Source organism: Sceloporus undulatus, chromosome 4 (assembly GCF_019175285.1).
Source record: "Sceloporus undulatus isolate JIND9_A2432 ecotype Alabama chromosome 4, SceUnd_v1.1, whole genome shotgun sequence".
NCBI classification, from domain to species: Eukaryota; Metazoa; Chordata; class Lepidosauria; order Squamata; family Phrynosomatidae; genus Sceloporus; species Sceloporus undulatus.
In genome coordinates this window covers 63,934,587-64,006,675 of record NC_056525.1, presented here as the reverse complement: position 1 = coordinate 64,006,675, position 72,089 = coordinate 63,934,587, and the positions used below count along the sequence as shown (strand labels likewise).

Here is a 72,089-nt window from a genome sequence, read left to right as displayed (position 1 = left end):
GAAATCATTGCCCATAGGGAATCATTGGGGAATCCTGCCTATAGGGAAGCCTTGGGGAATCCTTGCCTAAGGGAATCATTGGGGAATTCCTTGGGGAATCACTTGCCCATAGGGAATCATTGGGGAATTTTTGCCTAGGGAAGCAGGGGGAATCCTTGGCCCCATAGGGAACATTTGGGGAAATTTTTTGCCTATAGGGAATCATTGGGAATCCTTTGCCTATAGGGAATCAACTTGGGGAATTTGTGCCTATAGGGAAATCATTGGGGAAATCTCTGGCCCATAGGGGAATCCTTGGGAATCCGTTGCCCATGAGGGAATCCTTGGGGAATCCTTGGCATATAGAGGGAATCCATTAGGGGAATCCTTGCCTATAGGAAATGGGACCTGCATGGGAATCTGGACTTGCCCATAGGGAATCCGTGGGAATCCTTGCCTATAGTGAATCATTGGGGAATCCTTGCCCATAGGGAATCATTGGGGAATCCTTGCCTATAGGGAATCAGTGGGGAATCCTTGCCTATAGGGAATCATTGGGGAATCCTTGCCTATAGGGAATCATTGGGGGAATCCTTGCCCAGTAGGGAATACTTTGGGGAATCCATTTGCCTATAGGGAATCATTGGGGAATCCGTGCCCATAGGTGAAATCATTGGGAATCCTTGCCATAGGGAAGATCTGGGGAATCCTTGCCCATAGGGAAATCATTGGGGAATTTTTGCGCCTATAGGGAATCATTGGGTGAATCCTTGCCCATAGGGAATCATTGGGGAATTTTGCCTATAGGGAATCATTGGGGGAATCCTTGCCCATAGGGAATCCTTGGGAAATCCTTGCCTATAGGGAATCCATTGGGGGAATCCTTGCCTCATAGGGAATCATTGGGGAATCCTTGCCCATAGGGAATCCTTGGGGAATCCCTTGCCTATAGGGAATCAGTTGGGGAAATACTTGCCCATAGGGAACACTTGGGGCATTTGCCTATAGGGAATCATTGGGGAATCCTTGCCTATAGGGAATCAATTGGGGAATCCTTGCCCATAGGGATCCTTGGGGATCCTTGCCTATAGGGAATCCATTGGTGCCAGATACCTTTGCCTATAGGGAATCATTGGGGAATCCTGCCATAGGGAAATCCTTGGGGAATCCGTTGCCTATAGGGAATCATTGGGGCATCCTTGCCTATAGGGAATCAGTTGGGATCAGTGCCCATAGGTAATCCTTGGGAATCCTTGCCCTAGGGGAATCTCATATGGGAATCCTTGCCTATAGGATTCATTGGGGAAATCATTGCCCATAGGGAATCCTTGGGGAATCCTTGCCTATAGGGAATGCATTGGGGAAGCCTTGCCTATAGGAATCATTGGGGGAATCCTGCCTATAGGGAAGCATGGGGAATCCTTGCCCTAGGGAATCCATTGGGGAATCCGTGCCTATAGGGAATCATTGGGGAATCCGTGCCTATAGGGAATCATTGGGGAATCCGTGCCCATAGGGAAGCATTGGGGAAAGCCTTGGCCTATAGGGAAATCCATTGGGGAAGCATTGCCCATAGGGAATCCTTGGGGAATCCTTGCAATATAGGAATCATTGGGGCATCCTTGCTAGGTCATTGGAATCCGTGCCTATGGAATCATTGGGGAATCCTTGCCTAGGGAATCATTGGGATCCTTGCCATAGGGAACAGTTTGGGAATCCTTGCCTATAGGGAATCATTGGGGAACCTTGCCTATAGGAATTAACATATTGTGAATCCTTGCCTATAGGGAATCCGTGGGGAAGCCTTGCCCATAGGGAATCATGTGGGAAATCCTGCCGATAGGGAATCCTTGGGGAATCCTTGCCTATAGGGAATCATTGGGGATCCTTGCCTATAGGAAATCCTTGGGGAATCCTTGCCTATAGGGAATCATTGGGGAAAATTGGGGGAATCCTTGCCATGGGAATCATTGGGGAATCCTTGCCTATAGGAATCCGTGGGGAATCCTTGCCTAAGGGAATCATTGGGGGAATCCGTGCCTATAGGGAAGCATGTGGGGAATTCTTGCCCATAGGGAAACATTGGGGAATCCTTGCCTATAGGGAATCATGGGGGAATCCTTGCCCATAGGGAATCCTTGGGAATCCTTGTGCCCTATAGGGAATCCTTGGAATCTGCCATGGGAATCATGGGGAATCCTTGCCCATAGAGGGAATCCTTGGGGAATCCTCTTGGCCTGAGGGAATCATTTGGGGAATCCTTGCCTATAGGGAATCATTGGGGAAGCTTGGCCAATAGGTTGGGGAATCCTTGCCTATAGGGGAATCAAGTTGGGGAATTCTGCCATAGGAACATTGGGAGTCGTTGCCTAAGGGATCATTGGGGAATCCTTGCTATTAAGGGAATCCTTGGGAATCCGTGCCTATAGGAAATTGGGGCATCCTTGCTATAGGAATCATTGGGGAAGCCTTGCCTATAGGGAATCATTGAATTCTGGCCCGATAGGAAACATTGGGAATCCTTGCCTATAGGGAATCATTGGGGAAAAAATCCCCTTGCCCATAGGGAAGCCTTGGGGAATCCTTGCCTATAGGGAATCATTGGGGAATCCTTGCCTAGGGATCATTGGGAATTCTTGCCCATAGGAAACATTGGGAATCCTTGCCTAGTAGGGAATCATTGGGGAATCCTTGCCCATTAGGGAAGCATTGGGGAATCCTTGCCTATAGGGAACATTGGGGAATCCTTGCCTATAGGGAGCCTTGGGGAACCATTGCCTATGGAATCCTGGGAATCCTTTGCCATAGTGAATCAGGGGGAATCCTGCCATAGGGAATCCTTGGGGAATCCATTGCCTATAGTGAATCATGGGGGAATCCTTGCCTATAGGGAAATCATTGGGAATCCTTCCTATAGGATCAGTGGGGAATGCGTGCCCATAGGGAAACATTGGGAATCCTTGCCTATAGGGAATCATTGGGGAATCCTTGCCTAGTAGGGAAGCCTTGGGGGGATCCTTGCCTATAGGGAAGCATTGGGTCATTCCGTGCATAGAATCATTGGGGAAATCCTTGCCATATAGGGAATCATTGGGGAAGTCCTTGCCCATAGCGAAACATTGGGGAGACCTTGCCGATAGGGAATCATTGGGGAATCCTTGCCCATAGGGAAGCCTTGGGAATCCTGGCCTAGAGGGGCATTGGGGGAATCCTTGCCGATGGGACTCATTGGGGATTCTTGGCCCATAGGGAAACATTGGGGAATCCTTGCCTATAGGCAATCATTGGGGATACCTTGCCCTATAGGGAAAATCATTGGGGAATCCTTGCCTATAGGGATCCTTGGGGAATCCGTGCCATAGGGGATCCTTGGAGTTGTTGTGGGGCCCAAAACCAAATTATGGCTCCTTGTGGAGGGACCCCTTCAAAGCCCAGGGGCTAGGAAACCTACTCGCTCCTCTCTGTGTCTCCGTGGGGCCTACCCTCCCCTTTGGCTGTTGTGGGCGGGGCCGTCGTCGTGGCGATACGGTAGCCCCTCCCCGCGCCGCCAAGGGCCAATGGGGCGGGAGGGCGCGGTGGCGTCAGGGTGAGAGGCGTGAGTGACGTCAAGAGTGGACTGGAGCTTGAGAGGGAGAGAGAGCTGGGGCTGAGCGCTGTCTTGGGCCGCGGCGGGTGATGTGCCAGAGTTCTGCGCGGGTGTGGTGCGTGTGACGTCATCGCGGGCAGGTGAGGGGCGGCGGGGGCGCGCTCGGCGTTGCTAGGGGCGACCCTCTTGGGCTGCCGCTGACCCCTGAGAGATGGGCGGCTGGTGTCTCCCTGCTTTGGGCAGAGGCTAGAGCCAAGCGCCTCACAGGGCCGCGTCCTCCTTTGTCCCGGACATGTCCTCCACTCCCGGGCCTTTTGCGGGAGGGATTTGAAAAACATCTCCATTTGAGCAGGGCTAAGAAGCAGGGATTGGCATTCGTAGGAGTGTTTTTAGCTCAGGGTGTCCTGGCGTCCTCCTTTTCCCCGGACCTGTCCCCCATCGAGTCCCACTTCTGTCCTTCAGGAGGAATCCAAAATGTCCTCCATTTTGGAGCATGGAGTTACATTTACAGGAGTGTTTTTAGCTCAGGGTGACGGTGTGTCCCTCCTTTTCCAGGACACATCTTCCATTTCCAGCCATTTGTCCTCCGGGAGGGATCCAAAAAACGTCTCCATTTTGAGCAGTGGCTGAGGAGCACAGATTGATACTGTCTATGACAGTGTGTTTTGAGCCTTTTATTGGTCAGTCCTTCATTTTCCTCGAAGGTCCCTCCATTTTATGGTGCCAGTGCCCTCTTTTCCAGTGACGACATCTGTTCACGCGGCCCAAAAGCAGCCCTGGAGAGCCGCCTCCTCCTCCTCTCCCCTCTCCCGGTTGCTGCTGTGTTGTTTGTTGTCGTCGTGGTGCCTTCAGTCCCTTCCTCTCATGGCCCCTCAGGGGAGCCTGCATGGTGCTTCCTTGGCAGGTTTTTCTCAGAGTAGCTTGCCACTGCCATCCTCGGAGGCTGAGAGAGGTGTGACTGGCCTAAGGTCTCCCAGGGGGTTTACACGGCTGAGCCGGGATTCGAACCCGGGTCTCCAGAGCCATAGTCCAGCGCTATGCTGCAGTGCAGTACAAGGCAATCTGAAAGGGCCACAAATAGATGCTTTACCTGCTTGTATTTTCACTGACCGCTTGGGGAGAGAAGCTGGTCTTGTCAGATGACTTGTCTGGGTTTCTAGGTTAATAAAGGACAGAGCCCAGAAGGAGGTTGGGTACGTTCGACTACACTCTGGAGACCAGGGTTCGAATCGCCCCGGTACATAAAAACCCACTACGTGACCTTGGCACAAGGTGACCGGTGCATCCTTTTCCAGGCCACGTCCTACATTTCAACATCCGTCCAGGAGGAATTTCGAGGTGTCCTCCCTTTGTGAGCATGAATTCATATTCTGTAGTGTTTCCTCTTTTACTTGTTGTGGTGCTACATTTTTCTGGAACGCCTTACGTTTGCGTGCCTTGTCCTCCTTTGCAGTTATGGCTGCCCTGCTCTCTCAGCCCAGAGGATGGCAACAAGGAAGCCCCCAAGTTGGAAGAGACTTGGGAAGAAAACCCCAATGATAGGTTTGTCTTAGGGTCGCCATAAGTCAAAAATGACTTGGAGGCACACAACAACAACAATAACAAATCAGCAGGATGGGGGGGGCACATTGTGTTGCTCTGTGCATCAAGCAGCAAAATATTTGGCCAGGCTCTGAGCGGCATTCTGCCTTGAAAGGCAGCTTGCCCAGTGCTGCTGCGGGTCTGTGAAACGGCAAGTGGTAGTTGCCATTTCATGTAGTCAACTTGGCTAAAGCCTTTTCAAGTAAAGAGCCTGTGAAGCCAAAGGCTTTCAGGACAGCAGCCAAGTTTGAGGTTTTTTTTCGGGCTACATGACCAGTGCTAGAAGAGTTTATTCCTGACGTTCTGCCATCATCTGTGGCTGGCATTCTCTGAAGAGCCAGCCACAGATGCTGGTGAAACGTCAGGAAAAACTCTCTAGAACATGGTCACATAGCCTGAAAACCCCAACAAAAAAATAAGGAGCCTTGGCTTCCTTGAAGGATAATTCAGGTGAGCAGTGGCTACATCCGCCTCTGTTCACCTGCCTTCCGTTCCTTTCTGGGTGAAATAGCCCTGGAACCAGAGAAAGCACTGGCTTGCTCTTTCTAGCAGTATTTCATTGATATGGTTTTTGTGAGTTTTTCAGGCCATGTTCTAGAAGAGGTTTTTTTCCTAACTGTTGGTTTTACTGTGACGTTCAGGAGTGCAGACAGAAGGGAAACTGCCTTGAATCTCATTCAGTGTTTAATTTCCAGTCAGAGCGATCCTATGAAGAAAGAAAAAATGGGATCGTACTTGCTCTAAGCAATTCACAAACCTGTTAAACACTGAGTGAGATTCAAGGCACTTTCCCTTCTGTCGGCCCTCCTGAACTTCACAGTAAAACAGGAAAAAACTCCTCCAGAGCACTGCCTCATAGCCTGAAAACCCCACAAAAAACTATGGATGCTGGCCATGAAAGCCTTCAACTTCATATTTCATTGCTTTTGGCACGTACAGTCAGCCCTCCATATCCAGACATGTTTTATCCATGGATTCAAGCATCCATGGCTTGAAAGTATTCCAAAAAGATACAAATTCCAGCAAGCAAATCTTGATTTTGCCTTTCTGGATAAGGGACAGCATTTTACTATGCCACAGTATTTAGTGGGCCTTGAGCGTCCACAGATTTTAGTATCCACAGGGATCCTGGAACCAAACCCCAGCGGATACCAAGGGCCTACTCTATGTGTTCTTTTTCTCAAAAATGGAAAATGCAGTGGGTAAGCCTGGGCCTTGAGAGCCAGCGTCACACACTCTCAGCCCCAGTAAACCTTGCCTTAGAGTTGACATAAGTCAGAAACGAATTGAAGGCACACAACAATAACAACAACAGGACTGGGCCTTTGCAGAGCTTGCTAGGAAGAAAGAACTTGTTGGCTCTGCCCATTGGCATGGGGTGTGTTGGTGAGAGTTTATTTAATTTTTAAGTATGTGTTATTTAAAATAAAAGTCCCAAATTTAAACAAAACCAGTTTTAAAACACTGTAAAAATCAACATTTTACAAAAGTTTGACAGGCATGTCAAGACCATGTGCAGGCAAAAAGTCATATACCAGTTCAGTGACGATCGACAAAAGTAAAATAAAAGGATGGAATTGTGGATAATAAAAATGGGTTTTTATTTTTATCTTTGTGCGTATTCTCACATTGTTTTTAGTGCTTTCATAGTTGCCTCGGTGCAGCCAAGTCCAGGCGCTGACAACAGTGAGCTACAAAAATGCAGGCATCCACCCACTTTTCAATGTTCTACTTTTTGACAATCTGTTCTTTTAACCCATTTAAATTATATCCGAAACCATTTTGTGTGGTCTTTTCTTTTAGTTTTTATCACTTACATTTAGGTACCATTATAAATGTTACAGTATAAGCACAAATATAAGTATGAATACCCGTACATGATGACAATACCACAAATGATTTTTAGGCAGTACAGTACTCGCAATGAACAAAATGATGGTGCTTTGCACAACTCTTTTGTGACCATGCACTGCTTTTCCCCCCCAACTCAGCACCATCTTTTCGCTCAGTTTGAGTACTGTACCATTTAAAAGTCATTCATGGTGTCATAATGTGTTTATACTGTAATACAGTACAGCTATTTTTATACTTATATGAGTGATTATGGAGTAAACTTCATAATGGCACTTAAGCATACTGATTAAGTTAATAAAGTCCATAAGATTTTTCAGTGGCCAACCAGATATTTGCAAGCTTAAGAAGGTTGGGGTTCTGCATTTGAATGATTTCTGCTTTTTGATTTCTGCATTTGAATGATTTCTGTGCCCCAAACTGTTGAATAAGTGGGGGATGCTGTTAAATAGATACACTGTGTATTCTTGATTATGGGCTATGGTTCTGAAGAACTCTTTCTTGATCATTTATAATATATTTTAAATTAACTTTTGTTATTCTCATTTTGACAACAAATTGGTAATTATGAAACACTGATCCTGTAAATAAAGAGAAAATGGAAAGGCTCTAATTTTTGAGATCAGATACATTTTTAGAGTAAGGTGGCCACTTTGGTCATTGATTAGATGTAAGATATTTTAATCTCTGGCGATCTTCAGGGATTGAGAAAGTTGATTTGCTTCTGGACTGGGAATTGTGTGGGAGACGTTGGTGTTACTCTAGTGAGACACATGGATTTTCCAATTGTATGAAACGCTTCTTTTTAGTAACTGGAGTGCTTTGAATAGGGCACAGATGCTGTCTCTGTAATAAGGCTCCAAAGGACGTTTGTAATTCCTTTCCATAGAATTAGTTGTAGGCTAATTCTGAAACAATTGGGGGGTGGAGCAGGAAGGTGGTTAATTTCCCCAGTTGAAAGGAAGCAAAAGTAGGAAATGATGAGAGAAGAACTAGAAGTCCCTTAGAAAGAATGGGAGGTTGGAAGCACAGGAATGCTAGATTTGCCACTATACAGCACACATTTCTTTATGAGGAGGAATACTGTCCTTGTGTATGTTTATGCAAACTGATCAGGATGAAGGGGACATTAAGCAAGGACCAGGCAGACAGTGCGGCCACGTTGCTTAACACAGATCAGTCCCCCCACCGCCATGATGGAGCTCATGATTGCTTACAAAAATTTAACTTCCCCCCTCTTTTGGTAATGATACTTAAAACTATTTCTTTCTTTCAAAGTTTGTTCAGATCTCATTCGGGGACATGGGCATAACATAATTCCAGTAAACTGAAGTAGCCGCCAAGCATCAAAGACTTTTAGATATACTAAAGCTGCTAGGGTTACGCAAAAGTCTAGAGAAAAGGTCATCCACTCACTTTACATGACAGAAATCACCCAAATCTGCAACTAATTTTTAACAGGAATCAGTTGAGCAATAAAGGGGCACATCATTGTCTGTGACTTGGGTCACAAGGGAATGAGTCAGGGAGCAGAGCCAAACAGTAGTTTAACCTGTTCCTCACCCACATCAATGGCAGATTTACAGACCTTTTTCTTACTGCATATGTCAGGCCTTCGCTTTGTTTGTGCACTTCTCATGTCCTTTCCCAGTCTGCCCCCCTGATGCAGCCATGACCCTCCTTCGTTTTGCTGTCTGAGAGTTTTTGTCCACTCTTGTGGTGCCCCGTTGGTACAGAGGCTTACTTACATACTCTCCAGCAAGAATGAGCATGCCATTGGGATGTGTGCAAAGGCACATGTATGCTGTGGCCAGGTTGCCTAATAAGGTAGGCCCTAGAACTGTCGGATAGTTAAATATGTGTTACCATGAATCCCCAAGAAGGAGGATATAACAATTTAAATAAAATGTATGGGACTAGATGGGTATCACATGGCTACCACATATGAGGAATAATTTGTCCCTTTAGCACAGAACAAAACGTATTAATATTTCCTCCTAGGATATTTAAATAACAAAGAGACAGTGCAATATAGTGATTTGAGCATTGGACTACGACTAAAGACCAGGATTCAAATCCCTGCTCAGTCATGGAAATCCACTAGGTCACCTTGGGCAAGTCACACTCTCTCAGCGTTAGACAAAGGCAAAGTGAAACCCCTTCTAAACAAAGCTTGCCCGGAAAACCCTGGATAGGGTCGCCTTAGAGTCACCCTAAGTCATAAACAACTTGAAGGCACATAATAGTCTTAAATTAAAGTATCTGAAGGTACAGTAACAATTTTTTCACTAAGTCTTAGGAGGTGCTATTGCCTGCTAATTTGTAGAGAATTTTATTGAGCTGGAGTTGGATAGCATGCACTAACTTAATCAAATTTCAGAATATAGGAAGTGGTACATTGGTTCAACTTGGTTATATATTGGCATGTGGAAGAAAAATGAGTTTTCAGAATTTGTTTAGCCCTTGTTTCTGTTATGTGTTCTAGATTATTTTTATTATTTATTTATTTATTTTTATTTAATAAAGGTATCTATTTATTGCCACTCGATGCACCAGGGTCTCAGAGGTGATGGACAATGGATAAGAAACTTTGAAAAAAATTAAATAACTAAAACCCAATTAAAACACTACAGATATGTCTTTTAAAATACTTCTGAAACTGGACAGGCTGTTTAAAAATACAGCCACAACAGATGCCTGCTGAAAACTCAGAAGGAATGGAGACAGCCTGACCTTCTTCAGGATGGTGTTCCACAGTTAGAATGCTTCTAAGAGAAAACATTGTCATGTGATGGTGGGAGACATAATCTCAGATATTGAGCAGGCTGATATGGCAGGAGGTGGTCTATCTTGCTACCTTCTTTACATATTTCAGTGGCCTTTTGATCTTAGGAATGATTGCTAAATATTGATCACCTCATTATACACCTGGTCTGTAAACTTCTGCCTGTGATAAGAGAGAGGTACTTACTTTGTCCCATTTTTCCTGAAGGAGCTCAAGGAATAGCACTCCTCCCACCACATATTATCATCACAACAACCCTGTGAGACAGTGCTGTTCAAAGTGGTGAGCCTTGGACTAATGATGTTTCTTGAACCATTGGCTGCTGGTCCCTGACAAGTATCCAGAAAACAAAAAAAGCAATAATAGCCAATGGGCAAATAATAGGGCCTGTTCCAGGCACAATGTAAAAAATAATTGCTGATACCCCCAAATCAAACAGCCTGAGAAGTACATTGGGATCAAAAATAGTGATGGGGCCAGATTTACCCAAAGGTACTCAGGTCTGAGCAGGGAGTCGAGCTGGGTCTTCTAGGTTGTCATCTGACATTGCAAACCTTACACACACTAGTTCTCATAATTGTTCCCTGTAGTTTTAGCCAGAAAAGTCTGAGAAATTTGTTTGGCTGCATTTTTAGAAAACATCAGGCACCCGTCTTATAATGTGCCTGAAGTACAACAGCCTCAGTTTTGTCATCTTGGCTTCCAGGAGATATCTGGCTTGATCTGCTCTAGGACTTACTTGCTTGTCTTTTTAGAGATTCCTAGGGAGGTGTTCTCTCAGGTAAAAACATAGTGTTTTGGTTATTTATGGTTTTACACATTCACGTAGGTCCTGTGCCCCTAACCTCAGTGAAAGTGGAGGGACGAGTGTAGATATTCCAGGTCTGGGAGGTTTTCTGCTAGTATTATGGTATCATCTGCATATCTTAGATTGTTGATATTCCTTCCTCCTATTTTCACTCCTCCTTCTTTGTCCAAGCCTGCTTTTCTTACAATGTTTTCTACATATAAGTTGAACAGGTAGGGTGATAAGATGCAGCCTTATCTGACCCCTTTCTCATTTGGGAATTTCTCTTTCTTCTGTAAGCCTATGTGTGACCCCTTTGCCAACTGGAAACCATTCTGTTTGTCCATGTTCTGTTCTAACAGTAGCCTCTTGTCCTGAGTATGGATTCCTTATAAAGACTATCAGATGTGTTGGGACTCCCATGTCTTTAAGGGCATTACATAGCCTTTCATGATCTATGCAGTCAAAGGCTTTGCTACAGTATAAACCACATGCCAATATTCTTTTGGAATTCCCTGGTGTATTCCATTAGCCATTGTATGTTTGCAATGAGGTTCCTAGTCCCTCTTCCTCTCCTGAACCCTACTCAGACTTCTGGGATTTCTCTCTTCATGTATGGTTGGAGTCTATATTGCAGAATTTTGAGCATAATTTTGCTTGCTTGTGTCTCCTTTTTTGTGGATGGGGATGTTTATTGATTGTTTCCAATCTGTTGGCCATCGTTTTGTTTTCCATATTTGTTGACATACTGTATGTTGGTTAGCACTAGAGTTGACTGTGCCGATGTGGATTGCAGCCGTTCGATTGGAATATCATCTGTTCCTGGTGATTTGTTTTTTGCCATTTCTCTTATTGCAATATATATATATATATATATTGCTGGGAAAAAATTGAGTTGTGGGGGAAATTTTCAGAAGTTGCCTGAACTTGATCCCTGTTCTGCTGTGTTGGCAAAGCATTATTTGCATTGTAGTGGTATGTCCTGGTATACAGCAGCTACCTAGCAGCATGACTTGAGAGGTTTATTTGTGTTTTTCAGCCCTCTCTCTTTCCCAGTTGATAGACTAAGCTCAGACTTGTTGCAGTGCATGTGTAGCCGAGCTCTGACTTGCTTTACAATTGACAATATTGACATTTATTGTTGTTGTTTTTACAGTTTTTACAGAGTACAGTTACTAGGAATGATTTATACATTGTAAATGAGGAAAGGGAGAGAATCTATTTGATATGTACAGTATTACTAAATCCTTCCGACTCAGAGCTGGTAGGTTGCTAAACATCTCTCAAGGGTGTTGAGACCAATATGACAATTGACATATTACTTCTGAGTCAAAAGATATGGGGAAGTAGTATGCTGCACACAACATTCAGTTGATGGATCCCTTTAAGAATGCTTAGAAAACACTACACCACTTTAAGGGCCCCTGACCAATTGAGGCAGCTCTGTTGGATGACACTGTGTAGATGCAATGATATAGATTATAGTCTGTGACCATTTGGACCTCTGAGTCCCAGTAAATCTAAACCCTAGCAGGCAGTGGTTTGTCCAGGACAAGAGAACTATTAAAAATCCCTCTACTCATAGATCACCATCATTCCACCTATCATAGAAGATTAGGTCTAGAGTGTGGTTTTTACAGAGGTAGTACCAGTTGCTACATGGGGCAGAACCATGGTTGCCATGGAAGAAATGAACTCCTGAGCATTCCCAATAGAGTGACTTCAGCATGCATGTTGACATCTTCCAGTACAACAAGCTGGAGGGACTCCCAACACCATCACTAGCCAAGCAACTACCACCCACAACTGGAGGAGAAAGGGAACAAGATTGGTAGCAGTGACACCTCTGTACCCTTCTGCTGTGAAAGGAAGATAAAGAGAAAGGAAAGTACACAGATGATATCTTTACTAGCACTCACGTGCTGCTGAAAGAGGTAGATGATGATGCAGGGCCTGACTATTTCGAAAAATCTCTCCTGGAGCAAAAACACTGTGTGGAGGGATCACCAGTGCTGGCTCTTCATTGCTTTTAGTGGCAAGTGAGGACTGGCAGAACTGCCACTGATACTTCAGTTTTCCCCTTTGCTATGGCAGGGAAAGTGCCTCTTGCTCCCCGATACAGAAGGCAGCTTGGCTGGCTCACTGTATTGTTGTACACACAAGACCAGTAAAGTACAGAATCTGTGATTTCTAATGGGAGGAATAGGGTTGGATTGAAGAGTGACTGTAATGGACCCTGGTGTTGATGGCTGTACCTGTAGAGGGAGGGATAGATGTACAGTACTTACGTACTTTTTACCTCTCTATACCCAGGTAGTATGCTATGCCCCTGACTTTTGTGCTGTTGGTGGGATTGAAAACTTCAGTAACCAGTGATTTTGGTTACTGTGTTTTATGTCCAGTATTAGTTAATAATTTTCATGCCAGTAAAAAATAAATAAGTCTAAAACCAGTCTTTTCCAGGTAGTTCCTTGCTTATTCTTATATCATGCCTTTGATATAGAAAAAATATTATTACTAGAGCTCTCATCCAGTCAAAGGCTTTGAGTGGATTATTTGGTTTTAAAATATAGCCGAGGCTTATAAATAACTGCTTGCCTGCCCGTGGCAAGTAATAGTAACTTCCACACTCGGGAAATTTGTATAAAATGGGCTCTCATTTACTTGGGTGTTAATATATGAGAAACAGTTCATACTAATGTATGAAGTATAGAGGCTGTTGTTGTTGTGAGTATGAATTTATCAATTTGGTTGCAATAATGTATTGAATTAACTCAATTAAATGTACTTAGTTAAATTTTCTTAGTTAAAACAGCAACCCATACTTTCTTATCTGAAGGTAAACCTCATTTAGCTCAGTGGATTTACTTAAAAGGATATATACACTTCCATTTAGGTAGTTGGATTCTGAATTTCACTACCTGGTTATCACTTCAAGCTGCAAGGAACACTGCTCCTGAATTAGGATTTCTGATTTTATTATCAGAATTTGAGTACTGTAAAAATTATAGCATGAAGGGAAAGTCCTTAAGAGCACCTAAGCATGACAATGAGAACTTTGTAAAAGACCAAAGTCTTCTCATGCTACAGAGAAATTTATCTATGTGGCCTAGAATACTGCTTTATTGGTTTAAGATGTTGGAGGGGCATAAGTGAAAAGAATCTAAAGCCTACATATGTTTACTTGGAAATAAGCCCCACTGAGTTCAGTAGAATTTACTTCCTATGAAGTATACTTGAGTTTGCAGCCTTGGATTTTTATTCCATTTTCCCCCCAGTGGTTGTTATGCATGGAGTAGAAATGTGTTTTGTTCCCTTGCAGTTGTCTTCCGCCAGGGACTTCCATTATGGTGACATGGTAACTACAAGGTGGCTCTTGCTCTGAAGCGGTGAGTGCACCTTTTTAAAAAGAATACTGTTTGCAAAGTTAAACATCTCACTTTGGGACTTATATGTATCTTTCAGTACTGGATGGTTCTTGGAAAGATTCAGCACTACATGCCGGGATCATTGACATGGCAAGATCCTGTATGGGACAACATATTGTAAAGTTTCACCATAGTAGAAATATGATGCCTCAGTTTCCGCAGGACTCACTTTCCTCCTCTACCCCCTCATGACCATGTAGTGGCCTTTGGAGTACAGGGGTGACTGAAACACATCTGGCTATGTGCACAACAATATTATTTTCCTGTGGGAGGTCCTGGAGGTTGCTTTCATTGTTTTGCAACTGGTTATAGTCACATAGCCAGATGCTTCAAAACCATCTTCCAGTTTTGAGGTGAGGACACAGCATGTGTTGATTGTTGAGGTGAGGACACAGCATCAACAAAGTGGGTTGGTGAGTAGGTGGTCAATGTGTGGGGGAGACAGAGAATTTCCATCTCTGCAATAACAAAAACAGGCATAGGTTGGACTTATACCTGCATATGAACAGGATGTTGACTTCAGTCTTTTAAAAGGTTGCATGTGAGGTTATGTTTGCATATCTAAAATATGATGTATTTGAATCCTATGATCTGGCTGATCTTCACTTGCTTTATTTCTCTCTGAAGGGTAACTTTAAAATATAGTGATATATCAGTGGGTGCATATTAGTTTCCTGTTCCAGTATGCACATCACAATACCAATGGGTACCTTGCACACAATAACAACAATAAATCTTGCATGGGGATTTGAGGTAAAGCTTTGAGTAACAAATTATCCCCATTGATTTTAATAGTGCTTTTCTATTATTATTATTATTATTATTATTATTATTATTATTATTTGTAAGACCTCTGTTTAAAAAAAATGAATCATTAGATACCAAATGAGAGTCCAAAACACACTGCAGAAATAATCCAGTTTGGGACTGCTTTAACTGCCCTGGCTCAGTGCTAGGGAATCCTGGGAATTGTAGTTTATTGTGGCACCAGAACTTTCTGACAGAGAAGCCTGTCTCACAAAATTACAGTTCCCAGAGTTCCCTGGCATTGAGCCAGAACAATTAAAGTGGTCTCAAACTGGATTATTTTGCAGTGTGTTTTGGACCAAGGTTTGCTAGACTATGGACTATGATTTTGTAAATGGCATTGCAACTTTTTCTTAGAAGGCTTAACTGACTAGTATACAAAATTTGCTCCATTGCCTTGGCTGAAAGAAGGATATGGTTTCTTGGTTCAGAATGTAAGTTGTGTATTTCCCTAGTTTTATCAATTCTCTTATGGTATAAAATTATAACCTCTTTTGAATGTTTTTCAAACGAGCATAAAATATTACAGTAGTTCTGTTTAAAAGATTGTATGTACAGCGCTGTGAAAATTTACAGCGCTTTATAAATAAAGGTTAATAATAATAATAATAATAAATCCCCACACTACCAATTAGACTCATCAGTAATGAAGTAAAGTAGTATCTAAACAGGGACAGTATTTTGCTTGAATTTGTGTCATGTTATGATCTCCAGTGTCTTACTCTGGTCTAGTGGTTTCCCTCACCTACTACATTGGATTGATATTGTCATTCTGTAGCATAGGAGTAGTAGTTGGGCTGAATCAGACTCAAGGTCTATTTAGCTTAGCCCTGTTTTTAGAGTACTGTACAGTACTGCTAGGTTTTCTCACTGTCAATACATTGCTTATTGGCACAGTTGTTCAGTTACATTAAACCTTTTGTCATGATTACGGATTTGAATTAGAGATTAGAATTCTGTAAATGTTCTTTGGAATTAAGAGTAAGAAAGATATGAGTAGTTAGGCACTTGAAATTGCAGTTATTTGATGTCTAGCAGGCATAATAGCCCCATACTGGGAAACACTGTTACATCACAGTGTTTACATCAATGCATTCTGAATTATCTTTGTTTAATAATAACAGCCTGCACTGAGACAGCATTAGAAATAGAATTTATTTAATGACTTTGAGTGGGAACCAAACATTATAAAATTTTATTTTCCATTGCATTATTAATCATATGTGAAAGCTGAAGAGAGCCAAAGTGGTGTAGTGGTTTGAGCGTTGGACTACAGCTGTGCTGACCAGGGTTTGAAACCCCACATGGCCATGGAAACCCCAGGTCACACTCTCTCAGTCTCAGGAGAACAAAGGCAAACTCCTTTTCAATAAATTTCTTCTTGCCAAGAAACCCCTGTGATTAGGGTTGCCATGTCCCACCCATGGGTGGGACTTTCCCGGTTTGGGGCGGGGTCACACGGTCCCGCCCCGGTTTGGCCCCACCCCCAGGACTCCTCCCCCCCAGAGGCCCTGGAGGCAGCTCCACCCCTCCCTCCCCATGGCTGTGTGCCACCCTCCCCGCCTCCCTGCCTGGCTCAACCTAGAGAGCAGGTCTTCAGGACACCTCCCACTCAGAGCTATTGCCAGCCCACTGGGTATATATGTCCTGCAAGAGGCCTGACTTTCCAGGTTACAGTGAGGGGAAAAAAAGGCCATAAATGGTTCCTGTTTCACTGGGAGTCTAAATGCCTCATCTTTTAAATGTATAGCACTCAGTATTGTTGTAATTCTTTATCACAGGATTGTTTTTGAGGCCCTAAACACCTTTACTTGTAATATGCAAATTTCTCCCGAAGCTGACCAATGGGAAAGAAGCAGTCAGCCCTAATGGCTTGGGGAGGAAGAGATTTTGGCCCTTGGCAAGTTGCTGGGAAATAATGAAGGCTTTGGGCTAGCAAAAGGCCCCCCCCAAACATCCATGGCTCAGTGCTATGGGATTCTGGGAATTGTAGTTTCTTGTGGCACCAGAGCTCTCTTGACAAAAGGAGCCTGAATGGTCCACAGAGCTACAGTTCCCAGTATTCCATAGCCTTGAGGAGGAGGAGGAGGAAAGCTGAGTCAGTGGCTTGGTTTGTTTTGTTTTTTTGGGGGGGGGAGGGGGGGTTTAAATTATTTTTAAAAATATAAAATACTTATTTTATTTTATTAATTTCTATTATTGCTTGTTTTTGTTTCATTTTATTAATTTTTATTATTGCTTGTTTTATTTTATTTCATTAATTTTATTATTGCTTGTTTTATTTAATTTTATTAAATTTTATTATTGCTTGTTTTTATTTTATTTCATTAATTTTTATTATTGCTTGTTTTTGTTTTGTTTTATTAATTTCTATTATTGCTTGTTTTTGTTTTATTTTATTAATTTTTATTATTGCTTGTTTTATTTTATTTTATTAAATTTTATTATTGCTTGTTTTTATCCCTTGCCCAAGTACACACTTCTGAGAAGTACAGTTGAACCCGAGGGCAAATACATTTCTGCCATCTGTCTAGGAATAATGCCAAAATGTCCTCCATTTTGATCATGCCTAAAACATGCATTTATATTAACATTTTTTTTAAAAAAACTCAATTTTTGCACGTCCTCCTTTTTTCAAAAAATGTGTCCTACATTTGAAAAGGTTGCCCTACATTTGTCTTACATTTGTCCCAGTTTGGAGGTCCTCACTTATGGCAACCCTACCTGTGATAGGTTTGGGTTAGGGTTGCCAGAAGAAATGACTTTAAGGCACACAACAACAGTGTGAAAGCTGAAAGTGTTATAATCCATGTAACAGATTTCAAATCTTTTTTTGTCATGGTACTCTGTAGTACTTTTATGCCTTTCATATATTGCTGTGTTAGTAGAATCCTTTGTATGCACTACTTTTTAACTTCTGTTAATGGAAATGTTTTGGGTGGCAGAGAATGATTACTACTACCCTCCTTGTGACATGACTGATTAGCTATGGGGAAAATGGTCTTTACTTACAGAGAGAAAGTGAGCAAGTCAGCAAGAAAACCAGGCTAGACTGAAATCTTCTTCTAACAGGAAATGCAACTGTTCTCAGAGCAGCCAGGGACAAATTATAACCATTGCATGTGGATGCATGTAATACAGTTGTTTTTGGGTAGGCTTTTTAAAATGAATACAGTGGTGCCTCGGGTTACGAAATTAATTCGTTCCGCCGCGGCGTTCGTAACCCGATTTTTTTCGTAACCCGAAAAAGCCATAGCCGCTAGCGCTGGAAAGCCGCATTTTGTGCGAAAAAGCGCCGAAAAGCACCAAAATTTTTTTTCGTAAGCCGAAAAAAAAACGTAACCCGGAACAGTTTTTTTCCTATCTAATTTTTTCGTATCCCGGAAATTTCGTAAGGCGGTCATTTCGTATCCCGGGGTACCACTGTAATTGCTTTTGGAGATAGTAATTTGACTAGAAGAATGGAAGGGTAAATAGAGGTCTTTTCTTCATCGCCTTTGGTAAGTCACACTCTCTCAGCCTCGGAGGATGGCAATTGCAAACTTTCTCTGAAGAAACCTGCCAAGAAAATCCGATTATAGGTTTCCCTTAGGGTCACCATAGGTCAAAAATGACTTAGAGGCAGACAGCAACAATAACAACAAAAGCCTCTATACCCTTACAGTGGCTGCATTTCATTTTTTATATACTGTATATTAAAAATAAAAATAAAGGTGAAAATCACAATAATCACTCTCCAGAATAATATGTAAAATGGCAGGTCAAGGATGTACACTATTTACATCTGCATGCAGTTTCTAAGGCCTGCATATACACTATGCAATATATGACACAATCATGTCCTGTACATCAACCCCTGCAGATTCTAACCAATTACTCTGCATCTTCAAGCCCAGGTTGTGCATAATATTGTGCTAGCCTGTGGTGCTTTGGGAACAATCCTACCAAAGAGATCCTTGATTCCTGCTAGACTTCCTTACCAGATTTGCCCAAAATGAAGAAGCTACCTTTGAGTTGTATAATAATTAATAATAATAATAATAATATGTTTTATTTATATACCGCTATTCCAAAGATCATAGCGGTGAACAGCAAGTAAGCTAATTAGCAAGTAAGCTAATTTGCCCCCAACAGTCTGGGTACTCATTTTAGCGACCTCGGAAGGATGCAAGCCTGAGTAGAGCTTGGGCCCTTTTGCTGGTCTTGAACTCGCAACCTTGTGGTTTTGAGTGAATGGCTGCAGTACAGGCATTTTACCACTGCGCCACCAGGGCTCCATGCCCCAACCAGATATAGAATGGCTAGACTGTACCAGTCCACTTTTCTCCTTCCCAGGGCTTGCTCCAGGTTTAAAGGAAGCTGGATTAAAATGTCCTTTGGGATACAGCTTCATGTGTCATAGGCACTGGCTCTACCTCAATTTTCCAGTGATTCTTAATCAAAAATGTTGTGGGAACTTAGGTTGGCTAAACCCTTGCGAAGCCCTGACAGATGCCCAGGGAGTGGTACTACCACCAACTCTGCTTCTTCCTTCTTTCTCAATCTGATGAATAAAAGGGAATTGTAAGGACTTTGAGGATGCACCTTCTCTATCCAGTTCCTGTGTGTAAAGCCTCATTTAGGCCTGACATGCCATGTTATAGTTGTTTTCATGTAACATGAGTGGAAAAATCACCTTTGTTCTTCACTGAGACAAGAAACATTGCAGTTTTTCTGGCACAGGAACAGAAAACAGAGGTGACTTGAATAATTTGTCAAGAGATCATGCCAAATTCTAGGGGAGAAGCTACCATTGAACCTTCCTCAAGCCCACAAAACTGGCTGTCAAAAAAATATCTCTAGACGGATGAACTGGTTTTAAGCATATTTATTTTCTGGGGAGGTAATAAGTATAACCTGAATATCCTGAAGTCTCTAGAGCCTTTTTTCTGTTGTTGCATCTTGGACCTATAGGTCAGGAGGTTTTTCAGCAAAGTGTGAATGGATGAAGAATTCTGTTGGTGCTGTGCAATTTGACTTGTATTTGTGGTCATCAGTTTGATTTTTAAAACTACATCCTTACATCTGGTTTTATATTTATACTTATGCGGGGCTTACAACCTTTAATAGTCTTACCAAAAGAGAGAAGTCAAAAAGCCTTTTGGTTGTTGTTGTTTGGAAGCCTGCTTGCTGCTTCATTCTGCATTACTGGGATTTTGAGTATATAGTGGCTTTACCGTTTCCGTAGCAGAAGAGCAACTTCAGTCACTTCTTCTTCTGTGATTTTTATTTCACAAGCTCTCTTCAGGAAGTGTGTAAGCCTAAATAAACAAAGCAGGAGGCATTCAACAAAACATGTACCGTACATAAGCTCTGAATCATTTTAGGAAGTCAGCTTCCTTCATTCGAAGGAGGAAGGCTTGTGCACCCAATGATCACATTTGGCTGAATAATTGGCACTGACACTATTGCTGGATTTTTGGTGATGTTCTGCTCCTTCGTGCTGAAGCAGCGTTTCATATACAGCCCTGGTCTAAAACTGTACTGACAAAGGGCAAATAATCTGAGTGCAGTCATGAAGCAGTGGCTGTGCTATTTTCTGTGCCAGCTATTCCGTAAACATTCAGAGCAGATGGTACTTTCAGAGTTGGAACAGCAAAGTTACATGCTCTTTTCCAGTGATACAGGCCTTCTGTTGAATTCTCCTAGTGGGTGAGTTAATATTTTTTGTGCTGTTGTTGTTATACTATGAAAAGGATGTGGACAAATGAGTGTCTGTGATGCTGTCCTGTATGGCAAATCTATGCTTAGAATCAATTAAACATTTATTCTGTTTATTTAGCATTTGGAACAGAGGTCTGCAGAGATTAGATTGAAGAAATTTTGGAGTTGCCTCTGATTGAATCCCAGTTTCACTTGAGCTCTGTCCCCTTAAGGAAATGGTTAAAGTTATGAAAAATGTTCATGGACGTCAGGGACGTAGCCAGGATTTTGGGATGGGGGGGTCCAGACTAAGTGCCACCATTATAATGGGGCTTGGGTGCGGCGGCGCGGCAGCACGCACCATTCATTTTATCTAATGGAAGGGGGGGTCTGGACCCCAAGAACCCTCCCTTGGCTACATCCCTGTGGACGTGTGTGACATGTCACTGTGCTGTATCTAAGTTAATCTCTAAGGCCATCAGTTTCCGCACTGATTACCTTCCCATGCATAATGGTATTTAATTTTCTCATGTTTTAAAAATTTTGTTCAGAAAAGGTGAGATATACATAAAAATATTCTGCGCTCTGAACTGCTATGTCTTTATGACTGTGAATGGATTTATAATGCAGCAGGTATTATGTGTGAGTGGTCAAAGTTTTCTATTTCTCCTTTAATTCCTTGAGAAATATTAATTCTTTCTGATATTTAGAAATCTTCAGACTTTGGAAGGTGATACTTTACCTATTTGGAGATAGACAGAAAATTTGTACATACTCTAAATTGTGACACAGAGAGTAGGAAAGCTTAGAGCTTTTATCTGGAGTTGACTAAAACTAAAGCATACTTGGGATGCAGTTGCTGTGTTATGAACCTGATATGCAATTTGTACTTCTGCTGTTTTTAGAAATCTGCTTCCAGTATGCTCCACTTTGACACTTAAGTTTAAAAGAAAAATGAACAGATCACAGAGATACAGTCAATCCCACACTCACTCTCATCCAAAGGAAAGCAACCTTCCTTCTGGGAAAAAGAAAAAAAAAGATCATGCAATACTCCCATAATAATTTCCTGGCAAATTATGTTTTAAGTTGTGGATAATTTGTTCTTAAAAGTAAAGGTCATGCAGACCTTCTTTTAATATGACTTGAGCATTACCAATAGTGACATTTGATATGGCAGAGTGACATGTGATACGGTGTGAAAGAAATTGCATGATTTTAAATGCAGCAATATAATGGAGCTATTTTATTCATTTCTTCACTTAATGTTATTTGAAACAATCTCTGCACAACAGTCATTCTTCATGGTGTACAGGCCAAACACTGTTTGAACTATCATAGAGAAAATGCAAAGGTACTCAATTATGACACATAGAAGTATTGGCTGTTACAGACAGCCAAAATAAAGCGGCTTCGAGTCACAGTGGAGGTATGGTTTTCAATGATGCATGCGTCCAAGAGTCAAGAAGTCGCACCAAAGCCACGCTCCAGACGGGCGCATGGCTTTGTGTGGCTTCTGGACCTTCGGACGCAGGCATCATTGAAACCCATACCTCCACTGTGACTCGAAGCAGCTTTATTTTGGCTGTCTGTAACGCCATTGTCACTTTTGTTGAAACTGATATGTAGCATTCAGGTTCACAGGATACAAATGCTAGGCATGTTTATATAAAATGTAAATAACAAAGATATGTCTTTGTAGGTTTTTTAACCAAACAGCAGCATAATTCTCTATACGGGCGGCCTGTGAACCTTTCGGAAAAGTCATCAAATAATTGGGAAATGCTATTTTTATGCATGTAATTTAGGGTTGACATAAGTCAGAAATGACTTGAATGCACACAACAACAACAACAGCTCCTCTATAAGGGTTTTTGTGTGGCCAAAGTTCTGCATTGTCCAGTATAGCAAGGAGGTTCCACGGATGTAGCTCAACACAGCCCCTGTTCCCCACCCCCAGGACTTAATTTGCTGTGATAGTCTTCTACATAGACATTTCATGACTGCACGTAGCAGGGATCAGAGAAGCCTAAGCTAAATGCAGACCAATGGTCTTTCATTTCAGAGTCTCAGTGGATAATGAGTGCAATCTGTGTCCGTACGTGCCATAGGCCAGACTTTCCATTCCCCCATGCTCTCCATCAGCCAGGTGGAAAATTCAGGAGCCTATTGCAGCAAAATGTGAATAATGAGGAAGCTTTGTCATTGCAAAGTGTGGAAGAGAATACAACGACAAAACATAATAGAGACTTACTCTTGCATATGTCACAAAAGGAATATGGCCCTGTCAAGGAAGGAGCTGTTAGACATAATAGTGGAATATTTCTAAGCTTATAGAAATGTCACATGTTTCCTCTTGATTTAACATTTCAGGCCTTGGTCAAAGCATAGAAAAAGACAATCTCTTGGTGAAAGCAAAGAGAAGGATGGTTTTGATCTTTTTTTTGCTGCACCAGGGTAGAGGAAGTCATTGTTTCTTTCTTTAATTTTCTCACTTTTCTTTAATTCCTCACTTAAATCAAACAGCCACTCAGTATATACCATCCTGTATACGTGATCTGGGGTGCTGGGAGAAAGGAAGGGATTAAATTTAATAATCATATTAGGATTGCTGCATGTGGTATATGTCGCTTTCTTATATACTAGTGTGGCCTTTATGCTGGCAAGAAAGCTTACTAGGTAGAGAAAAAGCAGTAAACATACTGCTCTTTATATATCGATAATTATACCATGGCACAAATAGTTTCTCACATACCATTGCCTTAATGTCTCTTTCTTCTTTTTTCGTGTTTTGTTTTTCTTTTGAGGGGAAGAGGAATAATACTCCATGAAAAATGTAGGAAAGCTACTCATGGCTTAACTAATCCCTGTGAAATCAAACAGAACATGGCTTGTTCAGTTTTTAATCTATGCGGAGATATGATTTTATGATATGTTCCCTACTGACTTTTGAAAAGATAAGATTTCAGATAGCTCTTTGTGAAGTTTTGGCATGTTGCTTTTCTTAAATTTGCTATTCTTCAGATTTTTATTTATTGTTTTACATATATTTCACCATTCCAAGCAGGGACAGATTGCACCTCCACAAGGTTGGCGGTGTGGGTATGGCACATCATAACATGGTCCCTTTGTATGCCTGATAAGCAGGTGTTTTAGACACAGGTCACATGCACAGTCCTCGTTAACAGGCTTCAAAATCTGGAGCATGCAGTTGAACCATCCATTCCTGTCTGCAGAAAATTGGAACTCCCAAAATTGGTATTCCCAAAAGGAGATGGCGTGTTTCTTGGTGCCCCACCATGGTGGATTTATTCTGTTTTATTAAAATTCAACATCACATCAGTACGTTTTCCCCACACATGGAAGTGTGCCAAGATTTTTTAATAAAAATATCTAGTTCTCCATAGAAAGTTTTAATCTATATGTTCCTTCTTTATGGCCTAGTAACTAACAACTCATATAAATGTTTCGGTAAGTGACAGGTTTTCAGCTTTCTTTCGTGGTTTTCTTCTATTGTTATTTACTATGCACTCATGCTCATTTGTGCAGTTACACTATAGGATCTTGTCTAGTATTCATAGCTGCCCTTTCCCATTCCTAGTCTTTTGATTTCTTGACTGCAGTCACCATTGTGTTCAGTGTTGGATCTAAGATACTGGAACTCTTTAGGTATTCCTATTTTAAAACCATCTTATTTGGTTAGGTTAGTTTAGATTCAGCTTTAAAAGCAAAGTTTTAATAAGGGTATTACACTGCGTTTATTACATATAGTTTATTTGTTATTGTATGCTTCAATAAGAATGGTGGTCCTGCTGTCTCTGTTACCTGCTTCCCACTTCTAAGGGGGTGCGGATGGATAGTGGTGACCGGTAGATTTTATAGAACATGGCCACATAGCCCAAAAAACCCACAAAAACTATGGATGCCGGCCATGAAAGCCTTCGACGTCACTTTATTATCCTCTTTATGCCTTGTCCCATAGATTAAAATTACAGTGATCAGAAAGCCCTGCGGTGTTGTATACGTGGAATTACCTGGCACGTGCCTCCAGACAGAGTTTTGGCTGCATATAAAATTGCCTGTTCTTCAATGACTAATTCTGAGAAGTCATTTGAGCCAAGACACCATGGCCTGAAAATTGCCATTTTGCCTACAACATTATTTCAAGGCCACTCTTCCCACAGAACCTTGACTTTGACAAACCCTGAAAACAAGGCTCAAAGAAATATGAAACTCTATATAAATCCATCCTCTAGTATGAGGCCACAACCAGATGACCGCCACGGTGCCTAGTGAGGAATAGTACATGTTCAGTGTCAAGGGTGACCACAACCACCACTCTGCAATTGCCCAGGAAGTCTTCAATATTCCCTGTTAAAGTGCTGAGCCTGTCAAGCTGGTTATGCTGTTGTCATTGCATGAGCAATATGATACCATAGAATCCTAACCTGATTCATTTTAATGCTGTTTCCTTCAAATGTAATGTTTGTGTGCTCTAGTTCTAATGGATCTCAAGGCTTAGTATCTGCTAGTCAATAACATTGCAGGAGTGCTCACAGAATTGTTTTTGTTTTTTTATTTGTTTTACATGCTACAAATGTGTTTACGTGCCAGCAGGAAGTTGTTGATAGGACTGTGAAATGTGGTGGGAAAATGTAACTAAGGAAATACAATATGCCCAATCCTGCTGAGGAATTCTAAGCCCATCTGTGAAGGGGGCGTACTGTTTGCTAAATATATCAACAATCTTGGGTGACTGCAGACTAAAAATGCTTCCAGGCCACAGCTGAATCACGGAGTAGCAGACACTTTCTCTTTGGCGCACCTAGCGAGCGGTCAGAGAAAGGACAGGGCAGAAGAATGGGGAGCGACTGCTTGAAAGTTTTTGAGAACCTTGCGCTTGAAGTAATGAAACTTCAGGGTAGCATCAGAATATAAAGCTTTGGTTGCTTGGACAAAAAAGAGTTGTGGTTAAATGGCACACAAAGTAACAAATACATATGCTTGCAGTAATAATACCAGGAATTCCTTGCTGATTCCAACCTGAACTTTTTTTATCAGTAATTCTATTTAAACATTTTGTTTCTATTAAAAAAATTGTAATATAGCAATAGCATAGTGTAATGTACTTGTTCATGTTTTATAAATAAAAACATGTACTATATACATATTAATTGTGTATTATCTGTTGTTCAGCTGGAGTTTATTCAGATGACTGCTCCATCAGCATTTCCATTCCATTCTTCTGATGGGATGCCCATGCCTTGGTAACCTTTTGATGGCCACCATCTCATAAAAATAACCTTAAAGACTGTGTTAGTTTATTATGCAGAGATGCAGGATGGAAGTTTCCAGTGTCACAGAGTGGAAAGTTTTAAAATGTCATAATAAAGCAGAAATTGTTTTTGTCTTTTGTTATAGCTGTTTGCCCAAAATTTCCATGTCAAATGTCCAGTGTGTAGGCATTTAAAAAAATCTCGCCTTTTCGGGACTTGGAACACTAGTAGCTAAAGTTTAAGAAGTTGTTTCAGTCAGCTACATTGGTATACTAGAAGTATTCTGTGGTACTCAATTCTGGAAAACAGCTAATGAAATAGATTGCAAGCCCTCTATAGTTACACTAGTAGTTATACTACTGTTTTAAAAACAGGGACACGTGTAAACCTCTGAGGGCAATCTCCAAGATATCTGTTAAGAAACCAGATGCTCTGCTTTAATGCCTCAATTCTCCTCAATATCTGGGCTCTTACAAATGGTAGCTAGCTTTAAAAATAAATAAAATAAAACACAAATGTTAGCTTAGCTTTGGCTCTCCTCCCACTAGCTTTTTCTTTGTGTACAGCATGACTTTTAAGGACAGGTTTTTTTATATTACTTCCATTGCAGAAGTAAAACATTGCTTTTTTTTTTTTACTGTAGGCTGGCTACTATCTGTAAGAGACCTCAAGGTTTAAGCAACACTTTTAGAGGAATGTATTATTCAAGTAAGTCTAGTTCCTTAAACCTGATTAGTCTGCATCTAAGAACCCTGTGAGGGCTAAACAAGTTAGCTTTCTTTGGGTCAAGTTTGGGGTCTAAGAAGTGGTGTTGTTCAGGGAGGCATAGGTCAAATTCTAGAAGTGTTAGTCAAAGAAGTACCAGTGGTTTTTAAGATGACAAAAACAGTCAAAACAAGCAATTTTGACTGCACACAAGCCGAAAAGAGCCTTTGTTAAATGCAATAGGATTTTATATTTATGACTTATCCTCGCAAGGGAAAATGTTTTGCTTTTTTCCTTGTAAATTGGCAAATGCATTGTTTATGCTATTTTTTCAGGAGGTCATCAGAGTTTTAGGTTTTGGCTTCGTCTTGGTGTAAGGTTGCTTAATAACCTGGCTTTTAAGTTTTGTAGGTGCAAGGTCTTCTGATGAACTGGTGGGTGAAGCTATATTGAATGGGAAAAGGCTGATAGAATTGAAAAGTCGAGGTTTCATGGTTCGGCATCCATGGGTTTTTTGGGCTATTGGCCATGTTCTAGAACAGTGCCACATAGCCCAAAAACCCACAAAAAACGCTTGATAGCATTGCCTTTTATTTAGATAGTCGCCTTGATATAATGGACTTTAGAATGTTTGAATAAATCTTACAGAAGGTTCATGTTGCTAGGTCAATTCCATTTTACCTCCTAACTTGTATTAGTTTGTCTCGTCATTGCTAAGCTGATAGAATTTAACAACTAAGGACAAGGATGCTTAGCCATCAGGATGGACTACCATGCTGTGTGGACATGGAAAAAGGAGCACACTAGGCTGAAGTGCCTTGGGCTATGGAAGTCCTTGCATTGCATAGGGTTCCTCATATTGTAATAAACTCTGGGCCGCACTCTGACCATCTTCTAATATTGTCAAGACAGTGTTTCACTGGAGTAGCAATAGGTTAAATAAGTAGAGTTTTGTACTGTTTCAGAAGTGTGAATAGTATAAGTCATTATTATCTTGTAATTATCAAGATTTCATAATCTCCAGTAAAGTGGAAGTGATTCCAGGAATTTGGTCCTTTGGTATAGAGGTTGGCAGGTGTAACCCAGAAGTACTCTGTCATGTAATCAGCCTACACCAAAGCAATGGGGATTTTTGGGAGATCCTTTTTCTGCTTTTTCTCTCTCTCAGATGCTTTCCAAGATGTTGCCTTTGATGTTGTTCCTGTGGAATAGAGAGATGTTTGTTTATGCCATTCAAAATGAGTCTACCATCCCTGTGAAGCTATGGGCCTGTTCACCAAAAGGAGGAGGAGTTGAAGCAAAGTTGCTATGCCACATGCATGGATTGTATGCCAACAGATCCAACCCTGGAGTGTTCCAAAGTCTATACATGTTCCACGCTGCCTCAGACACGGTCAGCTGCCATTGGAGAGACTTAGCCAATTGCACTCTCAAAGCCAGTGGTGAAGTTGGACAGTTTTGTTATGACATGCAGGCAGACCGTTTTCGTATTCCTGTTTCTTGTCGTCCTTTAAGAACGCAGATGAACTCTCATTCAGCCAGAAGCAGCAGCACCCAGGACAGCTCATGTGATGTTGCTCTAATTTCTGCTGCCTTATGGAAACCTGGTGCACCTCTGCACCTGAGAGCTGTTGTTGGGACCCAAACAGCTAGGTTTCTGGGAGATCAGTTGCAGTTGTCCTTGATTTCACCCTCTGGAAAGAACATCACCCACCTAATTGCTAATTGGGAATCACAGGAATGGGAATTAAAGAGGACTGACTTAGTTAAGCAGGGTCCCCCAGATTGGGTGGTAGCAATTGAAGGGACACACTGTGACCAGCAAACATCCACTGTTAGATTTAAATTCTATGGGCATATCTCCATCACAGAAGAAATAAGTGAACATGGCATGTACAAGCTCGAACTGGGCTCTCAAAACAAAACAGTTCTTAAATTCAACCCCCTGATCATAGACCTTCTCCCCCTCCGCCACATGACAAATCCCATTGTTGGCTCTCATGTACTGAAAATGGATCAACCTGAGCAACTTGTCATGCAACCTCAGACTTCTCTAAAGGAGGTTCAGATTCATTTTAAAGGCTTGAATGTGTCACAAAGAGTCCCCCAATGTGCCCCCTTTCTTGAAATCAGCCACAAAGGTTGGCTGGAGTGGGTTAAAATGTGGGCAGGAGTACACCATGGAGAAAGGATTAAAAGGGAATTGAAAGATTGGCTTGGCTCCCTAGGTGCAGGAGTATCTATTATAGATGCAGCCAATATAGAAGTGCTAGCTAATAAACTTTCATATTCAACAAAGCAGATAGGGAAACTGACTGCCCCATTGACCAAATCTCTCTTGCATCTCACAGAACAACCACAGGCAATCAGTAAAGTGCTCCCAGTCTGGGAAGGAATTTTAGAAAATGACAATATTTTGATAGTCTCTGGAATCCAATCCCTTCAAAACAATGTTTCCCTGGCTCTAGCATGTGAACAAGCGCAAGCAATCACACAGAATGTAGTCATGGGAATGGTTCGAGAAGCTAAAGCAGGAAAAATTCCTATGGAGGTAAGGAATTTAATTTGGCCAGAGCTCACTCCAGGTGAAAAAACTTTAGAAGCATGGTGGAGGCTACTAAATGCATCTTATGATTCTACCCAGAATATGCTGCGGCTGTTCATAATAACTGTAGAAGCCACCCGAATTAATCAAGTCTATCCTGTTGTGCCCCTTGGATTCCAAATTGAAAAAGATTTGGTCATGTATTCCACAGACTCCAATCGGTGGGCACTCATGAAGGACAGTGACTGGCAAACAGTTAATGTGCAGGGTTGTGTGAAGAGGGAAAACTTGGGTTTTATATGTGATGATAATAGTTTGGAAGAGCACCATGAATGCTTTCCTCCTCAACTTATAAATAATTCTCATTGCTCATTTGATGTAATTCAAGAGAAAGCTTCTACAGTTGTGTATACTGGGAAGGGATGTATTTGTGTAAGAACTCCATGTGAGTTTGTAATAATTAATGGTCTTGTAATTCAGCCTATGCTGCCTTATATTAATCGCTGTTTTTGTAATATTAGTGTAATTGTAGGATGTGATTTCCAATTTCGGGTGCCTGTTTGGACTGTGCAACACATGAAGACTTACCCCTCTTTGTATAGAGAGATCTCTCCTATCTCTCTTGGCTTTGGACTTTCCACTCTGAAAAATCTGCTTTCTCACCCCTCCCTCAAGCAGGAATTGTTGAAACTCAGAGACATGGGTGAAAATGCCATGTTGGAAATTCAGCACAGAAATCAGGAAATTGCCCAGATTGTAGCCAAGGTAAAGTCAGCTGGAGACCATGCTTGGTGGGAGGTGCTTCTTGGATGGTCACCAAGTTCAAATGCTATGCTAAATATTGCCCTCCACCCCATTGTAATGATTTTAATCTTCCAAGTAACACTGGTATTCGTCTTGTTGTTATTGATTGGCTGGATGAAACGGCAAACATGTAAACTCCTTAATCTTGAAGACCAAATACGTATGGCCAGAACAAGGTTGTGATTAGGATATCTGCCAGAGCAGCAAGTCACACCAAATAATTATTGCCATATTACCCCCATCTTGTGTATTAGCTTCCTTCTTTTCCATTAATGGTGGCTAGGTTGACAAAGTATTCCACCTAAGGTCAAGGATGCTTGACTTTCAGGACTGGCCCACCTTCCTCTGACATGAAAATGTATTTTAACTTTGGTATAGATTCACACTTCCCTTTACCTTAGAATTACAGTGGTAATTTATCTAAGAAATAAAGAGTAATTTGCTTTTATCTCTTCTGGGTTTTTGTCCTGTAAAATGAAGTGACTTGAGACCTGAATTAATTACTGCCTGTTGTACTAGATCCTGTGCAGGACTGCATGTCATAGAGAAGCTTTATTGGTGGAGCATAAGTTGATTCAGTAGCGCAGGAACTTGCCTATTCCCTTGAGAAGTTGCTTTATGATCTAATGTCCTTGGGAAGCTTTCCAGACATTCTGGCTATCTCTAGCAGTTGCACGCACTTAGCAGCGCCTCCTGTTTTACTGCCTGTTCAGCCAGTATGATGGGTTGTCTGCCAACAAGATTTGCCTCGTCACCTGAGAAGGTCTGGGACAGCACCTAAAGATTACAGTGGCAGCTGCTGTAATATATAAACATGAAAATAATACACTTGGGGGGAAACATGTAGAAGTTATTTTGCTGAAAAACAAAAACATCCTAACCACTGCATATATTCTAATGATGCTTCTTTGTAAAGCCAGTTATGAGAATAGACTAGTTATTCGCACATTTACTGTATGTACATAGGTAGGTACAGTAGACTAGACTGCTAATTCGTGTCTTCACTTTTAATGGCAGTCAGTGAATATAGAAATATATGTCCTGATAGAATGATGCTTCTTACTTTGGGTTGTTGTTGTTTTCTTAAAGCCAAGGTTTCTAGATATGGCACATTTGCTGCTCCACTTCCCATACAGTGTCTGTTTTTGTTTGGTTTGGTTTCTCCTTTCTTTATGGTTGCAGCAGGAAACATGACTTGTAAAGTAAAACTCTTGAGGAATTCTGCATCATTCTAAGTAATGTAATGGCTAAGGCTGTGGATTATGAACCTGTAGGTAAATTCTCACCTGTAGGAAATGCTCTGTTCTCTTTCTCTCCTTCCATATGGGAACATAGGACTTACTTTTTATAGAGACTTCTGTAAAGAGTCCTGAAGTCCTATATATAGAGTGTTTTAAATACCTCATGTATGGTATATAAATGCAACATTTTATATGAAAAAGCTGTTCTATCAACTAAATCAAATATAACAAAAATGCACAGTTGAGAGAAGGAGGAGGAAATTAGATTAGTGTAGATCGTCGAACAGAAATGTTTAATTGGCAGAATGTCTTATACAAATAAAATAAGCAGTATTAAACATATTGCCACCAGATACCAGTGCCCACATATTAATGAGCCAAATGGGAAGGTGCAAAGCTTCATCCATATTTTAAGAAGCAAGAACACAGTTGTGTGACATGAGAGAAAGTACGGTATGTGTTTCACTTAAAACTGTGAGAAAAATGCAGTAAAGAGCAGAATAAGTGATTAAAAATAATATGCTACAAAGAAATCAAACAGCACTAGTACATTGTACCAATTTATTTATATTGTGCAAAGCATGCAAAAATTGTGTAGAAGCTTTTTTTGATAGCTTCTTGTACATCAAGAATCCAAAATGGATCATAAGTAATAAATTAGAAAGCAGGACAAATGTAGAATGTTTAGTTTTTGTACTTACAGGGGAGAAGATATGTGTCTTCTGCTTTTGTTGTTGCTGTTTGTCTTCAAGATGTTTCCAACCTTTGGCAACCCTAAGATAACCCTGTCATGGGGTTTGCTATTGCCATCCCCTGAGGCTGACAGCATGTGATTTGCCCAAGATCACCCAGTGGGTTTCATGGCTGAGCAGGGAATTGAACCCTGGGCTCCAGGGAGTCATAATCCAACTCTCAAACCACTATGCCGCATTGGCTCTTTATGGTTCTACCTTTATGACAGGTTAAGACACATTGTTTCCTTCTGAATTCACAAGTGCTTCAAGACACCATTGCGTTCCATTAATTTCAGTGGTATTTGCAGTTGTAGGCAGAAGAAGGAGCAACCTTGTTCAAGCTAAATAAGTTCAGGTCTCATCAGTAATTGAATGGAATCTCTGGAGAGTCTTATGTACAAGCTCATCAGTTCTGTTGAAGAAAAGCAGAACTTACTGGTAACTAATAAATTATATCTTGCCTTTCATCAGTACGAATAAATTGTTACTGTTGTGTGCCTTCAAGTCATTTGCAGTTCATGGTGATCCTACGGTGAACTTACCACAGGGCTTTCTTGGCAATATTTGTTTAGAGGAGGATTGCCTTTGCAGTTTCCAATGAGGCTGAGAAAGTATTACTTTCTAAAAGTAACCCACTGGGTTTCCATGGCTGAGTGGGGATTTGAATCCTTTTCTCCAGAGTTGTAGTCCAACACTGAAACCATTACACCACACTAGGTTTCATGGGTAAATACCTCTTAACCTTTCACAGATGAAAATAGATATATCATTGTATACTGATAGCATTGCTATCTCAAATCAAAAGTCACTCCTGCATTGCCAATGCCCCTTACATATTGCTGATTATTCTTCTCTATCTGCTTCAGGTAGTGTGTACTGTATGTACTCTTCAGTAAAATGCCCTATACTAGCCTCAAAAGTATGGAAGGAAAGCAGTTGCACCCTACAATATATGTGTACATGATAAACTTTTAAAAAAGCATCACCTGTATTCCTCCAAAAGGCAAAATCAGGGTAGTGAGATACTAAGGGCTGGCACCAGAGAAAAGAGACTGTCTCTGACAACCAAGAATCATGATAGTGCATTACATGGTGCCAAAATGCTAATGTGTGAAGTAGAGGGATCACAGAAATTGTTAACTTTTCCTCCACATATAAAAATATTGTAGAGATTTTTGGCATCTTTTACTTTGCCACACTTTCATTTCATAAAAAACACATTCTCAGAGACAGAAATGGCATACATGTCATTAATAACAAGCTATGCAGTACTGTGCTTTAAGCAAAATGGGATCTTGTGATAAAGTTATATTCAAATGCTATCTTGTGTTTTTCTGTCAAGTCTACAAATATTCTTAGATATAAGAAAAATCTGTTACATTTAAGAACAGGTGATTGGTTGAAAGAAACCCAATGGCTAGTAATTAGGTAGACAGCCTTCTTACTGGCCTTGTTCCAGGGTTTCTATTACCTACCAGCTGGATGTTCAGCACTTTAATAGGCATAACTTTTCCTAACATGGAAGCAAATGATAGGAAAACCATTACCCGCTTAACTTTGTGAGTACAGTACTATTAAAATGTTAGTATTAACAACCTAGAAGCAGGACTGAAAGAAAGAGGTAGCACTTGGGAATTCTGTTTTCATCATTTTCCAAAAGCCAGCCTTCCATTACAACAACACCTGTTAAGGGAAGGTCTCATGCAGTTTTGGAATGCAAATTACGGGGGTGTTTTGTCTTTTTTTTTGAAACTTACTTATTAAACATTGCCCCTTCAGTTTCAAAAAAAACTGGCACAACTGCAGCAAGAAAGCAGGGCAGATCTGATTTATTGGGTTTCGTATAAAGGGTAATCCAGCCATGAAATCCAAGAAGGACATATAATAACAGGTCAGTCCAATACAGATCATAAGAAAGTGAAGGAACAGCAAGAGCTGAGTCAAAAGAAGAACCTGAAGTTGAAGTCCAACAATATTTGGAGAGCTATGGGTTGCCCAATCATATTAGTAAATTCAAAAAAAAAAATCACAGGGGATTCAGATCAAGATATATACCCAGCTGTTGTATTTAGTACACACAGTATTTTTTTTTAATAACTAAAAGTTCTGAGAGGTTACAGTGAACCTGTGCCACAAATGCTTGCACTCTCCTCTCTGTCCCACCCCCCCCATAATTAGTAAAAATGAGGGCTGGAAGAAGGCTTGCATTTGTGGTAGACAGGCCTGCTTGCTAGATCACTTTTAGCTATAAATGAGAGTGCAGCTGGATATGAACAACAAATCCTAAACTTTATTCACGTAATGAGAAGATCATAATTCAAGATGCTGTATTTGAGCAAATGTGGAAGTTGCTTGACTTGGCTGGTATGGCTTTTGAAATTAGACCAAGCACACCAAGGGAGCAGTGATTTAGCATGAGTGCACCTGCAGTTTATTTTTATTTTACTCTTTCTTTTCTTTTTTCTTTTCTTTTTTACTGTTGACACATGTGGATGAGCCTCCCCTTGTTCCTTGGATGCAGTTTCTCACTACTTTAGTCTCTTATCTGCCAGACCCATGGGAAAGGAAAGAAGCAGTCAGGAAGCTAAGATTCCTGACAGAGCGAAGAAGGAAAATATTCTCAGTGCTAACACTTTTAAATTAGATTTCATTTTCTAACCAAGATATTGTTAGTGTAGGCTAGCTCTGCTGGAAACATGAAAGAGCCTCCCTGGAGCATTTTTGCTATTGTCATTTCAGTGCTGCTAGCTGACAGTAGCAGAAAGCTTCCCTTCCCCACTCATTTTATCATCAATTAAAAAACTTCTCTCTTGTTGTATCCTTGGAACCAACCCCTAAAGTGCCTTAGGCACAATGTTCCTTTGTGTTTGTGCTGCTCTCAGCTTCCTTTACTGTGTTTTGATTACTTACTACTGTTAACAGCTGCTTTCCTACTTGCTGTGTTAGCTTTACTTAGGATGAAGGCTGGCCTTGCTTTTATCCTCTGCAATGGGTGAGGCTTTTAAGTAAGTATTAATTCCACAGGAAACCTCTCACACACCTTTGGAATGCAGAGGTGGTGCAAGAAAAACAGAGGTATACAAATAAAGAATTTTTCCTGATCTGCATAGTGTATTTAATTTGGTAGAATGTGGAATTGGAATAATTATATGGAGGACTTGCACCTTGATCCAGAACATTTAACATAAGGAATAACGTTCACTGGTTTGTTTCCAGTGAGATATTAGCTTGATGTTGTTGGATATTTGTTGCATTTGTGGACATTTGAGGAAATAGACCAAGTCTATGAAAGCTTCTGCTACAATATTTTTTGCTCAGTTTCAGAGGTGCTACAAGATCTCTTTATGTATTGTTGGATAAAGTCTTGCTAGTTTGACTAGGGATGATGATGATGGAAGGTCAAAGAAGAAAGTACAAAGGTAGGCTTAGTGCTGAACATAAATAAATGAAAAATAATGACCATGAAAATCTTTCATACATTCAATCTAGACAATGAAGAAATTGAAATACGGTCGTAAAAAAAAATTCCCATACCTTGGACCAAATATTGATCAAAATGGAGATACATTTGCAGCCAAGAAATAATAATAATAAGACTAGGAATGGGAATGGCAGCCATGAAAAAGCTAGGAAAGATCTTAAAGTGTAAAGATATACAACTGAGCACCAAAGTTAGACTCGTCCATGCCACTGTATCACCATATGAGAGCTAGACAGTAAAGAAAGCAGATAGGAGGAGAATCAAATCATTTGAGATGTGGTGCTGAGGATACCTAAAAGAGCTGTCAAAAAGACAAACATATGGTTCTGTGAACACATCAAGACTGAAACTTCCTGGAAACCAAGATGATCAAACTGAGACTGTTGTACTTAGCCATATCTTTAGAAAGCATAACTTATTAGAAAAAACAATAATGTGAGGAAGGGTGGAGGGAAGTAGAAAGAGAGGAAGACCGCACACTGGAAGGATAGCCTCAATTAGAGAGGTCACGGGTACGAATTTGCAGATGTCTCATCCATAGGGTCGCTATAAGTTGAAGTCAACTTGAGGGTAGTTATCAACAACAAATAATATTAACTAGAGGGTACATGTAAGGCTGTGGCGTTACACATAGGATGTATATTCTGCACCCTGGACTGTATAATGAAGGTATTTCCAGGGAATGACTCTTAGCACTATGAATGAAAAGACATGACAAATATATTCCCCCTTTCCCTCCCCTAATTGGTTTTCTGTAGTAAGAAAGAAAGGTGGACAAAGCAGTGCCCAGGAGGGTAAAAATGGAAAATGATGGCATCTGGCCCTCCTGCCCATAAAAATCTGTGAATGAGGGAGGATAATAAACGACAATAAACGACTCACTTAGAAGCACCCCTATTTTTAGTTAACAAACTAGAACTGAATGAGAACTTTCCCCAAGGTGGAAGTACCTTACTTGAGCAGAGCTGTAAACTGTGCTTGTAAAACCTGCCTGTTAGAAAACAATCCCAGTAAGTGAAATACATTCTGTCCTGAAGTCATAATAAACTCCTCATTGGCAATTCATATCTATTCTATAATAGTAATTTCCGGTTCTTCCCAGAAAGTGACTATAGATGATCTCTTTTATGCTTTGCACCTTGCAGGCATCATTTTTGCTGTGTGTCAAAGGCAAACTTCCTCTGAACAAATCTTCTAAAGAAAATTTCTGATAGGTTCGCCTTAGGGTTGCCATAAGTAGGAAACAAATTGAAGTCACATAGGAACAACAGCAAGAATGCCAACTAATTGAAAAGATTTCAGAGAGCGAAGGGTGGTTTCTCTTGGCATAAAGTGGGCCCCTGTTGTGTTGCATATAAAGGTCTTACACTTGCTTTGTAAAATCTCTGTTCCAGGGGTAGGCAACCTTTTTGAGCCGGGGGCCGGGTTGCTGTCCCTCAGACACCGGGGGGGCCGACGGGGGGGGGTAGGGCTTCCACCCTCGGGGGGCGGGGCCGTGTGCCAGGGGTGGAGCTTCCACCCCGGAGGCGGAGCCGCATGCCGGGGGCAGAGCTTCCACCAAAGCCCCGCAGGGAGGAGGAGGCGTGTGCCCGCCCTCTCCTCCTCGGTCCCTACCTTCAGCCGAACGGGCTCCAAGGGGCCCTTTCGGCCGAAGGGGAGGGAGGCCGAAGGGAAGGGCTTGGGGACTTGTCCCAGGCCCTTCCCTTCAGCTCTTCCCTTCGGCTGAAAGGGCTCCAAGGGCCGTGGAGGAGCCCAGGAGGCGGCAGGCCGCTTCCACGGCCCCCTTCTGGGCCTGTGTGGCCCCAGGCCTCCCTCTCGAGGGAGAGGCCTGGGGCCACAAGGGCCCTGGGGGTAGGGTTGCCATAAGTCAGGACCTCCAAACTGGGACAAATGTAGGACAACATTTTCAAATGTAGGGCACATTTTATAAAAATGGAGGACACATGAAAAAAATTGATGCTTTTAAAAAAATGTTAATATAAATGCATGTTTCTTAGGCATGATCAAAATGGAGGACATTTTGCCATTATTCCTAGACAGAGGGCAGAAATGTACTTCCCTTTCTGGCCACCCCCCTCCCCCCATTTCAAACAGCACATTGGGGCATTTGGCATGGCTTTACTTAACATGGCCTCTTGCATATTTCAGAGGCTTATTCCATAATCAAACCCCTTGGGTTTAACACTTAGCATGGTTTAACGTGGCTATGCATATTGAACATGTCAAGGTGGTTTCACCGTTCTTTCACCAAGTGTACTTCTCAAAAGTGTGTACTTGGTCAAGGGACTTTGGTTTTTCTTCATTGTGCATTGGTTTGTAAAAATCACAGCAATTTATATTGGCTTTGCCTCAGGGGCTTTCTGATATCAATATCACCATTAAAGAACCAAAAACACACAGAAAAGGCACTTTGGAAAGTCACACTCTCTTGGCTTCAGAAACAGTGCGTGCATGCCTCTCACGCTGACTCTCATCATCATCATCATCATCATCACCACACTATCACTGTCAAAACAAGGGAGACTTGTTAGCATTAAAAGCACCCAAAACACACTTTGGAAGGTGACACTCTCTCAGCTTAAGAAACAGCGCCTGCATGCCTCTCAAGCTGACTCATATCATCATCATCACACTATCATGGGGCCATGCGGGGCCGCGGGGAGGGCAGCGCGGGGAGAAGGGAAGGATGGTGCGGGGCTTCCCCCTTTGCCTCCTTTGCCCCAGGCCGCGCAGCCCTCCTCTTCCTCTTCCGCGCGGTGGAGGAGGAGGAGGGCAGCGCGGTCGTGTGGCCCAGGAGGAGGTGGAGGAGGAGGAGGTGGGCCGGGGGTTGCCGACCCCTGCTCTATTCCTTGTAAAAGTTGTACCACGTACTCTTAACAGGCTTGACTTGTGTTACACTGAATTGTGGTTTGCTTTCAACTCATTTCTGAACTATGGCACCCCCTAAGGTGAACCTGTCAAGACTTGGCAAGATTTGTTCAGAGGGTCTTTGCCTTTGCCTTTGCCTTTTTCTAAGGCTGAGATATTGTGACTTCCCCAAAGTCACCCAGTGGTTTTCCATGGCCAAGCAGGGATTTGAACCCTGGTCTCCAGAGTTATAGTCCAATGCTCAAACTATTGCACCATGCTGGCTCTTTCTGAATAGGCAGGTTTAATGTCTGGGGTGAACTGTGTTCAGTTTGAGAAGTCAGCACAACAAATCTGAGTTTGCCGAAAGGTACAGATTACTGGCGAGAGGGGGAAATCTGGGGTGGGCCAACATCATATTACAGTGCCAGTATGCCTGGAAGAAAAAGGAATGTATGCACAGTTCTTCTAACCCAAATATCAGTCTTGTTGCTCTGGTGGATTTTAAAGATCAGGGAAATCTAATGGGAGATTGAGTAGCGATTGTTTATGTGTCTTAGTATATGTCTTTCCACACCTCTCTTCATCTTAACCTTCCCATGTCGCTAACAGATGCTGAAAGCCTTGAATTCAGTTTTATGTAGGTCTTTTTTGTTTTTAAAGGATCCTATTCATTACTTTCAAACTACAGTGGACATTTTTTCCTCTGTGCCTGCCATTTCCTACAGTGAAAGTTTGGGGAGTGGGCCAAGGATAACATTGTGTGTGAATGGGGTCTCAGTATCCTTTATGTAGAACTAAGGGAGAGCTCCCTTCACTTACTTAAAAGCACATTGCAATATTTTTCTTGCTGTTTTTCACATAATTGCACTAAAATGAAACCTAAGGTGGTTATGTGAGTCATTTGAGCATCTTCTCTTGATCCTAAAATAGATAATGGAATTGAGCTACAGCTCTGAGAAAGAGAGGAATAAACCTATGTGTACATATGCATATGTGCAGATAAAAGTGTGCATATATGGACATAACTGGCATTATCTGAGTCAAAACGTTCTCTGTAGAATCATAAGATTCGGTTGTCATCCAGGCACTACGGGAAATACTAGCTTTGTGTACAAATATGTAGCTTTTCTAGACCAGGTGATCATCTCCATCTTATAGCTTCCTTATTTTTGTATGTTCAGGATGTTTTACATTAACTACTTAATTCTGAGGGGAAAGTATCCAGATACAATCTAAATAGGAAAAACTGAACATACCTCCAAAAAAGGCAATAATATTTAATTTTTTCTAGCTCCTACAAATGGTTAAACTTGAGAATATTGTGCATTTCTCTTACTGTTTCGAACATAGTTCAAACATGCTTGCTCAACGATAGAATTGTTTTCAGACCTCTTTGGCTCAGGTGCACATCTGGAAAAAACACTGAAATGGCTACATGAAAATGGCAGAAAAAGCCAAGCTGTACAAGCAAAGGATTAGGACCAAAAAGGTTGTGTTTATCAACTCGAGGGCAGTTAACAAAAACAATATGGAAGCTGTAGGGAAAGGTTGCCTTCTTCTCATTTCTGCAAACATAAGCAGTTCTGTCAGGACATGAAAATAATTAGATTCCACCCTGTCTGCAAAAATATTTTTTCTCTAATACTGTGGCATGTTTAGTATCTCACTTGTCTGTTTTAAGAGAAATTCAGTTCCTGTAATTTATTTGATTCATGGGCCCTATACAGAAAGGCTGGCCTGTGGGCGGAGTCAGGGTACAGCATCCTGATGGTGCACACCCTGACTCTGCCCCAGGGTGCCATGATGCCACACGCTGCTCCAAACTGTGCACGGCATCATGGCACGCCTTCGGTGCTATGTCCAGATGATGTAGTGCCGAAGGGGTGCCATACAGTCATGGCAGCATGGCTATGGTGACCTTTAGAGGGTGTGCCCCTAAAGGACGGATCAGGGCCGCAGCGTGTGGCTGCCACAACCCTGATCCAGCCAGGAAAGGGGTAGCCTCCCGCTGCCCCTTAGGAGCGGTCTGGCTGTAGAACCACTTAGTTTCTCTACTGGCCTGTCTCTAGGAAGGAGACCTGGGATTATCAATTGCATGAGATAATCGGTTTTGTGGTTTAGGTACCTTTTTACTAAGTCATAGGCTCAATGCCACCAAGTACTTTATTGTGGGCCACCATAACAACAAGCTTGTGATTGTTTGCTGTTTAAGGTCTTTGGAAGCCACAACACTGCTGTGAATATTTTTAACAGAATGAATCTATATGGGACTCTTTAATATAGCAGAGAAAAGAAGAATGCAATTTTGCTGGAGAAAATTTACTTTTAGCTAGGACAGTTTAGAAAAAGGTAGACTATATAGTAGGGAAACTGATGTGTTGACTAGGTAAGGTGGATTTGTTTTAAAAGGAGTTTTCACCAGTTTACTGTCGCCCAAATATAAGATCTAGATTACTCAGTGGCTGGCTTTCATCTTTTGTTGCTGAAAGCTTTCTAATATTTGATATAGGGTTCTGCCTTAGACTGGACACTCAGTAAAATGTAGGATTGATATGCCAATGTCTTGCCTTAAAACATAGATAATTTGAGCCAAGTAACATCTGTGCCACTACGGTCACTTGCATTTTGACAGTATTTAAAACCTTGTTGTGTGCTTTCATACTTACAGCAACCCAAAGTGAACCGTGGCAATATTTGTTCAGAGAAGATTTGTGCATACCTCACACTGAAGCTCAGAGAGTGTGACTCACCCAAGGTAACCTAATAGGTTTCCATGGCTGAACGGAGATTTCAATTCTGTTCTCCAGAGTTGTAGTCCAACACTCAAACTACTACACCACATTGCTATTGGCATATAAATGGTAATGGAAGCAAACTCAGCCTTTTGGTTATATGAAATAAGCCATGCATTTTAATGTGGAGCCAAAGGCTTTCATGGCCGGCATCCATAGACTTTTGTGGGATTTTCAGGCTGTGTGGCTATGTTCATTTTAATGTATGTCAGGAGGTGCATGCACTTTGTAAAGCACAGAATGACAAATGCTATAATAATAATGACAGAAGAACATATCCACCTACAGCATAAAATAACGTAAGAAATTGCGGGATTTTTTATTTTATTTTTGTAAGATGTTTGCGCACTCTTATTACAGTTTTAGAAAAACAGAATGATATTTTGCCCTAGTGTATATTCTGTTTGCTTTATAAAAATATAATAATAATAATAATAATAATAATAATAATAATAGCTTCTTTGTGCTTTGCACAGGGATTGAAGGATGCACTAGGTGAGGATGTGGGTAAGATTTTGCAAATCCTTCTGTAGGAAGAATGAAGATATATATATATATATATATATATATTCTGGACATCTCAGAGAAAGATGAAAAGTGGTGTGATCTCAGATGAGCTTGGAAAGGTGGTTGTCCTAGCAAGCCATCAATCATACTAGCTCCTTCTTGCCAAACCATTGTATCATTCAAGTTTAATAGCTAGCTTTTGTCTTTTATCAGATACAGCATACACTATATTTTATTTGTGAAGTGTTCAGTGCTGGCTTCATTAACTCTTACCAGTTCATAGGGGTAGCTTTGGCTAAGTAACCTGGACATTTAGATTTGTAGTTTTATTAATGTCTCTTCTTTCACAGATTGCTGTTTATCTTGTTTCCTCAACTGTGCAGATATATAGGTTTTCATTTTAAGTGTATTGCATGCACTAGGATTTCAAAGGATTTCATTTTGGAAACAAAGTGGTATATCAAAAACAGGATCAAGTGTATAACTGTATCTCCTTCTCTGTACTCATATAACCTCCTGCCTATAAATACAAAGGATGATTCCACATTCTTTAGTCATTGGACATAGTTGGCAGGAACAATATTCTTAATCTAGATAAAAGTTTAAATATATTTCCCATTGTTTGGATATTAAGACCTTTCTAGACTATCATTTTCTGTGCAGTAAACTCAAGTATGGTTCTGTTTTAGGTATATATTCTGTTTTCCCTAGTATATGACACTAGCATTTTGTCACCAAGAGAATGAAATGCCAGTCTCTTGCACCATCCTGTTCCCAGTTTACCCTACTGTGATTGTTAGCATTGAGGATTACATTGCTTCTAATATGAGCCATTCATCTATCCCTAGGTTCTGTAAACTACTGAGAAAGTTTATGTGTTGTGTGTTAAGAGCTTTTCGGGAGTCTGGGTGCTACCCGAGTGCAAGGCTGCCTATCTGTCAAGGACAATTAAATGTTTAAAACCAGCAAGACTGTTCCTGTCCCTCTGCAGTAGTTGCCTACTTTGAGTACGTGCTTTGTTCACTTTAATTGTTTTAAGGCTGTGTGGTCCTGAATTTTGAAAGATCAAACAGTATATGTATTGATCACCATGATATCTTTTTAATAGTAAACTGTCTGCTTCAGCTAAATATTTGCAATGTAATGCAGAGAAAGCTTCCTTATGGCATATGATGGGGCATGTTCAGTGGTAACTCCTTTTTGGTTGAAGATGATGTTGGTGCTGTTGTGTGCCTTCAAGTCGTTTCTGACTTAGGCAACCCTGTCACCTGATTTTCAGTGGGATTCCTTGGCTCAAAGGGGAAAGAAGTTTATCTTTCACTTCCTTTATGATATTTTACTGCTACTTATTATTCTTGGGGAGTTTGATATGAATGGAGCAGGAAAGGATTTTAGCATAAAGATGAACTGTAGGGAAGGAGTTAAGAAACACACACCTGTACACATACCAGTCTTGAAATTGCTGCTTCAACAGCTTCATTGTATAAAATAACCTAAGAGAATTTTTTAAAAAATGAGAGATATATGTTTATAGTCTTATCACACAGCATGTTTTACATACATATAAGACAGCTATTCCTGGGTAAACATTCACATGGTCAGATATCATGAATGAGCTAATAGCTCAGGATATGGCTAGCAGCTATGTCCTGCAATCTGTTCCCAAAGAAAATTGGAAACTGTTTATAATATACAACAGTCTACCCATAAAAGAGGGAACATGACCAAGGTGCAAAAGTATTTTGGAAAATGTCATTTCTCTCTGGAGATAAGTAGCAAAATAGACCCAAATTAGCAGCAGATTATAATATTTTTCTCTTTTAGGGGCTTCCCTTCTATTTATGCGAAGGATTGTTTTTGCAAATAATAAGTTCAGAGTTTGAGAAGGATGTTAACAGGATCTTCCATGGATTCAAAGGTTAAAGATTAGATAATAGGACATCTCCTTCTCTTTCATAGCTTCCTGTTTTTCTTCACTGATAATGGGTCATATGTCTACTTTCTTGAATTTTATAACTTTCCTTGCCGTCATACTCTAAATTTGTGAAAATGCACGTAGTTTAGTTAGAATATGTATGAGTTTGAATTGAGTATACTCTGGGATTACTGTTGCACAGTTTACATAAATCCCAGTATGCACATGTGGTTAACTGACCATGAAATGTTAGAGAAAACTCCATAATGTTTTTGTTGTTGATGCATGCCTTTCAACATTTTTCTTCTTTTCCCTGAAGGTTAACAGGAACAGCCTGATAGAGGTCCTTTTCCAAACAGACGTGGATGATGCCAGAGCTATGACAGGGGCTGCAGCCTTGGCAGTGAAGGGTGGTGATCAGTTATGGAACAGCCAAAGGAGGAAGTACCTGAGGTCAGGGAAGAGGAGGAGGAAGAGGAAGAGGCAGTGACAGCAGTAGGTGGAGCCTCAGACCCAAATGAAGGACCAGATAATTCAGCACCTTCTATCAGCTACACAGGTAAGGTTTGAGAGGCAGAACAACACATACACTCATTTTAAGATATTGTTACATTTTATATGTAGAATATATTTTTGCCTTTAATTTACCTTCATTAGGATGACATTATTCTTGCTCTTTGAAAATGGAAAATTTGTCAGGATACAGTTTGTCCTTTAGACCACACTCTTGTTTGTTGCCTAGACAATTCATCCTCCTTTCATTTTTTGTTTTTGTTCCCAGTTGTGATATTATTTCTGTCCTCCACTCTTATGTTACTCTGGTATTTACTTCTCTGTTTCTTCTGGTGTTTTTAATTCTTGGTCTGTCCTTCTTCCTTTTGATGTCTTGAAGATTCAGAACTTGGCCTCTTAGTTTTCTGTTGCCTGACTTTTCATAGAATCATAGAGTTGAAAGAGGTCACAAGGGCCATCCAGTCCAACCCTCTGCCATACAGCAGCATGTATATGCACTCTCTATTTCAAATTCAGCCACCACCTTGACATAGAATATTCCTAAATATATTATTTCCTTTTTTAAAAAATTAACTACTGTATATACTCAACTATGAGTCGGCCTCATGTATAAGTCGAGGTGAACTTTGGGGGCTAAAAATGTGGATTTTTACATGACCTGTGGATAGGTCGAGGTTCAGACTTAAGGAGGCCGCCCAGCTGGGGAGAGGCTGCTGGTGGTCAATCGCCCTTCCCAGCCTCTCCCCAGCTGGGCTGCCCTTTGCAAAGGAAGCCTCACTGGGGAGAAACTGCAGGGCAATCATTCGCCCTTCCCAGCCTCTCCCCAGCTGGGCTGCCCCTTGCGGAGGAAGCTCCGCTGGAGAGAGGCTTGGTCAATACTGTATTGCCCCATGTATATGTCTATCCAGGATTTTGGAGGCCATTTTGGGGCGAAAATTTCTTGACTTATAGTCGAGTATATACGGTGTATTAATAATACAATTTAACAGATGTTTTCTGGGTGGCTCACAAGGCAGATATCACCATTAAAGAGGCAACATAAATAAAATTTGTGTGTGTGTGTGTGTGTGTGTGTGTGTGTGTAATTGAAACACACATTACCGTGAAGCGCATACTGTGAATTATTTAAAGGTCTTAGCTTGGCATCAAAAAGACCATAAGGATAGGATCAAGCTTCACACTCATTAAAAACTATTCAGCAACCAGAGTGACACCACCAAAAAGACCTTTTTCTTAGCGGGCACCTCTTCATTTTATTTAGAGGACATAGAGCACAGTCTCAAGTCTGACAATTCAACTGATATTCCCACCTGCTTGTCCTGCTCATTCTACATCTCGATAAGGGGAAGCAAGAATTTGCAGTCTTTCCAATCAGCCATTTGTTTTGTCCTAAGATCGCTCTCCATCTTAAGGCATTGCAGCCATGGGATGATGCTTAACCTTCTCTCACTACCAGATTTGGTGACTAATGATATTTTATGTTTTGGTACCATGGTTCATGTACTTGTTTATATTTCTTAAATGTACTTGTTTATATTTCTTAAAACCATGCAGAGTTTTACAGATATCTATGAGATTTAGCCTACTTTCTATACATTGATTTCTCTAATGATGTAGATGTCTTCTGGGACATTACTTCCTTAATAGAAAATTTGATATCAGAGACAGAATAATAGGGAAGAATAGAGATTGATTACTGCACCATAAAAAAAGAAGAGCAGTTCTACATGTTTTGGCAAATTTTTAATCCAAAACTAACTATATGCACATGGAAAACTAAATATCCAAGTCAAGTGAGCCTTACATAAGGAAATAAAAACATTTTGAACCTTTTAGTGGCCATGTAAAAGCTTCTTCCAAAATAATCCAGATAGGGCTTTCTTTCACCAGTCTCCACTTTTCTTATGATTTCCATTTTGGTGACCAAGTGTATAGAAATTGTTTTTGTTTTTTTAATATACTGGCGTGTAGCTGATGAGTCAGGTTTGTCTGTTTCCCTTCCTCTGTTTTGCTGTTCATGCATGTTCAGTAAGGAATTCTGGTATCATCTGCTATTTACCTTGGTTTTGTAGATAAGCTTACATATTTCCAGTAGAGCTGAATTCCACTTTTTCCCAGCTCAAGCTTTATCCCATTGTTTACTGCAAATATGCTGCTGCAACCTGACACCAAAACTATGTTTCTCAAGCTCTGCTTTACCATCCTCTCAATGTCAATGCTGCCCCCCCCCCCAAAAAAAAAATCAGCTAGAGAGAGGACCAGAAGGAAAACTGGGGGCTGGGAAGGAATAAAAATACTCTGTAAAAAAAATGAACTTCTTTGTTAGAGTCGTTGTTAACAGATATATGCCTATACTAGGCATTCACATCATCATGATTTTGTTCTGTTTATTTAAAAGTGTTAAAAGATTGATATAGTTTTTAATGGGGATAATATGTTTGCTGTACTGGGCAAATTGAAAATGATCTTTTACAATGATCTTTGTGCCCTGATTTTAAGGGAAAAGTAGATGATGCCTGTTTTGGAAAGAAAACCATAATGGCCATCCTTAGTTGAGAAATAAAGTACTTCTCTTGTATGTAAATGATTTACAACATGAATAAGTGGACAAGCTGCACAATAAAGTTTATAAACTCTTATAAGTACTTCCCTGTTATTGATCCCATCCACTTGGGTATAGCATAATGTACAATTACGTTTATTTATATATCATTACATCCACGTTACATACAAAATCACTTAACATAATCTATTTACATTATTTTACTTTTCCTCATGAGGAAAATGTTTTATTAGATGTTGGTTAAAATTTTGTAAATGTGTGAAATACCAGATTAAAATGATCTCAGGAGCTAGATTTGGTCCATGGGCCACCAAATGTCTTTCTTCAGTTTAGGCTGTTGATTTTTACTTGTTGGTATAATTTAGAAAACTTCCACTTTAATTTTCACTTTTGTTGTAATTATGTCACCCCTTTACTCATTTCTGAACATTGCCTTTATATTAAAAGTCCTTGTATTGAAGATTAATCTTTTTGTCTATGCCCTACTCCATCTTCCCCTGTTCTTGCTGTCTCTACTGAGCTTCATATATAAACTGTCCTCCCTTTACATTATATCACAGTCTCAGCTTCATGTTTTGCCTTATGCCTGAAAAAGCTGGTTCTAGCCGTAGCTGATTCTACTCATGCAATAAATGACAGTGACCAGATGGTCCATACAGTATTCAGATGGAAGCTGAAGAGAATGCAGTTGGTCCAGCAAGAGAACCCAGATGGTTTACTGAGCCTTCACAGGAATTAATGGGCAGCATCCTGTTGGTGTTCTGCACTACTGGTGGCATTTTTCCAGGATTGTACTGTGGTGAAGGAAAGCAGAAAGAATCTGTTAGCTGTCAGCAGCCAATTTCTCCCTCCTGCATTGCCACCTACCTTGTTGTAGCTATGCTTGCATACTGCACCAATAGGATTCTGGGCTGTAACTAGATTTTCTGTTGCTGTTTTTCTAGTTGTTTGTATGGTAATACTCTACAGTATTTGGTTTCAGTTGAGAAGAAACAAAGACTAATATATTTTGTAAAAACTATAGCATGAGAAATGCTATAGTTCAGCTGTTATTATGATTAGTATATGTTTTAGAGTACACAGTGTAGCTATTGAATATAGAATGAATTGATGCAGGGCCTTCCTACAGGTTTGCATCCTGCCTCCAGATATTAAACGGCCATACTATTATTTGGGTAATGCCCGCTCTGAAAGTAAATATAGTATGGTGAGCCTAAACAAATAATTTCCTTCATTGGTCAGTAATGAACAATATGAACTATTAATGCACATTTCTGATGTGTTGGTAAGTGTTCTAAAACAAACCTACCAGTCACTCATCCTTGAATTAGTTTTGCAACTCTTATTAGATTACACCCATCTTTTAAAATGATGAAAGAAAATTGTAAATGAATAAATCAACTTATTTTGTGTCATGTTTTAACAACAAAAGAAGGCTAAAGTGCAAATGCATGCAGGAATGCAAGATTGAAATGCAAATGAAATTCTCCCATAATGGGAGAAACACAGGATATAAATAAGTGAAGCAAACAAATTAAGATTTTAATTCTCTTTCACAATTTTGTTTAGATTTTTGGTCTTGATAGTGGAAAACTCTTCCTCTGGAACATCAGGTTTTGGTCACTTTCAAACCTTCAGGCTAAGGCATAGAGATGCTTGTGTTCAAACTGAATTGACTAATTTTGATCTTTTTAAAAAACAAAACCAAAAAAACTGTTCCTTGTCAGCCAAGGCTGCAAAAGAGCTTGTGGCTCTGTTGAATTTAACCTGATGATGGGATGAAAAGATGAAGGGACCCAGAGCAGTTCTCAAGCCTGTACTAAGAAGAGGCATTGACTTGGTTGCAATGGCAAGAAACTCCTTTCTGTACAGAAGTCCTCTTCACAACCACATATTAAGGAGTGTTTCACTGCCTAATTTCTTTTTGTGTTTGGGGACTCTAAAGCAATAACTTGGCCAGATTTTTTGAACTGGAAGGATAGAATTAGTTCATCTTATTTTCCTTCTCAGATCTGAGCCTGAACAAAACTAGGAAATGACATAAATACTATAAACAATAGATTAGATAGCTCAGTTTGTATTGCTGTTCTACTAGAGATGCAGGATGCCTGCCAAAGCCTGGTTTGGTGTTGTGTACTTTCAGGTTGTTTCCAACTTATAGCGACCCTAAGGTGAACCTATTATGAGCTTTGGGGAAAACTTCAAAATCCAGGCGTTTCTGAATGCAAGATATTTGGCTATATCTGGAGACTGTAAAATGCATGTGAGAAGGTTCTGCTGTAGCACTGCTATGTGTTTGAGTGTCTAGTCTTGAAGAATAGTGTGATTGCTCTATATTGTATTTCCCAATTAGATCTTTCACAGAGTTCTTCTCCTTCTCTGTCGGACCAACTCCAGATGGGCTGTGATGAGGCAACTTCAGGAAGTCTGAACGTAGAATGCAGGGTCTGTGGTGACAAGGCATCAGGATTCCACTATGGAGTGCATGCATGTGAAGGTTGCAAGGTATGGGTAAAATGCACAACCTGAAGATTAATGGAAGCAGACTATTGCTCTTCAGTGAGTAAATAAGAGAAGAAAATCAGAAACCTTTCTTCTTATGTTAAAAATCTTTTTAACATACTGTAAATCAAAACAAAAATTTAACAAAAATCACTGCAAATGAAGAGAATAAACAAAGTATTGTATACAGAGGACATAATGATATCTTCTTGAAATACTAAGAGACTTAAAATACTCAGATTGGCATGGCTACCCCTCTGAAATTTTTTAGTAAGTATACATAGGGGTTTTGCATAGCTGTGCCTCTTCAGTACCCTTCCCTACTGTCACTGTTCTCCAGTGCATCTAGTCTCTCTTGAGAATGTAGAGATTAGTTACCTTTTTCTGACATGCCACAGGGCACCTGTGAATATATTCTGCTCCAGATGGTTTGGCTGGCTGTAGCAATCATAAAATTCCATCTCCTGCTCACAGATGCCGACAGAGTAGAGCTACTCTGTGTCTCTGGTGCCAAAGTTCTTCAAGTCCAAAAACCAGAAATGGTCTGTAGAGACACAGGAAGGCTGTTTAGAGGCTGGAATTTGTTTATTCCTATCCCTCTGCTGGCCACTTATGATATTACCAGTCTGCTTCTTTCCTTGTTTTCTATATATGTAATACAACAAAAATGTTTAGGTTGGCTGCATTCCTGTAACTTTTTCTATATGCAGTTTGTTGTTTTAATGCCCTACTGGTTGTTGTTGAAAACATTTTTGTGTCCCAAGGTCCAAAACAAAGAACAGTTATCTTACAAGTTTTAAATGAATTGCTGTTCCAAGAATTAACTCTTCTTTCAGTTTTTTCCCCACATCTCACTTTCTGATCTGCTCCCTTACCAACAGGGCTTCTTTCGTCGAACAATACGTATGAAGTTGGAGTATGAGAAATGTGAGCGGAACTGCAAGATTCAGAAAAAGAACCGAAACAAGTGCCAGTACTGCCGCTTTCAGAAATGCCTCTCCCTAGGCATGTCACACAATGGTGAGGCCTCTTTCTTCTGTCTCTGGATGGGGAAGCGAACAAAGGGAAGGGGATAAAAGGAACAGTGCATTTAATCTGAGTAAAATATTTAGCAGTGATTAGAAATTTGGGAGAAAGAAACATCAACAGACTAAGATATCTGGATGATACCATATTACTAGTGGAAAACATCAGACTTGGAACATTTACTAAGAAAGGCCAAGGAAGAAATTGCAAAAGCAGGATTGCTGCTGAACATTAAACAAAAAAATGACCACAGAGGATCTACATAAATTCAACCTAGACAATGAAGAAATTGAAATAGTAAAGACTTCCTCTATCTTGAATCAAATATTGATCAGAATGGAGATTGCAGTCAAGAAATAAGACGACCAGGAATGGGAAGGGCAGCCATGGAAGAACTAGACAAGATCCTAAAGTGTAAAGATATACAACAGAGCACTAAAGTCAGAATCATTCAAGACATTATATTCCCTGTTACCATGTACAGATGTGAGAGCTGGACAGTGAAAAAAGCTGACAGAAAGAAAATAAACTCATTTGAGATGTGATGCTGGAGAAGAATGCTGAGGATACCATGGACGGCCAAAAAGACAAACAAATGAGTCCTTAAAACAGATCAAGCCTTAACTATCTCTGGAAGCCAAGATGATTAAACTGAAGCAATTGTACTTTGGCCACATCATGAACAGCCATGACTCATTAGACAAGATAAGAATGCTAGGGAAGGTAGAAGACTGTAGAGAGAGAGGAAGAATGTGTGCCAGATGGATAGACTCAATCAGGAAAGTTACAGGCCTGCATAAGCAGAGCAGTAGAGGCTAGGAGGCCTTGAAGGTGTCTAGGGTCACCATTAGTTGAGGTTGATTCAAGGATAGTTAACAACAATAAGAAATTGTTGAGAGGACATGTCTGGCTTGATAGACTATAAAGCACTTCCTCTATGCCAAAAAGCAGGTCTTATTTTATTTTAAGAATGTCTGTTCAGCCTTTGATTTAAAAGTTTCTTGGCTGGTTTACAGTAGCTAATAAAAATCCAGTAAAACTTCTAATATTATTATAAAACCATGTTCATCTGTAAAAGTCAACATTAAAAACTTTTCTAAAAGAAAAGTAAAATCGCTTATGGAAGGACTCTATGGAGCTTTAACCTCCAAAAGTGTATTAACTTCAAACAGAATTTTATGGGCACAAATAGCAAAGCAGTGGGATTTTTTTGTGAGAATGTAATGGAGAACAATGTGTTAAAACCCTTTCTCTAAATCCTTGTCCCAGTCTGGATCTGGAGTCTTGAAGCTGCTTTTGGTAAAAGAGTGGATAGTTGTGAGTATATGTTTTGAAATGCCTGTTTAACATATTTGTATACTTTGACTCTTAGACTGCATAAATACATATGAAGGAGCAAAACCCCAGTGAAGACAATGGGACTTCATTCTAATAAACATTCATAGTATTACAGAATAAATTTATTGATTCTGCAATATTTACAGGCAGCTTTTTCTCTTTTTTTCTCAGCCTTTTCACAGTATTAAGTATCTGTGGATATGCCTTTTAAGATACATTAAAATTTCCTCCCCATGGGTTAATTTTCTTTTCTACATCTGTAGATTTTTTTGAGTCCATTGTCAGTTTAATAATTAATTTGGGAATCAGTATCAGGTAGTGTTGGACTAAGGAGAGTTTAGATTCCCATTCAGCTACTGAAGAGACCTGCCTGAGAGGCCTATATTACACCATGGTTTTGAGCATAACATGGAGGTGGACTGTGCATATTTCAAAAATTGTCTTTTTGACCATGATGCCTGCAGGAATCTGGGAGATGTAGTCCAAAAAATAACATTGCAAAATAGTTTGGCTGCTTGGAGGAAAAGTAGGATATAAACCTATTTCTTTAATTCCTGTTTTTCTTCTTTCATGTGCAATTGTATCTCATGAAAACTCTTCATCACATATATAATTGGAAAGATAGGATGACATAATTGTAAAAAATAACCATTTCTAGTCAAAGGCCTTTAACTTTGTATCTGTTTTATTTTGCTTTTTTAGCCATTCGTTTTGGGCGTATGCCAGAAGCTGAAAAAAGGAAACTAGTGGCAGGACTAACAGCTACAGAGATTAACTGCCAGAACCAGCAGCTGGCTGACCTGAAAGTCTTTTCCAAGCACATTTATAATGCCTATCTGAAGAATTTCAATATGACCAAAAAGAAAGCACGAGGTATCCTGACAGGGAAAGCTAGCAGCACCCCGGTGAGTACCCCAGAACAAGAGGCCTAAAAATGAAGCCAAGTAAGTCATTTGTAGTTCAAGAGATTCCATGCTGTGTAGGAGTCATTCAAATTAGTTTTTCGTGTGTATTAAAAATATATCTTCCTCCATCTGAAGTAGTGCGATATATTTGAAAAATATTGCACAACCTAAGTTTATTTCTATACTCAGAATTTCATAGGCCTAAACTGAATTGCCAGTGTCAACTAGGGTAGACCCATTTAATCAATAGTATTTGCACACTTATTGACTTAGCATTCAGCATTTGATTCAGTGGTCTGTTGTAGGATTTAGGCCACAAAGAACAGAATTCGAAGGCTTAATGAACTGAACAAGTTTCTTAGCAGTTTCTTTGTCATGATGTAGAAGATGTAGTAAACTGAAGGATGTGAGAAGTAAAAGCGATATGTGCTATGGCTTGCCCCAGGTAGCTTGGCAGTCTTCCATATTCCACTTCTGCATCATATATTTTATTCTGGAAAGTTTGAAAGTGCTTTTCAGTCAGTCCCAAGATGCCTAATTAGTAATTGAGTTAAATGCAGTAGCAGTCCTATAATTTCTAACATTATTGCTTTTAAATCTTGGATCAAAATTATTGGCAGCTGTGTGAATAGGCTATGCAATGATATTATTTTAAGGCATTACTTTAAAGTGTATGTCATACCTTATTCTGAAAATAAAACACATTGCACAAAAACCTGTTTGCTTCCCCTTCCCCCTGCAGACTTTCCAGTTTTTCAATTTTGATCCTGAGAGGTTAAGCGGGGGAAGAGAGAAAAGTGTCTCATTTCCCCCCCAGGTTTTTACATCTCTTGTGGTGCCTCTGGATTTAGACATGAACAAGGCATTTCACCATTCTGATAATCAGCAAGTGCTCAGCATCTGCTAGCCTTTGTACTGTCAAAACAGTCTAAATTTTATTTTATTGAAATGAATTACTCTTTCAGCTATTATTCCTTTTCTGAATCCTACTGACATCATTGTAGGCAATGGCATTGCCTACACTGATATTGTAGTTCTGGCTTCCATTGATGCAACTAGTAATACATTTTACCCTTAAACAAGTAAAATGGTAACTGGTATCTCAAACAGTACCAATTGGGACAACAATCTTGTGCTTCAGTAGTAAGTTTCATTGGGAATGAGTTCAAGTGGATCACTTTCCCCAGTGACTATAGTGCTAATGTGGATATAGAGAGAGATTCTAAGAGGTATCATGGAGCATGGGTGATTGGCGCAAACATAGGTAACTTGGATTGTGTCACATTTTATAACTCATTTAGAAAAACAGAAATATGTGTAAGAATTGATAGAATCCCCAGGTGAATTGCATATTGAAGTGTGAATGTTAGCAGATTCTACATCATAAATCCTTCTGTATAGAAGCATACCCATTCCACAAATAATATCAATGGTTTCTATTTGGGTTTAACTATACTTTGTGGTCAGTTAGATGGATTTAACAGAGAACAACTATAGGGTTCATTGGTGAAGAGTAGTTTTGTATTGCTCTTGAATTCCTAGAACTCTTATAGATGCAGATTTCATGGTTGTGCATTGCCTGTGGCTAGATTTTACACTGCAGAAACCTAACTGTATATATTTATTCACTATAGCCTTTTGTGATTCATGACATGGACACTCTGTGGCAAGCAGAAAAGGGACTGGTGTGGAAACAGCTGATAAATGGGCTACCACCATACAAGGAAATTGGTGTTCATGTTTTTTACCGCTGCCAGTGCACAACAGTGGAGACAGTGCGAGAGCTTACAGAATTTGCCAAGAGCATCCCTAGCTTCATCAGCCTTTATCTTAATGATCAAGTGACTCTGCTGAAATATGGGGTACATGAAGCCATCTTTGCCATGCTTGCCTCAATCATGAACAAGGATGGACTCTTAGTAGCCAATGGGAATGGCTTTGTGACACGTGAGTTCCTGCGTAGCTTGCGCAAGCCCTTCAATGAAATAATGGAGCCCAAATTTGAGTTTGCTGTGAAGTTCAATGCGCTGGAGCTGGATGACAGTGACTTGGCTCTATTTGTAGCTGCCATCATCCTGTGTGGAGGTGAGACTGGGAAGTCAGGTAACTGGAGGGAGCGGTTTCATTGTTAACATTATACGCATTCTAAAAGCTAACTGATAGGGACAAGACCATTATAATATAGGATGCACTTCAAGGTTGTAAGTAATTAAATGATGTCAGATTGTTACATAAGCAATGCAAACAAGAGGAAGAGACTAAGCAGAGTTACATTTGATGATCAGATGATCTGCAATCCTATGCCCAGGTATCTGGAAGTAAATCTTGTTGAACATAGTAGAACTAACTCAGTCTAAAGTAAGCATACATAGGATTATACTATATATCTTTCCCCCTGCCCTCCAGAACACAAGTGCAAATCTTAAATATATCTCTGTGCCCACCTTCCCAAGGGTGACCTCTTCCCTAGATGTCCAGACAACCACATCCATCCACGTTCTCCACTTAGCATAACATCCTTATTCCTTTCTTTGGTTTACCTGTAATATCCTCTGTTTAAATTTCTTGCTTTCTTCTTCTGCTCTCTCTCTCTGCTGCCCGCTGCTCTTCTTACCTCACACAACTCATTAACTCTTTGGGTCTTAATATTCTGTATCTGTTGGTTCTTTTCAGATTTCTGTCTATTAGAGAGGAGTCATTTGATAGCAGGGATATGGAAATGTTAACACTCCATATGCTTTGATCTGTAGTTTCCACAGTCCTTTCTCTCATCTGTGCTTGCTGGCACTTGTGGAAGTTGGTCCAAAGCATCTTGGTATCCAAAGGCTCCCTGTCTTAAAGCATGTGTGTTTCTCTTTCTGTCTCTCCAGACACTTTTCTTTCACACCATCAAACTTAATGGCATGTTCCCTTAAACATAGTCCCAACCCATGTTTGTTGAAATAATGAGAATGCAGAAATAGGCAGAAATTTTCCAGGTAGAATCAGTGGGCACCATCTCCTTTCCCCATCCTGCCTCTGGGCTTCTCATGAGAATGTTGTTAGTCAATGTAGGAGCAGAATACTGGACTGGATTGATCTTTGGTCTGCTCTAGCAAGGATTTTCTAATGTTATTATTGATATTCTCCTTTAAAACTAAGCATTACCCTATCTTGGCTCAAAAGCTTCAGGCATTAGCACAGAATTATTTATGCCTGTTAGCTATTTCCACATGGCTCTGTTACTTGTGTATTTCCTTACAATCCTCAGCTTTTGTACTAGCATGTTCTGTAATAAGTGCACTCCTCTTGTCCACCAGTTTTCAATGCAAATGCTTTCCTGCCCCACCTTTACTATTAGGAGGAAAACACAAGGGTGTGATCCAACACTAGTCACACAACTTTTTTAGACATTTTGAGTGTTTCACATGTACTTGATGCCCCAAACCTGTAAAACTGGTTTTAATGGAGACTACAGTAGGACAAAGAACACATTTTTAATAGATAGTGACATAATCAGTGGCCTTGCTTCCTGAAATGTGTCATCTGTCTGCATCCTCAGACTGAGCTGAAAGTGGAAGGTGCTTGAAAGAAATACATTCAATTTCTCTGCAGCTAAGATTCTCAAGCTGTCTGTAGCTATGACCTGGCAGTGTCCTAATGGTCAACAACCTTAGCTTTAAGTCAAACATACATTTACAAGCACTTTGCTAATCCACCAGGAATCCCCCCTCCCTCCATTTCAGATAGTCTGTTGTAAAATCAGTTTAAAACTCAACAGAAATAATATGAATGGTGACCATTTTAGAAGTAGCTCCACATTTACAAACTCCATGTCTTAAAATATGAATGGATCCCTTCCTTTTAGACAAGCCTTCAAAGTATTTCAGATGTGTGTGTGTGTGTGTCTGTGTTTTCTAATCACCTGTTTTCTTAAATTTTTAAAAGATCCTGGCTGGTTGGAATAGAATTACACTGGTACCCCGGGATACGAATGCGCCGCGTTACGAAATTTCCGGGTTACGAAAAAAATCCATTAAAAAAAACTGTTCCGGGTTACGAAGGTTATTTCGGGTTACGAAAAATTTTTTGGTGCTTTTCGGCACTTTTTCGCACCAAATCGCGGCTTTCGCTATTAGCGCCAATGGGGCTTCGGCTTGCGAATGCTTTTCGGGTTACGAATGGCGCCGCGGAACGAATTAATTTCGTAACCCGGGGGAGCCCTGTACATTGAATGAAAGAGTGTGATTTATGTTGCTTTTTCATCACTGTTAAATAATGTAACAGTGACAAAGAAGCAGGATCACACAATTTCATTCAATTTATTTCTGTTTCAAAATCTTTTAGAAGATTAAGAAAACATGTGCACTGAGAACAAAAAATGCATACTCTGAAATACTTAGAGGCCTGTCTAAAAGATAGCAGGAAGAGATCTGTCAATATCTTCTGAGAAGACATGGAGTTTGCAAGCATGGAACTACTTCTAAAAAGGTCATCACTCTTGCTTGTCAGCTAACCTCTCTTCCTGATGGGTACGGATTACATAGCTTAATGTTCTGGCAGGTTCATGAGAGCCTAAATGGGCTTATACATAACTAGTTCTCACACTGTTGAGGGTTTCAAAGATCAATAGCAGCACTTTGAATTGGGCCCAGAAATGAGTAGCTAGCCATTCTAACTGGTTCAGAATAATTGTAATGTGCTCTGAATGTCAGCAGGGCTACACATTTAGCCTTGTTAACATTCAGGTAATTGCATTGTGTGCAAAGGTCAGTTTCCAAACCAATCTCAAAGGAAGCCCCACTTAGAATAGATTAGTCATTGTTAATTGCCATCAAGTTGGTTTTAACTTAAGCAACACTATGAATGAGAGACCTCCAAGTCACCAGTTTATCAACAGTCCTGTTCAGGTCTTGCAAACTCCGGCTTCCTTGATTAAGTCTAGTCTATCCATCTTGAATGCTGTCTTCCTTTTTTCCTACAGCCTTCCACCTTATGAAGCATTATTGTATTTTCTATTGTGATATTTCTATTGTTGTATTTATGGCATAAATACAACAGTCTTTGTTTATTTATTTAGTTTATTTATTTATTTATTTATTATTTTTATTTGTATCCCGCTCTTTTCCAAGGACTGGGACTCAGAGCGGCTTCACAGCATTAAAAACTGTACAATTAAAAACATTTTAAAAGTACATTAAAAAGAAATTAAATTATTACAGTATTAAAACAGATAGTTATCAAAAGAATAAAATATTTTTAAAAGATAAAATTATATATAGAGGAAAAACTGTATCAAATTTTTAAAATGGTCCAACATCCCAGCCTGTCCTTATAGCAATTCCTTAAATGCCTTCCTTAAATTCCTTAAACATCTGTGTGAACAGGTAGGTCTTCACCTGCTGGCAGAGGGCCATCAAGGAGGGAGCCATCTGATCTCCCTAGGCAGGGATTTCCAGAGTCTAGGGGCAGCCACTGAGAAGGCCCTCTCGCATCCCCACCAACCGTGTTTGTGATGATGTTGGGATGGAGAGAAGGGCTTCTCCAGAGGATCTTCGGGCCGGCTCATACCAGGAGAAATGGTGTGCCAAATAGTGTGGACCTAAGCCATGTAGGGCTTTATAGGTAATAACCAGCACCTTGAATTGTGCCTGGAAACAAACTGGCAGCCAATGAAGCTGTTTCAACAGAGGCGTTGTATGGTCTCTGTAATCTGCCCCTGTTAACAGCCTGGCGGCAGCTCTTTAAACCAACTGAATTTTCCAAACACTTTTCAAAGGCAGTCCCATGTAGAGCCCATCATAGTAGTCCAAATGGGATGTAACCAAGGTATGTACCACCGTGGCCATATCTGGCTTCTCAAGGAATGGGTGCAGTTGGCGCACAAAGTTTTAAATGTGTGAAAGCACTGCTGGTCATAGCAGAAACCTGGGCCTCCAGGTTCAAAGCTGAGTCCAGAAGTACCCCCAAACTGCAAACCTGTGTCTTCAGGGGGAGTGTGACCCCATCTAACACAGGCTGGATCCCTATTCCCTGATCTGCCTTCCAACTGACCAGGAGCACCTCTGTCTTGTCTGGATTAAGTTTCAACTGGTTTAGGATCAGGACAGCCTCCTTGGATTGAGGTGGGAAGGAGTAGTAGAGTTGAGTGTCATCTGCATATTGATGACACTGCACCCCAAAACTCCGGACAACCTCTCCCAGCAGTTTCATGTATATGTTAAACAGCATAGAGGACAACACAGAACCTTGAGGAACCCCACAGGTCAATGGCCAGGGGGTTGAACAGGAGTCCCCCAGCTCCACCTTCTGGGTTCACACCTCCAGGAAGGAACGGAGCCACTGTAGAATAGTACCTCCAAGCCCCATTCCAGAGAGGCAGTCCAGAAGGATACCATGATTGATGGTATCGAAAGCTGCTGAGAGGTCCAGGAGAACCAACAGGGACACACACACCCCTGTCCATTTCCCTGCGAAGGTCATCCACCAAGATGATCAAGGCTGTCTTTGTTCCATACCCAGGTCTGAAACCAGATTGAAATGGATCTAGATAATTCATTTCATCCAGAAACCCCTGGAGTTGGGAAGCCACCACACATTCCAAAACATGTTTAGTCATCCTGGATCCTAGGAAGAGGTCAGGCTTGATTTTTTTTCTTCAGTCCATTTATTGGTCTTTTTAACAGTGTCTAGTATCCATAGAACTCTTCTCCAGAATCACATTTCAAATGAGTTTATTTTCTTCCTATCAGCTTTCTTCACTGCCCTGCTTTCACAACCATACATAGAGATGGGTAATAGGATGACATGGACAATCCTAACTTTAGTTTTAAATTATATATCTTTGCACTTCAGGATCTTGTCTAGTTTCTTCATAGCTGTCCTTCCTAGTCTTCCTCTAATTTCATGATTACAGTCTTCATTCTAATTACAGTAATGACTGAGCCAAGGTATGGAAACTCTTGAACAATTTCAATGTCTTCATCATCTACTTTAAAGTTATGTAAATCATGTGTGGCCAGTAATGTTTACTGTAAATCTGCCTTTGCACTTTGCTCCCTGACTTTCCTCAGAAATTGTTCAAAGTCTTTGCTATTTTCTGCTAGTAGTATAGTGTCATCTCCATATTTTAAATTGTTGATGTTCCTTCCTCCACTTTTCATGCCTTCTTCCTCTGAGTCTAATTCTGCTTTACACGTGATGTTTTCAGCATACAAATTAAACAGTACTCTAAGTGCACCTTCTACTTCATGGTTATATTGATAGGTTTTCTCTGAAGTCTGTCTTTATTGACATGATTTGGTCAGACTTTGCGTTATATGCATTATGTCCTTACTATAAATGCCACAGCATTTCTTCTTACATTTTCATTTCTTGAGTAAAATACTATGTAATTATATGATTCCAAATGTTTCATTTCTGTCCACTTTAGCTCGCTCACATGAAGTATTGCATATATGTTCCATTTCTTGTTTTACTATTTCTAGCTTCCCCTGATTCATGCTTCTCACATGCCATGTTCCTATAATATGTGTTATGCAGCTTCAGACTTTCATTTCACCTCTGACTACATCAACAGCTGAACATTCTTTCAGCCTGAGTCCAGTTGCCTTATTAGCCACAGCACTACTCATATGTCTTCTGCTCTACCCCAGTGGCTCATTTGGTGCCATCTAACTTGGGGAGTTTACTGGTATCTTCCTCTGTGCAATACTAACAAGTATTAGCTATGGTGCAATTACCGTTGTCTCTGAGAGATCCTCCACCAGTGAATCACAGAAGCCAAGCTGTCCCTTGCAGTTACCATCCCAGCAAAGCTAGTAATAGGCATTTCTTCTCAAACATGAGCCTTTATGGACAGCAGTGTATCCCTGATGTACCAGAGGTGCCAATCTTGATAATACCACCAGAGATTGATTATGGGAAATTTGCCATACATCAGAAGAAGGAATTGTATTATAAGGGTCTTTACTGAACCTGTTAGAATAAAAGCAGAACATAATGAATGAAATGTGTAAAAAGCTGTTGTCTAATGACTTTTCCTTTGTGAGAGCTACAATGAACAGGTGACTATATATGTGTTTTAGATAGAAGATGTCCAATCACTGGTAATATAAGAAGTCAGGAAAGCTGAAATGCAATTGTAGAATTGTTCCATGTGAAATCAGCATTTTTCTTCAAATCCTGAAGTTTCTCTACCTTCTGGGGTGGTTATACAACCAGCCACTTCAAGGGACCAAGATTTCGTAACATATCATATGCATTTGTTTTGCGCTGTGTTGCTTCCAACTGTATGTGTAAGTATTTAGGGGAGGGGTTTTTCATATGAATTAATGTTCCTTCATGAAAAAGGCTCCCTGCAGACCTAAAAATGCAATACTGAGGAGCAGACTAGGCTTCTTAATAAAATGTGTCCTCAGAAGATGGAAAAATGCTCTAAAAGACATATCTTTAGTTAGTTATTTGGTTTTCTCTCTTTTCTTTTAGACCGCCCTGGTTTGATTAATGTCAAACAGGTAGAAGAGATTCAAGACAATATCCTTCAAGCCCTTGAGTTCCACCTGCGGGCCAATCACCCTGATACACAATACCTCTTCCCTAAGCTGCTGCAGAAAATGGCTGATTTGCGCCAGTTAGTTGCTGAGAATGCTCAGCTGGTGCAGAAGATCAAAAAGACAGAGACAGAGACTTCTCTGCACCCTCTTTTGCAGGAAATCTACAAGGACATGTACTGAAGAGCCTGCATTCATGGGATAGGCTGAAGCCATGGAAAACAGAAAAATGCTTTGTACATTTGCAAAAACAAACTCATCTTTGTTTTCTGTCCCTTCTACTGAAGTTGCTTTTTTATATAATTGCTGTGTACTGTGCACAGGGGTATACAGCAGAAGACTTGGCATCTGCCATATGGTGGTAGGTCAGGGCTTCCGTTAACATACACTAAATGAAACTTTAAGGCACATCATAAGCTAAATATCTGTTTTTATAGTTCAGCTGTTACACTGTTACAGATCAGCTGATGATGCGTTTACACACACCTAAAATACTCTTGGACTATGCATTTGGATTGTTCTGTTGGTCAACACAGATTGTGTCCAGATAATTAAATCAAAATGGTAGCTTGTCTGGCAGGTACAGGAACAGCACTTACATCATATGTCTGTTGCATATTCTTATACTGCACTCTAGCTCTAGCTTGGCGCTCGGCCATAAATTCAAGGATGTTACAAAGAGGATATGTGTGTAAATATATCTGTACAAATTTCCCAAAGAAACCTCTTAAGTATTTGATGAAGGGTACGAACACTCCATGTGGAGACTCTTTGAGGGGAAAAGTTTTGGCCTTTTCCTTCAGTGCACAAAAACAGATATGCCTTCTGCATGAAAGGCCATATCTCCTATCCTCCATTTTCATTTATTTTCTCTTTGCATTGGTCTACAGTGCAGTTTGTTGAAGCTCTTTATATATATGTATAATGCTTCCTTCCATACTCATGAGAGAAGTGCTTTTTTTTACACTGCACTTCGGTGCTCGCCAAATAATATAGATAAACCTGAGTAAGGGTAAGGGTAGGATTTTGCTCTTGGATGGTATGGTAGTTGCCAAAAGTCCATTTGCTTCCTTCATTTGAGCAAAAGTAGATAAGACACTCCATGAAATTTTTTTAGGTGGGGGGATGGTTATAAGCATTTAATTATCTCTTTGTCTAAGAGAATATAATATGGATCCCATTTTTAAAAGGGCAGCACTCAGACCTATGGGACTGTGGTGATTTGAGGATGTTACAGAAAGACAGCGATGATTGCACCTCCCCACCTTTACTAGGTCTTCCAAAACTGCCAGAGACATCTGAAAGGGTATTCCTGATATGTGAATTGCATCTGTGCCTTTCCTGCAAGGAAATACAGCATGATATGTGCTGTGTTTGCCCACTTTTTTCTTCACCTTTGTTATTAGTGTTAGCAGGAACCACTGCATAACCACAGAATATTTTAGCATTTCCTCTCGATGTTCACAATAATTTCTTTTACATTTTGCAAGAGTTCAGAGCAGACTCGATAACACTCCTCTTAACCTTCTGCATTCTCACTGTAGTCCACAAGGATCTCACCAGATACTGTACCTTTTGCCACTTTCAGCCTAGTTAGTACAGAAGCTCTCCTGTTGTAGGAATGGATTGTCATGAGAATGTGTGGCCCATGTGAGGCTGTTTTGGATAGCCATGATTGATTAATTGTGAGACTTGTCAGATTTCTTCCATCTCTGGCTTCATATTCTCAGCATCAGTGGCATCAGATTAAATCATGCTAGAGAACATCTAAGACCTTGGCACTGAGATTCTAGTAATTCTTGTTTCATGGCCTAGGCAAGCTTATTTATTTCAGTACATTTTCACATGGATTTCATGCTGGGAGAGGGTGTTAATTATTGTTGGAAGAATACAGTAATAAAATGGCAGATAGAATGTAATAATTTCACTAATGTGCAGTGACAGATGTTCAGGTGATGGAAACTTTGTTTGAACTTACCAGTTGTCCCAACCATTTCAGCTCAAATCATGTACTTGTTTTCCTGGACTTCCCATCAGCAGTTTTAACATTTTGTCTTCCTGGCTAGACTTAGGGAAAGAGCTTTCAATAGCCTAAATTGTGGCATTAGGAGGTACATTTCATTCTGCTCAGAAGGGAGCATAGTTCAGTGATAGAGCAAATGCTTTGCATGAGAAAGGGGCCAGGTTCAATCTCTGGTAAAAAGCATCCCAAAGTAGTCTATATGGAGTTCTTATCTCAGAGACTCTGGAGAGTTACTGCTAGTGTTACGTGAAACAATGCTGGGCTACATGGACAAAGGGCATTAGTTTCAGACAACTTCCAATGCTGCATATTGTAACATATAACTTTAATTTAGATTTTCTTTGACTGTATGAGGAGAAGGGAAATAGCAATTATGGCTCTCTTGAGTCCTTCCACACTACACAATTATGGCACTTTGATTCCACTTTGTTTGTAATTTGGTGAGGAATATTTCGAATTCTCATCCAAAGAGTTTAGTACATCAACAACACTGCAAACCTTAGGATTCCATAGGATGTTGTCAGGGCAATTAGAGTGGAATCATAGTGCTACAACTGTATACTATGAAAGGAGCCTCTCTCTTTTTCTGTGATTGTAGCTCTCTTGTCCATGTAAGCCACCTATCTGTGGGAGCTTGATGTGTAGTGAGGGAATGGGTCACATGCCTCTCAGACTTTGGGATCTTTTTCAGGCAATTTAACAGTCTGTCATATTTACAGACTTACTCCTATTACAGTCTAAACCCTGTACTTTATATTTTAACAACTCATCTGGTAGGTAGTCACAGCTAGTTATTCAGAAGAGTGAGTCTTTTGATGCCAGGTTACCTGTCTGGTAGTGTGGACATACAACAAAAAAGAAAAGCCCTATTTGTACAACTGCAGAAGAAAGAATTAGTCATGGGAAAGTCATAGTATGTGGTGGATACCCTAACTTTGAGACTGATTTTTAACTAGATTGCAACAAGGGACCTACTTTAAACAGCACATGCATCAAGAAGGTGGTTCCCAGCAGGAAAGGGATGGAGCCCATTCTTATAAAACAAAATGACAGTGACAGTAGTACTGTGACCCACCTCAGAGTCCCGACCCACTTTGTTAAAAGACCTGTCTTGCAGTTTTGCAGTAACTCGTTCCATTACATTGCTTAGTAGAGAAAATTCTCAAAATATCTTATGAGCACTATTTGTGGTGTTTTGGATCTTACCTATACCAAATACAAAATAAAGGCCTACTGTGCTCAGAATTTAGCTGTTTCTTAATACCTTTGCAATCTCCTGAGATCATGGTTGGTAGGGAAGTTGACAAATATGTTGAGTGTCCTACCATTTCTAATCTCAGGGACCACCAGCACTTGGGCAGCAAATCCATGAAATACTTTTCTTTCCTACACTCCAAGATTTTTTGTAGTTGTTGAGGATAGAAAAATTCCAGTCACTACCTACACATAATTCCTTTGTGTAATTGGCCTGAATGTTGTTGTTAGTGCAGGAAAAGCAAAGTTTTTAATCTTCACAATCTTCTTTCAGCTCTGCACTGAATTACCTGCTGGTACTTGACTCTGTTGTGCCTCTATTTCCAAATTGGAACGATCCGCCTCTACCTCACAGGAACGGTGTGAGGCTGATGGAATGTGTCTTAGTAAAGCAGTTTGGAGTATTTATGTAGCAGGAGCCAGAGATGGGCAAATCACTGAAAATATTTTGTGTGTGTGTGTGTGTTTTAAAAACTTTGCAAAAGCCTTGGGCCTGTATCTTCACCAGTACCTTTTGAAGGTCACTTCACCTGATGCCGTGCTTTCCCTCAGGAGTTGCTGGACATATATTTTTGTGCTTGAGGAGTATGCAGTCTCTCTTCTCTGGGAGGGGATAAATGGGATATTGTAGCAATCTTCAAATTGAAATGTATATTTTTGCTAGAAGTTCAAACTCCAGGTGTTTTTAATAATATAAATAGTGACTGACAGCTTTATATAAATTGGAAATAAATATTTAAGAAACTATTGCAATGTAGCACTTCTTTTACCCATTTCCAATTCTCTTTGGTTTTCTTTTAGTTATCTCTTGTAATATCCCCAGAAAGAGTAAAATTATTACTTTCATTAGCACCATCTATTATTTCCCACACATTTTGACTTCCAATGTATTCTTAGTATGGATGATGGGGTTTTTTTCTGGACAGGGCTGAATAATTTGACACGGTTATTAGGGATGTTGCATTTTGAAAGCATTGATCTGGCTGTATCTGAAATAAGTCCTTGTGTATACAGTGAGCTGCTAAATCACATTTGTTAAGAGACTTACAAGACTTGTCTGTGCTGTTTGGTGTTCTCAGGCAAGCCAGTCACTCCCAGCCTTAACTAACCTCTTCCTTTCCCTGAACAAGAATATACTTATTAACCTGCCCAGGGTAGTTGTGACAGACAAGCTGTAGCCCTCCAACTGTTGGTGAACTGCACCTCCCATCACCCCTGACTTGTGGTCATGCTGGCTCAGGTTGATGGGAACTGAAATCCCACAAGATCTGGATGCCAAATGTGGTCACCCTTATTGTCAAGTAAGGCTCACATTGCAATGATATGCATGAACCACACTAAATGTTGAAATGCCATAAAAATGTCAAATATTAGGGCAAACACAAGATTTGAACTAGAGCATTCTCATTCATATTCTTGTCCACAACATAAGACCAGCTTGCAAATTTTAAAATTGCAAGATGATAAGTAAAAGATTTTTCACTGCAGCTGAGGTTGAGTCTTAGCTTTGGACATACAGTATAATAACTAAATAATAGTTACATGTGGAGCACTTGGGGGACTTCATAGGAGGCCAGCAGAACTGGTAATCCTGCAATACAGTTTTCCTCAAACAAAAAACAAACAGCTTCATTTATATACTGCTTCATAATGAACTAACAGTGTCTAAGTGGTTTACAACTGTAAGCTAATTGCCCCCAACAATCTGGATACTCATTTTAGCGACCTCCTCAGAAGGATGCAAGCCTGAGTTGAGCTTGAGCTTTTTTGCTGGTATTGAATTCGCACCCTTATGGTTTTGAGTGAGTGGCTGCAGTACAGGCCATTTAATCACTGTGCCACCAGGGCTCTAGTTAAATGTTATCTCAGTCCAGATTCAGCTATTCCTCCAGAGCTGTATCTCCCTTCCATTGATTCTGAAGGAATATTCAACTTTTTAAAAATTAAGTCTCTGATCACCCAGTCAAGTTGTTCAGGAAAACCATAGAACTGGGCCCATTCATGCCAATCAAGACAGCCAAACATTTGGCTACACTTTGTTCATACAATCAAGAAAGATACTCCGTTATACACCGGCTGTTTCTGGAACACTGCAAATTTATTATTGTAGAATTACAGTACATAGAGGTTTGAGAACTGGGTTATGACTAGAGACCAGGGTTCAATTACCAGCTTGGCCATGGAAATCCACTGGATGACCTTGGACAAGTCTCATGCTCTCAAACTTGGGAAGGCAATGGCAAACCTCCTCTTAACAAATCTTACCAAGAAAAAGCCATGATAGTATTGCTTTAGGTTAGCTATAAGTTGAAAATGACTTGAATGAACACACATACTTCTGCTTACAGTGAGCTTTATGTAGAACAGCTTTCACAGTATTTCCAACTTTGAAATGTTAATAAATCCCTTCTATGGGTTCCCGTGTCTTACAAAAGTTAGCTGGGATAATGCTCCCAAGTACTATTCCAGGTGGGACCTGTGCTAGGGTGCTTCAGGACAAGGGTTTTATTACACAGTCACCCTCCTCACATAATTTTACAGGGATGCAGAAAATGTCATATTTTACTTCTAACACTACCACAAACTTCTATCACTTTCTTCTCCCCTTCTCTACAAACATGCATACAGAGGAACGTTTAGAGAGGGAAAGACAAAATTGCTGTACAATGTCTTTTGACTGGTAGCACTTTGAGCCCATTGTCTGGAAACATCTGATACATGTTAGAGCAAAACCAGAAAAAGGGTCTTGTGGCACCTAAAGGATAACAGATTTACTCCAGTATAAGCTTTTGTGGAATGGGGCAAGCTTTGACAAAGGCATAGAGGTGTTTTGGTCAGTAGGATGAACACAAAATTGGGGGGGGGGACAGATCATATGTAAACAGTGGGCTTACAAGACCATAAAATAAAAGGAATACATTCCTAGGTAAACCTCAAACAAACAAGATAGGTGCAATAAGCATTCATAAAGCCAAAAGTACAAAGTAAGGGAAAGTATTATCTTCAATTACTGCTGCTATGAAAACAACAGAGGCACCTTCTAGGCTAGCAACTGCATTATGGCATAGCCCATTTCTTCACAGTGCTTTTCCTGTACATTTTCCTGCTTTTCATTTTAAAAATGTCACAGACAGTGAGGTTCCCTCTAATCTATGCACAATCAATTGCTAGTGTCTTAGGTGCACAAGACTCTATGTTTTAAATTTTGGAAATGTGTTTTATACTAAGGTTGACCTCTACACAGTATAGTAAAACATTAGATATTTGATTGAAGAATAAATCAATGAGTGCCTGCCAACTTTTTATCCACAGAGATGGAGAACAACCAGTAATTTTACCCCTCTGGAAGTATAACTTCAAACCATTGCAGCTAAAACTGATTCTTCCAGGTTGCTTTCCCATTCTAGTTCCTTCTCCATCCCAATTTTGTAATGCCAATATGACATGTTCTGAAGAACTCAGAGGCTTGCTCCTTCTGTGACATTGCCCACATCTGATTATTTTTTTTTACTCACAGACCTTTTTTTAAAAAAAAAAGAGTGCTTGGTCATCTTCATTCCCCAACCTTCCTCTTCTTTCCCACAAACAGGTGTATGTGGAGAGAAGTTATATTTTATAGTATTTAGTCTGTAGGATATGTCATTTAGGCGCCCCTGGTTGCAGCGTACAAACCGCGCGGGTTCTTTTTGCGGCCCGAAAATGACGCCGCAAGTCGCCAATGGCACACTCCGACATGTGAATGTAGAATGGGCGCCACCATTTTGTACGCGCTCAGCGCGTACTAGGGTTAGGGGTGTCCGGAAAGGACGCCCCATCCTAACTCTAGTACATGCCGAGCACGTACTAGGGTGCCCGTGTGGAACGGGCCTTAGTGTTTCTGACTTTCAACCTGCTTGGACTACCCTCAGATAAAGTAGGGCTTTCACTCCTATGAAATGCCATCTGCAACTGCAACCATTTTATCAAGGATTACTAAGTCCATATAGCAGAATGTTTCGAAAGCCTGGGGGAGGGAAGAGTTGACACAAAACTCAAGAGGAGGAAATCTGATGACCCTGAAGCCTTGCAGGTTTTGTGCCATTTAGTTGACTCAATAAAGGTATTGCCACATTTAGATATTTATTTTTTCTCGTGGCCTCCATGGCTATTTGCTTTTTGTAATGTCATTTGGTTCTGCTGTCCTGCAGAAAAGCACCACCACTGATAGGTTCGTTTTTCTTCTTCCACAGCATTACATCACATCTTGTTTTTCTTGTCTCGGATACCTACTTCATTATTTAAATATTAGCCTATTGAAAACTAAAAAAACAAAACTATATGATTTAGCACATTAATTGGCTCAGTTGGCTTCATTAAATTATGATGAGCCAAAAAATATTATTTCTTGAAACTGACTGTTCAGATGTCTTGGCTTTCTCTAAAGTAGGGGGATCTCTAAGGGTTTTCTCCATTTTCCCTCCACTTATTAATTTTGCTGTCACTTTCAAGGAACTTGTGCATCCTGCCTAGCCAGATTTCATATTTTGAAAAAAAAATTGGGGGAGGCTCTTCACAATTGTCTTTTAGCGAGTTACACTTGCAAATATCTCAATCTGTCTCAGTTTCTGGCAGAGCCTAATTTGAATGTCCTCACACCATTTTATAAAGAATATAACTAGATCCAGATTGCATGGCTTAAACATCAGCTAAACCCCTCTTCTTTTCTTTTCTTCAGTATTTTACCTGATGAAGAGTTCTGCAGAACTTGAAAGTTTCAACACTTTTTTTGTGACCTTTACATTGTCTTAATAAAAGGCATTGATAGAGCCAGTGTAGTGCAGTGGACTGAATGTTGCACCAGGATTCTGGGAGATCAGGGTTTGAAAGCCATGAAAATTGCCTAGGTGAGCTTGAGCAAGTAATACTCTCAGCCCCTGAGAAGGGCAAACCACTCTCGCCAAGAAAACCCTGTGATAGATCTGCCTTAGAAGGTCACCATAATTTGGAAACAACTTGAAGGCACACAAGAGCAGCAACAATGAAAGGTATGTTGAGTCCTTGGGATCTGCTCAGGTTTGGTTCCAGAACTCCCTGGATACCAAAATCTGTGGATGCTTAAGTCCCATTATATAAACAGCTTAGTAAAATGGTGTCCCTTATACAAAATAGCAAAAACAAGGTTTGCTTTTTGCAATTTATATATTTTTGGAATATTTTCAAGCTGTGGATGGCTAAATCCATGGATATGGAGGCCTGACTGTATTATCTTAGTGTGGATTTTGAACTTGTTCAGTTTTTAATAGATAATCTTTCTGAATTAAATCTGAAACCCTACACAGACACAATGCAATCCTACCTTCTCAGAAGCAAACACCATTTAGTTCAATGGGATTTAATCTCAGGCAAATGTGCATATGGAATTTATCTCAGGGATGTGTGCACCGAATTGCAGCCTTACAGAACATACAGTATCAAAGACTTTCCAGTTTCCTAGGAGAAGGCTATAGTGATATCTCACTGGTCTCCCACTGTGTTGTGTCTTTAAAATTCACTTTGGGATTGTCACTTTAAGATCTGGTAACACACACACACACACAGGACAAACTGGACAGCCTCCATGTAAGAGAATAAATGAAGTCAAATTTGACTTTAAGACCACAGAACAGGGTGAAGGAGAAAATTTTAATCTTCCTAGCCTTTCATTTACTAGGCTTTCTCCTTCATTCCGAAGGTTGACTTAGCAATATGAAATCAATTAATTTATAGTATCACTGTTACAACCATTCTATTCCCCAGTATATTGATTTTTTTTAAAAAGTACATGCCAGTTTAAGATCAGAGTTAAGTATATCATATCAGATCAAGATAACCAGGTGAATAGATTCACTTTAGCTGAAAAACCCACTCTCTCATATCCACTCTTTCAAGCAATTTGACATTGTTTATTTTTATTTAAACTGCACATAAAAATAGGAGATGAGTATCCCTATTAGAAGAATCAGCATGATGTCATCATTTGAGTGTTGTATTATGACTTGAGAGATCAGGGTTCGATTCCCTGTTCTAGCATAAAAACCCACTGGGTGACCCACTGGGTCAAAAATGACTTATAGGCAAACAACAAACCTAGTAGGAAAGCTGGTATGGTGGTTTGAATCTTTTACAACTCTGGAGATAAAGGTTCGAATCTCGGCTTGGCCATGGAAACCCACTGGCTGACATTGGACAAGTCACTCTCTCTCAGCCTCAGAGAAACCACTGTGAAGAAATCTTGCCAAGAAAACCCCATAATAGGCTCACCATTAGTCAGAAATGACTTGATGGCACACAACAACAGCCCTATTAGTCTACAGTTATCAGAAATAATAAGGATCTATGGCATTTTAAACAGTAGCTTTGACATGCAAACATTTCTGGAATCATGAAACCTTCCAGATTTGCTGGACTGCAACTTCCAGCATAGCCAATGGTGAGGAATGCTGGTAGCTGCAGTTCAATAATATCAGTACTTTGCCCACTACTGATTTAGGCCATGGATCACCATCCTCTATTGAAATATGTAAGGAAATGATTGCAGGAAAGCGTCCTTCATTAACAAATTCAAGAGTCTGAAACTGAACTTGGGTTCAAGGCAACTTATGTAGATAAAAGAAACAAATCAGCTTCTAATTTCTCATGTATTGCATGATTTCCCCTCCTCACCCACTAAAACACCCCAGTTTATGCCATAATAAAAACAGTCATTACATTCAGACTCTTTGTTATTGTTTTGTGGCGACTGAGATACAGACATGCACACCCGTGACAAAATGGTTACTGTCCTTTTAGAATATGTTGACATTGTATTTATATTTAATATTATAGAGAGTTTTGACATACCTAGTTCTATTGTCCCCTCTTGAGAGCTTACAACCTGGTGCTAAAAAAATGTGGTTGGAACCAATATTAAAGCAGAAGCCAATATATGAGGGCTTTGGGTCCTTTAAGGACGAATGATCATTTTTAATAAACAAATATTGGCAAATGGACAGAGGAGCCCTAAATTATAATGGAAATTATCATGGAAATTGTAGTATGACAGGTAAGAGAATAGGGCAGTCCTGTGCTTCAGCTCCTTTAAAGATTGATTTAAAACAGGTTCAACTTAAAGCTGCCACTAGACTACTCTCAACATATCCTTTTGTGATGAAACAGATGAACACAGCTGCCTCTTTGAAAAGTGCTACAGTATTAAAGCTACAGGCAAGGACTGGATCGTGGCTTTGGCGCGGCTTCTGGACTCTTAGGACGCATGTATCATTTAAACAGCAAACCTCTAAAGTGACCCGAAGCAGCTTTATTTTGGCCTGTCTGTATGAGACCATAGAATATACGTGGAGAGATCAGAGTGAAATGGGGGCACAGTAAGAAACAACTGGGACACTAGTCGTAAGCTTTAATGGACAGGCTAACTCCACTCCAGGAACACAAGCCTCCAGCAAATAATAATAAAAAGCTTTATTCAGTAAGCAGAATAGATCACAGTACTGTACATAGTTGGTGTCAGGACTGATTTTTCCCCCCCACGTACACTATATAAGTGGCATCAATAGGGGATACGTAATGCACCAGGTAAGGGGATGACACCACTGCTTCTCAAACATTTACCTTTTGGGAGAAACAGGCGGTGGCATTCACTTGTGTCCCATTAAAATTTCCGTTAAAGACAAAATATTTAGTTGACACATAGGAAACTATGTATATGTAAATACAATGAAGCTGTGCATATAATATTGTAATTTAAAAGGACAGTTTTAATTTGTGCCAATTTTTTAAGTCACAACTATTACTGTTACATTCATTGATACAGGAATGATGATTTATGAGTAACATTTAGTGCAAAAAACATTCCTAAGGATTCTGTATGGTGTGGTATGGGAGGAGGTTCAATGGGCTGGCGACACCAAGAGTGACCGCACTGGGTGACACCAAACCTAGTGATGCCACTGGATATACTTAGAGTTCAAACAATTCACCGATAACAAAATTCTAGTTGTCAGCAACAGTAAAAAAACATTGACTGCTGGAGAGAGATACAAAACAGATGGGCACAAAGGAGCGGCAGAAGCAGCTCCCAGCC

General features: G+C 40.4%; 1 protein-coding gene across 6 annotated transcripts; it reads left to right on the top strand.

Annotated features, from left to right (window-relative positions):
• The first annotated feature begins 13,890 nt into the window (after positions 1–13,890).
• On the top strand, positions 13,891–64,738 carry PPARD (peroxisome proliferator activated receptor delta). 6 transcript variants are annotated; one of them, XM_042462725.1, is made up of 7 exons: positions 13,904–13,958; positions 43,656–43,895; positions 48,810–48,917; positions 49,796–49,934; positions 51,981–52,183; positions 53,818–54,268; positions 60,650–64,738. In XM_042462725.1, the coding sequence occupies exons 2-7, from the start codon at positions 43,854–43,856 to the stop codon at positions 60,895–60,897; spliced, it is 1,191 nt and encodes a 396-aa protein (XP_042318659.1). In that variant the 5' UTR covers positions 13,904–13,958; positions 43,656–43,853; the 3' UTR covers positions 60,898–64,738. The 6 variants fall into 6 exon arrangements, with proteins under 6 accessions (XP_042318655.1, XP_042318659.1, XP_042318658.1 ...); XM_042462724.1 differs by having other exon boundaries at positions 13,908–13,958; positions 48,766–48,917; XM_042462723.1 differs by lacking the exon at positions 13,904–13,958 and adding an exon at positions 20,237–20,495 and having other exon boundaries at positions 48,766–48,917.
• The last annotated feature ends 7,351 nt before the right edge of the window (positions 64,739–72,089 follow it).

Bases quoted from the DNA above. Each gene is read 5' to 3' on its own strand.
- PPARD (XM_042462721.1), top strand. From the start codon at position 27,636: ATGCTTTCCAAGATGTTGCCTTTGATGTTGTTCCTGTGGAATAGAGAG.